The sequence below is a fragment of the Mytilus trossulus genome, chromosome 4 (assembly GCF_036588685.1).
Source record: "Mytilus trossulus isolate FHL-02 chromosome 4, PNRI_Mtr1.1.1.hap1, whole genome shotgun sequence".
Taxonomy (NCBI): Eukaryota; Metazoa; Mollusca; class Bivalvia; order Mytilida; family Mytilidae; genus Mytilus; species Mytilus trossulus.
In genome coordinates, this window is record NC_086376.1 from 25,216,238 (window position 1) to 25,281,276 (window position 65,039).

Genomic DNA, 65,039 nt, shown 5'->3' on the forward strand with positions numbered 1-65,039 from the left:
TTAATTATTCTACGTGTACTATAATTTTAATACTGAGCTTAGTATTACGATATCTGTAATCTACTACTTATACTTGATTTCATGCATTGATATTTTTACATTTGATATACGATTTTTCAATTTAGATAAAAAAAAAAAAAAAAAAAAAAAAAAAACTTAAGGGTTAACATCCGCTTCAAACAATATCTATAAAATACCGAATTTGTATACAGATAAACTAATTCATTATCTCCCAAAGGTTTTCCAATGTAGGTTCTCATCCTTATAATAAATAAATATGTAATACGACCGGCCAAAACAACAACAAGTGTTTAAATTTATTTGTCTCTTTAGAAAATGATTTCTGTAAATATTTACTAAGTGCATAAATTGTAAAACTCCAACAAAGATATTCTGGTTTATATTTGTGCTAAAGTACTAAACAAAGATGTCATTTAGTTACTTGTGTCGTTTACTAGTAGTTGCTGTATCCACCATTTTCTACATTTGAAAATGCCTGTACCAAGTCAGGAATGTGACAGTTCTTGTCTATTCGTTTTTGATGCGTTTTGTTATTTGATTTTGCCATGTGATTATGGACTTTCCGTATTGATTTTCCTCTGAGTTCAGTATTTTTGTGATTTTACTTTTTATCCTTAACGTTTACCCTACACTCCTATTATACATACAAAATAAGCAGTTTGGTTATTCGTTTGGTGTTTGACGGAAATGGACAAGTGGACTTTACAAATTGATTGGATGATTACACGAATACACATTTCTGAGCTTGAAATGTCTATGTTATAAAATTGAAAAATGGAAATAGGGAATGTGTCAAAGAGACAACAACCCGGCCATAGAACAGACAACAACAGAAGATCACCAATAGGTCTTCAATGTAGCGAGAAACTCGCGCACCTGGAGGCGTCCTTTATCTGGCCCCTAAACAAATATATATACTAGTACAGTGATAAAGGGCGCCACACTAAACTCAGAATTATACACAAGAAACTAAAATTGAAAATCATACAAGACTAACATAGCATTGTCTAAAGAAACATTTAAAAATTAAACATATCGAGACAACATTAAATTCATTTATATTTCATCATATATTTATTCTTCTAAAACTTTCAAAACGAGTATCTGTGAAAGTTAATCCAAAAGATCTTCGAACTGAAAAACATGGCATGACTGATTAAGAATTTTGTATATTCTTTTAACTGTAATAGTTTCTTAATTAAAAAGTTGTCTTTGGTTTAGGTATGTGACAAACTTAAAAAAAAAAATAAGGTAGTAATCTATCTTTCAACCTTCCACCCCGTATGTAAAAGATTTGGTGAAAGGGGTTACTTTTAAAAAAAGAATTTAACAAATTGAAATTGAAAACTTTTGTTAATTAATCTCAAGTGATCTTTCTGTACTCTAGTAAAGTACAAACTGCTAGTGTTCAAAGAAATTTTCCTGATATAGACCATTAAATGGGGAAATTGATTTATTATAATCCGAAGTTTAGTATTTTGTTATTCTGTTTTCTTCCAATAAATTTCGCATGTTCATATAACTTCTTGTGACAAACTAAAAAAATAAGGTAGATTTTTAAAGAATAAAATAGTAACACGCCGAGTTACATGCAATTTCTAATGTCAAGAGCAATTATCTTAAGTATTTTCTCTAACACAATAAATAAAATTGAGAATGGAAATGGGGAATGTGTCAAAGAGACAACAACCCGACCAAAATAAAAAAACACAACAGCAGAAGGTCACCAACAGGTCTTCAATGTAGCGAGAAATTCCCGCACCCGGAGGCGTCCTTCAGCTGGCCCCTAAAGAAATATATACTAGTTCAGTGATAATGAACGCCATACTATTTCCAAATTGTACACAAGAAACTAAAATTTAAAAAATACAAGACTAACAAAGGCCAGAGGCTCCTGACTTGGGACAGGCGCAAAAATGCGGCGAGGTTAAACATGTTTGTGAGATCTCAACCCTCCCCCTATACCTCTAACCAGTGTAGAAAAGTAAAAGCATAACAATATAAGCAAAAATGCATGGCAATTCCTAGAACATGGCAAACTCATCCAACAAATATTTCTTTACCGTAACGTAGACGTATATTAAGGTAGTAATGTTTTGCCTAGCATTGAGTATTCCTGATGAAGTTACATCCAGAAAAAAACACTACGTACGCATGAAACTAACATCGTGTTGGGTTTTTTTTTACAGCTTTGGGTCGAAACCTCTGCTGGTGGACTTTCATTCCCTTTATGTACCGTCAAGTAGTCAGTTTTTGGTACTTATAATGTAATTTATAACAAACCTTTCTAAAAACGTCCGTTTGTAAATTTTGAAATTATAGAGAAACTAAAGTTTATCATCATTCAGGCAAATTTTACGTTAAATTTATATGGCTATTTTTTAGGGTCAACTTGGTCATGTAGCTGTTCAACTGTTTCTATTTTTACACATACTTGGCTATAGAATTGTTAGCTTGTGACGCTGAATCCAGAAAAGCACTTAGATGCATGGAATTTATAAAGCGTTGCTTTCATTTTAAACAGTACTGGGTCGATATACCTGCTGGTGGACTATCAGTTCCTTACGATATCATCAGCTCAATAGTCAGTACTTCAAAACAGTAGTTACCAAAGGTACCAGGCTACAATTGAATACGCCAGACGCGCTTTTCGTCTTCAAAAGACTCATCAGTGACGCTTAGATCAAAATAGTTAGAAAGCCAAACAAGTACAAAGTTAAACAGTGACGCTCAGATCAAACACGATTCATAACAATTGGTTTATAAAATGTATCCGTTTATTAATTTCGAAAACTACGGTTAAAAAGCAAAAACAGTTTCTTTTCAGACTTTTTAATATCTTAACTTTCATTTTATGAGTCTGTTACAAGTAATAAATTTACCGTTTACAAATGTATCTCGAAAATAAAATTTATACTTTTGAAAAAATATTATTGTGGTCTTCTTGTTCTAAATAATTCATACCATGATTATACTCATTAAGGCAATATTGTGTACCAATCAGGGATATTTATAAACAGTAATATCATTTCAATACGAACGTAATTTATAGAATTATTTCACGTTTCATATTCTTAAGTTAACCATACAATAATATAAGTAATCATATAGAAATAGAAATATATCTAACATGTTCTATCATTTATCACCTATAAATACAAAAATATATAGAAAAATATATATGTTAAGTTAAATCATGATAGTACATCATTAGCCTATTTGGCTGGCTGAATCATTATGTCAATACACAATGTATATTATATTGTATATATTCATGTTGCACTTTATAAACTATTCATTCGTTCATTTATATACTAGTATTATAATAAACTAATTAAACCAGGAAACCTATTATTTTTTCTTTATACACACTCATATTCTTAAATAACACATAATGCACACTCTGAAAATTGACGTGCACATATTAAAGTGACCATGACAATAAACTCATCATATATACCAGGACTAAACTTTATATATACGCCAGACGCGCGTTTTGTCTACAAGAGACTCATCAGTGACGATCGAATCCAAAAAAGTTTAAAAAAGCAAAATAAAGTACAAAGTTGAAGAGCATTGAAATCAATAATTCCTAAAAGTGTTACCAAATACAGCTGAGATAATATATGCCTGAGGTAGAAAAGCCTTAGTATTTCAATAAATTCAAAACTTTGTAAACAGTTAATTTATAAATATAACAATATCAATGATAATTCATGTCAGCACAAAAAAGTGCTGACTACTGGGCTTGTGATACCCTCGGGGAAATAAAGTTCCACCAACAGTGGCATCGACCCAGTGTTTGTATATAAACTCATCATAGATACCAGGACAAATTGTCTCTTACTTTAGCAAACTTACCCTAATGTTCAACTGTATTTTTTTTTTACTGAAAACACTGAAAAAAAAAGAAAACTAACAACAAAACTGAACTGCGGGGAAAATTCTAGACGGAAAGGCTATAGTAAAAGGACAAAATAAAAAGCTCAAACACATAAAACGAATGGATAGCAACTATCATATTCCTTACTTGGTAGATGCATATAGAAAATGGTTATATAGCTAGCTAAACCTCTCACTTGTATGACAGTGCATAAAATTCCATTATATTTAAAACGATGTGTGAACAAAACAAGCAGACGTAATAGATATAAAAAACAATAGGTGTACAGTAATGAACATTGTGATATAATCTTAATCACTATTAAAAAAATACAAATATGTGAAAACATTTTATTTTCGATTTCCTTTATTTTAACGTACAAGGAGTCACGTTTCTCCAACATTAGATAATTTGACTTAAACGACATTAGGAATAAGAGGGCCTAATAAGGACTGGCATCTTGAAATTTACCTGTTATTCACCTATATCAGTTCTTAAATAAAATATTGTAAACAGGAATATGGTTTAAAGATATATATAAAACAATCAGCAACCTTTGTGTTCATATATATATATATATATATATAACGATTGGTTTTAAATATAACTGTTATATAACAAATAAATGGAAATTCATTTTAACTTTTATTTTATTACCCTACCAATATGACGTGCTTTTTGTAGTCATTAACATTTATAAGAGTGTATAACTCTTGCTTTTATGTTATGTTTTCTCCTTTTTTAATTTCAATCTGATGTATTTTAGAGTTAATATAACTTTATCAGACTTTTCGTATGCGTCTTTAGTAAAATCTATTGGACAGATTTAAAAGAATTAAAAAAAAATAATGTAAAAAATAATCATTATTTTTAGATTAGACTATAATAAACAATATGTGAAGCATATTCTCAAGATAAGAATCACATTAAACTATAGTTGAGGTCTAGCCAGAATGAAATACTACAATAACTGTTAAGCTAAAGCTAAATAAAAGGAATTGAATTTTTTGGCGAACCATTGAGTTTTACAGAAATAAAAAACATTAAAAAATCTGGTTATCTGTAGCTTTTTTCTTCTTTTTATGTTGGGTTTTACTTCTTTTTTTCCTTTGTTAATTATAATCTGATTTATTTTAGTTTTTATATAAGTTTATCAGACGAGTTAGAAAACCAAAATGCAAAAGTGATGTTATCTATTGTATCCCATAATTTGTTAATGACTAAATTATAAACGATGAGTAGAACACATATTATTAGTTACATAGTGTGCTATTGACCAAACCAGGTTCAACCTACCATTTTTTTCTAAAATGTCCTGAACCAAGTCAGGAAAATGGCCATTGTTATATTATAGTTCGTTTTTGTGTGTACATGTGTTACATTTTAATGTGTTTCTGCTGTGTCGTAGTTCTCCTCTTACATTTGATGTGTTTCCCTCAGTTTTTGTTTGTAACACCGATTTATTTTTTTCTCAATCATTTTATAAATTTCAAACAGCGGTATACTACTGTTGCCTGTATTTGTAGCCCCAAACAATTAAGAGGGCCTGTTTATTTTTTTTCAAGAGAGAGGAGCCCTCAAATGCCTGATTTACTTGGCTTAATTAAAATTAAATCATTGACAATCATACAACTTATTTCTAGATGCCGTTTCAAATGATGTTTTGTGATTTAATGAACGCAATATATTTATTACAGTCACCGACGTGTGCCTCTATGGAAAAGGATCATCTGTTTATCTTTAAGAGGCACCTAAGGATCACATCCGTTTGGATGGTCATGTTGCTCAATGTTTAGTTTGCTATGTGTATTTCAGTTCTGTTGTGTTTTTATTTGCAATTGTCATTACGGGGCGCCGAATGGGTCTCTTGTGATTTTGTACTCGAAATTGAATTTCGTACGGACAAAAGTGAATTTTGTTCAACAAAAATGAGTTCAGTTTAACAAAAGTTGTAGCATACTACAAATTTAAAATATTGTCATACAAAATAATCTATCAGTGGACAAAAGTTACTTTTGTCATTAGAAAATTCATTTTTGTAACACAGACTTTACTTTTGTTACCAAATTTGAAAATTGGGCGACAAAAGTCAATTTTGTATGCAAATTAGTTTAGTTTGGATTCTGTGAACTAATTTGCATACAAAATCGACTTTTGTGACACAAAATTGACTTTTGTGAGACAAAATTGACTTTAGTGAGACAAAATGACTTTTGTGAGACAAAATTGACTTTTGTGAGACAAAATTGACTTTTGTGAGACAAAAATTACAAAATTTAATTTTGTCTCACAAAATTGAATTTTGTCTAACAAAAATTGACTTTTGTGAGACAAAATTGACAAAATTGAATTTTGTCTCACAAAAGTCATTTTTGTCTCCCAAAAGTCAATTTTGTCTCACACAATTGACTTCTGTGTTTTAATTTCCATATTAGGTAACAAAAGTCAATTTTGTATGCAAATAAGTTTATATTTGCATACCTTTTAGACAAGACGAAACGCGCGTCTGGCGTTTAAAATTATAATCCTGGTACTTTTGATAACTATTTGACAAAATTGACTCTTGTCATGACTAAAATGAATTTTGTCTACAAAAATGAATTTTGTCATCACAAAATTGAAGTTGTCATAAAACAAGTCTGTATCACATAGTTTTGTAAGACAAAAATGATTTTGTTATGACAGAATTGAATTTTGTACAAAGCCACAAGAGTTCCATTCGGCGCCCCGTAGTCATGGCGTTGTCAGATTGCTATCCGCCTTTCTCAAAAGAGATCTACAAATCATGAATTGGTTAAAACTTACACAACGTTTCATCAAAATTGCAAAGATTAATTTTGGAAGTAGTATTACATTTTCAAAATAAAATTGAAAATGGGGAATGTGTCTTTGTTTATCATAATCTATGTAAACTATTAGAAAGGGGTATTTTGAATCAGGTTTCTTTAAGGAAATATTATCTATATAACAAGTTAATATATTGTTCCTCATATTTTTCTCTTTAGCTTACCAGTCTTGTACATTTTTATTAAAATAGTTATATGTTGTTTAACTACTGATTTATATTTGTTTAAATAATACTAGTATGTCTGGTAGTATGAGGGATTATTATTAATTTGATTTCAACTTATTTAAAGCATAACCTAAATTGTTAGTTTTTTATTACTTACAATTTCACTGATATATTTTTGAATTGCAATTTTAAGTGATTGCTATTACTGAGTTTATATATCTTCTGTATGCTATTCAAATTCTTAGAAACAGGGGTGAGATCTAAAAAATTCTAGTTAAACTTAAATTTTGTGACGGGTCCATGTCAGCTAGGAGCCTCACCAATAATTATTTCATATTTTGTCTAATTAGATATAGGAAGATGTGGTGTGAGTGCCAATGAGACAATTCTCCATCAAATAAAAATTTTAAAAAGTAACTTCCATTATAGGTCAATGTTCGGCCTTCAACACGGAGCCTTGGCTCACACCGAACAACATGCTATAAAGGGTACCAAAATTACTAGTGTAAAACCATTCATACGGGAAAACCAACGGTCTAATTGTTTGGATTGATGTTTTAAGTTTATGTGAATAGTTAATCTTTTTATAGGTTTTTAACCAATTTAATTACATATAGTATAGACAAAATGAAGGATGTACGATGCCCTATGAAATTGTGAAATGTTTGTCTTTTGGGTGATGTTTTCTTTTTGGCGTATACCCAACGTCTCCCTTATATATAAAAAGTGTACAAAACAACATTAATATTTAAATTTATAAAAAAAAGGAAACATTAAATGTAGTTATCAATCCAGCGCTGTCGTAGGAAAGATCGTTCACTAATTTATAGAGTTGATATATAATTCCTTATACAATTAGACTTTACATACATATATTCATTATTTATATTGTGTAAGACTTTGCGGATTTGAAATTGATTTTTTTTTCTCTCGATTAAATTACTGTATCATATAAAAGTTATTATCAAAACTGTGTGTACTATTGTAACGTTTTGAAATTATAACCATGTGTTTATGATTTGAGTTCAAGCACCGAGTAGTTTAATCGAATGGAATATATTTATACCACGTCAATGGGAAAGATAATTTGATCATTTAATTGCTACAAATATGTTTCTATTATCCTTCTGTAGCTGAGGTCGAGATGATATTCTCAAATATCAGAATAGTTTAATACCCATTGGCTGCCTAATATACTTCTTAGCTTGTGTCAATATCAAATTCCAATTGTCTCATGTCGGCCGTTCAGTACACACGTTAACTGATTTTTTGTCACTTGTCAGATTTCCTATTATAGAAAATTTCGAAAGAACTGCTCTCTTAAATTTCTTATTTTGCATATAATTAATTGTATTTTGTAAGACGATATGTTTTATATTTACTTGATACTTATTTTCAATTAGTATCGAAATTAAATCATTTTGTATAACCATGTTATTTCTGCCTTTGCGTGCGTTTTATTTTTCTTTTTTTCTTTCTGATCCGTATTTATTTTAATTCCAAGATAATTGCTCTGATCAAATAAATTTGTTTACCAATTCGCATGTGAATTGCGTGTCCAACCATTTTCTGCAGAGATATTCTCTTGTTGTAAAGTCGGATCTGATTTGTGTTTTAATCAACACGCTTTAAGCAAATTAATGCCAGGTTTTATTAATGACATGGCTAAAGATGGTCCAACGTGATGCCCATTAAAGTGACAGAAAGTGCCAGACAGGCTAGTTACAGTCCACCGATGAAACATCAAAGATTTTCGGAGTTTCATCGGGTCGGGAGAATAATGATCTAGAATAATGGAAAAGAAAATAATGATCCAGAAATATAATGTTATCATATACTGAAAACATCGAAGAGAAAAAAATAATTGGAAAAAATAATATTGATTAAGGATATAACTCTAACAAAGAATACAGTCATTTTTTGTCTGCATTAAAATGATTAAAAAAGTGAATAATGTAAAAGATTTTGACGAAGTCTGTCATGCTTTTCATTATACAAGCAGTAGAATGTTCAATTCTGTATCAGGCTGCATTATACGCAGACTCGGTCGAATTATGTCGTCAGTGACGTAAACTTTATGCGACTTCTACGAAATCGGTATATATAGAAAACACAATTACAACCATTGCCGATAACTTATGCAGATAAAATATTTGATTGCTTATTTATAATGGTTACTTAATAAAAAATAATATGCTTTGGTGAGTTTTTGACAAATATTTTTAGCTCGTCATCATTCTTTTCTCTGTCGTTTTAGAGGACAAATGTGTAGCACGATCATTAATCATCAAAGAACAAAGAACAAATATGACAGTAAAAAGCACTGCGTGTATCACATTAAACGGTTCTTCCCAGCTTTTATAAGTAGTCTTGCTCTTCACAATGATGTTTAGCATGTTGAATGGATAGTAAAAAAAATACATAAATCTGCTTTAATACTCGGCGTAGGTTTGATGAGTTTCTTAGACCCTTTGGTCACCCAAATGCTCGTTTTAATATTCAGCTACTTGTGTCAAATGTGTTTACTCTTTTTCATATAGCAGGAGTTTGAATCACTTATTTTAACAACTGGATCGATACCCCCGAGTATATCATTAGCAAAGTAAACATGCATGTGCCTTAAAACGCAGTTAATTGTTATTCCAATTCTTTCATAAAATTTCGAAATTATTTTATATTACGGAACGTATCTCTCATGCATTGCTCTAATTCCTTGTTCTGGTTTGGATTTTAATTTTAAATTAGTATGGGTCCTGGCAACACCGGAGAGACATAAAATGTCGAAATGCGCATCTGCTGCCATAAAATTGTACTGTTAAAGTTAACAAGTTCATCTTGAACAAGCTTTCACTCGTTTCCGTGGTACAAATAGATATACTGAATATGTGCTGAAGCAAAAAAGTGAAATACTTAGAGCATATTATTCCGAATGAAGTATACAGCATGGCCTTAAAAATACATAAGCTGACAGTTGTTCTTGACCCTTGAAGACGATAACAAATTCGCTGTTGTTTTTTTTTGGAAAATGGCAATCGTTATCGACGATTTTATGATTCTTATTCCAATGATTATAAAGCAAAATGATAAGTCTGGAATATGGTTGTTGTTATCTAATAGTTCGATTCTATGTATGTTGCATAGTCGTTTATTTTTTGTAGCATTTAATTGTTCTGTTGTTTCGTTGTTTTTCTCTTATAGTTGATGTGTTTACCTCAATTTTAGTTTGTAACCCGAATCTTTTTCTTACTCGATTTTTCACTTTTAAACAGCGGTATACTACTTTGTCTTTATTCAATACTTAGCTTGCCTTTGGTTGTGTCACTATTTTTAGACGTATTATGGACTTGCAAAAAATAAAGTTTTAGACAAAATACTGAAACAGGTTGCAACAACCAAATAGCTGATACTCTTAGTACACACTCATTTTTTTAGCAGTTTGAAAATGAAATTGCAGCTGTTAAAGTATCTTAAATCAAAACTGAGGAAGGGACTGTTTGGCAAGAATATGTCTTCTGCGAGTATTCGTCACTTCGAACGCACTAATGGATAAAGTCTTATTTTCAATTACACAATGATTGCTTCACTACATCCTCTTATTACCAAACAAGAAGTATCCTATCTTTTTTAAAAGCTGTTAATAGATATAGAAGATGTGATATGAGTGCCACTGAGACAACTCTCCGTCCAAGTCACAATTTGTAAAAGAAATCCATTATCGGTCAAAGTGTGGCCTTCAACACGGAGCCCATTCACACCGAACAGCCAGCTACAAAGGATCCAAAAATAACCAGTGTAAAACTATTCAAACAGGGAAATAAGTGGTCTAATCAATATAAAAAAAGAGAAAGGAGAAACACTTGTGAACCACATCAACAAACGACAGAATATTAAGAGAGATGACAAGGGTAAGAAACCACCACTGAACCCTTTGCAAGTTGATCTTTATATTTTGAAAGATGGCATATGTTTCTTTAAGAAAATGTTAAAACATTTCCTATCCTAATATTACCAAATAATTAACTTTTTAAAAAAATGGTAGGATAAAGTAGAAATGACATAAATGACAAAATTCTTGAACTTAAGCTCAAAGATAAATGGGTTTTTTTTAAACATAAAATAAGATTCGTTCGTTCACGAATATAAACTAGTACATATTAGCTTAAGCTTAATCCTCTTCGTGCGCATTTGCACATGAGGCCACCACCAAAGCCCTCCACTGTTGCCTGTCTTGTGCCTTTCTTTCTGCTTCTCCTCATGTCATTCCTACGATTCTCAGTTCACTCTCTATTGTGCGTCGCCATGTCTCTTTAGGTCTCCCTCTCTTTCTTTTCCCCTCTGCTGGTGTCCAACGAAGAGCTATCCTTGTGATGTCATGTTTGTCTTTTCTTAGAACATGGCCAATCCATTTCCATCGCCTTTCTTTAATTTCTGCTCTGATGTCTCTTTGAAAAGTTAGGTTGTAGAGGTCTTTATTACTGATGGTTTTTGGCCAAAAGATCTTGCAAATTTTACGAAGACATGTATTATGGAATGATGATAGTTTGTTGAAGTCAGATTTGATAACCCTCCATAACTCTGCACCATATAGCAAAACTGATTTCACATTGCTATTATAGATTTTGATTTTTGTGGACCTGGATATTGATGTTGCTTTCCATACTGTTCGTAGTCTGCAGAAAGAAGTTCTGGCTTTGTTGATCCTTGCCATAATATCTTTGCTAGTTCCATTGTCCTGACTATTGGTGCCAAGATAGGTAAAATTTTCAACTTCATCTATTTAATTTCCTTTTAGTGTTATTGGTTGTTCTATATTTTTTTCATTTAGGCTTATTATCTTTGTCTTTTGTGTGTTGATCTTTAAACCTACAGATAGAACAGTCGCATGTAGTCTTGATGTTTTGTTCTGCATGTTTGTTCTATTTGTTGATTAAAGGCATATGTCGTCTGCAAAATCTAGGTCTTCTAAGATTGTGTTCATCGACCATCTTATTCCAGTTGTTCTATTTCCAAGTGTTCTTCTCATGCACCAGTCGATGACAATGAGGAAAAGAAGGGGAGAGATGATGCATCCTTGTCTTACTCCAGATTGTACATTGAACCAGGTGGATTGGGCTCCATTGTGAAGGACACAGCATATGTAGTTGTTGTAAAATAATTTAATCATGTTAGTTATTTTATCGGGTATTCCGTATGTTCTCAATATTTCCCACATGCTATCTCTGTCCAAGCTATCGAAAGCCTTTTCAAAGTCCACAAAATTTATAATGATGTTGTGTTGCCATTCCATGATGTTTCTGAGTGTGAATATGTGGTCACTGCACCCTTTATTGGCTCTAAAACCTGCTTGTTCTTTCCGCAGTATGTCATCTAAAGCATCTATTATTCGCTTGGCAATAACTCGAAGGAACACTTTTGCAGGTACAGATAATAAAGATATACCTCTCCAGTTGTTGCAATTCTTCATATCACCCTTTTTTGCAAGCTTAACCAGTAATCCTTCTTCCCAGTCTTCAGGTATAACTTCTTCCTCCCATATTCTACTAAATATTGTATGTAGTATTGATGCTGTTGTGTCTACATCTGCCTTAAGGAGTTCTGCACTGATATTGTCTACTCCAGCTGATTTACCATTTTTGAGCTTGCATAGTGCTTTATTTCACCAAGTTCATTTTTTTCTTCTGATATGTCTATTTCCATTTTCGCTTCGGTGTTATCAAATTGAGCTGGTATGTCTGGTGGTTCTCTGTTCAAAACTTCCCGAAAGTGCTCTGCCCATCTCTTAAGTTTTTGTGCCTCAGATGTTAAAACCTCTCCATTTTTGCTTAAAACTGGTGTGTCATTGTTGTTACTTTTCCCACATAGCTGTTTGGTGATCTTATAAACAGTGCGTAGTTCTCCGTGTTTGCACGCCTCTTCTGCTTCATTGGCCAATCCTTCAATATATTGCAGTTTGTCTTCTTTTGCTTTTTTCTTAACTTCTTTATTAAGCTCAGAGTATTCTATTTGTAGCTTTTCTTTCAACCTTTCTGATCTTGCCTGATTGCACTTACTGTTTGTAGATCTTCTCTTTTCTATAACATTCCAGGTTGAATCTGAAATCCACCTTTTCCTTGTCCTGTCTCTAAGTCCTAGTACATTAGCAGCTGTATCACTAAACATAGTTTTTACTTTGTTCCAATGTTCATTTAGATCAGGACTAATGTTGGTGTTATTTTCACTGATATTTTGTAGTGTTTGGTATTGGTTTCTTATGCTGATGTTAAATTTTTGTCTTATCTGATTGTCTTTAAGGCGGTGGATGTTATATGCTTTTCTGTTATTTTGTGGTCTGACTACCTTTCTCAGTTTAAGTTTTATCTTTCCAAGTAGAATGTGATGGTCACTTCCACAATCTGCTCCCCTTTTGACACAGACATCCATCAGAGACTTTCTCCATCTTCCATTTACAATTATGTGGTCTATCTGGTTTTGGTCTCTGCCATTTGGTGAGTTCCAGGTAAGTTTTTGTATGTCCTTGTGTGGAAATAAGGATCCTCCAATAACTAAAGCATTTAAGCCACATAAATCTACTAAGAGTCCACCATTTTTATTGCAGTCTCCACAACCATGTCTGCCCATTATTCTTTCTTAACATGAGTTGTCTGCTCCAATCTTAGCGTTGAGATCACCAATTACAAGACATAAATCATGTGCTGGAACTTTACTGACAAGCGATTGTAATTTGTCATAAAACTTATTCTTGTCCTCAATACTAGCTTCGTTGGTAGGTGCATAGCATTGAATCACTGTTAGTTTTGAAAATTTTGAGTAGAATCTTGCCATAATTAGCCTTTCATCAACTGGTTGCCATTCTAAAAGAGCTCTTTTTGCTTCTTTACTCAAAACTAAAGCAACTCCTTCATAGTGTTTGTTGTCTGTTCGGCCTGAGTACAGTATGGTCTCACCTGTGTCAGTTGTAATCGATCCGTTGTTTAACCATCTACATTCACTAACACCAAGTATACTGATGTTATACCTTCTCATCTCGTTGACAACTTGTGCTGTTCTTCCGGTCTCATACATGGTCCGCACATTCCATGCCCCTATGCTGAGAACAATTTTTGGCGTTAGGAGTCCACACTTCTTGCCCCTAGCTGCATTTCTGCTTCCACTAGACACATTCATTGGGTCATCTGTATGAATATAGTTATCAAAGGTACCAGGATTATAATTTAGTACGCCAGACGCGCGTTTCGTCTATATAAGACTCATCAGTGACGCTCATATCAAAATATTTATAAAGCCAAACAAGTAAAAAGTTGAAGAGCATTGAGGATCCAAAATTCCAAAAAATTGTGCCAAATACGGCTAAGGTAATCTATGCCTGGAATAAGAAAATCCTTAGTTTTTCGAAAAATTCAAAGTTTAGTAAACAGCAAATTTATAAAAATGACCACATTATTTGATATTCATGTCAACACCGAAGTGTTGACTACTGGGCTGGTGATACCCTCGAGGACGAAACGTCCACCAGCAGTGGCATCGACCCAGTGGTGTAAAAAGTTATCAAAGGTACTAGGATTATAATTTAGTACGCCAGACGCGCGTTTCGTCTATATAAGACTCATCAGTGACGCTCATATCAAAATATTTATAAAGCCAAACAAGTAAAAAGTTGAAGAGCATTGAGGATCCAAAATTCCAAAAAAGTATGAAGTATGTCCTCGTTCACGCAATTCAGTGTTTCTTTTGGTGTGGTTTCCGTAATCAGCTTTTTTTTTACTCTGCCTGGTGATTAGCCATGCGAGAAACCTACTGCCTGCAGGATGGAGTTTTGCTGTCTGGGTTTTCTTTCCCATAGACGATTGCCTACCATGGCTGACGGGTTCCATCTTCCCGGCTTTTTTTTCTTGGTCTGCTCCCATAGCCTTTGATCTTCCCAGATCTAACCACAAGGCAGTGGTACTATTTACCCATAGTTGGGACAAGGTTGATGAGTGCAAGGGCGTTTCCACACGCCGATGGGCCTACACACTGCATCTTTAGGGCCCTTGTTGTTCCGAGATCCTCTACAATAATGCCTATGATGCACGATCCTAGTTACCATGTGCTGTCGCGAGGAGGAATTGTAGAAGTCTTGAATAGTGTAGAGGCTATGTACTGGCAGGAAAGACTTACGCACTCGGCTTTCTTTTCACCTACAGAGCAGGCTAGCCAACGGTGATAAGGAGCCTATGGCTCTAACCACACTAGACGCTTACACAATCCTGTGGTACAAACCACCAGCACACATATAATGGCCCTTTAAATATGACTGAATGGGTTATATTTCATGAATAAATTAGGATGCTGCAGTGACCAGAAGAGTCTTGAAGCTATGGCCAATGCAAGCAATCTAAGACACTTTGTGTGTACCACGGAAAGATGTGATCATACAACGACCTCCAAAAGAAAATTCAAAATAAAGCACCCGACAATAAAGATAATGATCACACAAATCAAAGGAGTAGGTCCGGTAAGGACCGATTTTGGCCTCAAATTTCAAGTTAATCTGACGAAAGATTTTGACCACTTTTAAAACACTTAAGTGTCTATTTCATTTGATTCAATTAGTTTATGTGAAAGATTTTAACTGATCAGGCAATAAAAAAAGATGCGATTCAAGTTCAAATATGAAAAATTTACCAAATATGCCGAAAAATGTCACTTTTCGGATGGTTTTATCAAAAATGAAGGTGGCCGCATCCATGTTCATCCTCAACCTTTATATAGGTTATGTATTATCATCAAATACAACTTACTTTTCAATATTATGGATGAACACGAATGCGGCCACTTTCGTTTTACACGGAAACCGTCTAAAATTTAACTAAAATGCTAGAATTGTGAAGATTTTAGTAATTTAGCATGACTTAAGGTCAAGTGACAGTAAATGGGCTATATCACAGATTTCAGTAAAATTTGACATATAACTCTGGCTCGATGAACTTCAACTGAAAATCGGAAACTTAATGCATTTCTCTCATTTATTATTTAGAATATTACTGATTGAATTCTTACAAAATGGGGAACATTTGTATAGAAAGCACATAAAATCGGCGGAAACCCTTTTAAAATTTGTCTTAAAATCGCCAAATCTCTAATTCTGCTCCATAAATTTTTCTTAAAAAACTATATGATGTTGATACATAAATTTCCGTTATAATGATGCAAAATAAAGACAGGGTTACCGACTACGTTTTTACGGTATACATCATTCAAAGTTGCGTTCTTTGTGAAAAAAATCAACAAAACGTCGAAATAATCGTAATGTCATCGCGTTGCAGGCCGTAAAACGTTAATTTTTGACGTTTTTCACTACCAACAAGATAACAAATTAATTATTAGACAAAAAACGAAGTCGGTGACCCTATGATTATTTTATATCATTAAAACAGAAATTTATGTGTTAACAATATATAGTTTTTTAAGAAAAATCAATGGAGTAGAATTAGAGATTTGGCGATTCTAAGACAAATTTTAGAAGGTTTTTCGACGATTTTATGTGCTTTCTGTACAAATATTCACCCATATTAAAAGAAATCAATTTGCATTTTTTCAGATAATAAAAGAGATAAATGTATTATTTTTTCGATTTTCAGTTGTAGTTCAACGAGCCTAGGTTGTATGCAAATTTTTAGCGAAATCTGCGACATAGCCCATTTACTGTTCCTTGACCTTAATGGTGCTATTACCCAATATATGTGCATTGTATTGTCAAATAGTTATCGAAGGTACCAGGATTATAATTTAGTACGCCAGACGAGCGTTTCGTCTACATAAGACTCATCAGTGACGCTCATATCGAAAACAGCCCATATTGTAATGCTGGCCTCCCCCTTTTTACCCACATATTTTGTGTGTATTGTTCTTAAACCTAATAAGGTGGAATAATTGCTAGTGAGATTTAATAACATGTATTTTAGTTCATATGACTTGAGGATTGTACAATAATTGATTGTTTTGGGTGGTAAAAATATTGTGTCTAGTTCGTACAACGTTGTTTTGGTAGCCGGGGCAGAACGGAAGTTTATCTGTACTTCCCACAAGAGCTTGAAATCGGTCTTTTATATAATTCTGGGGGGATAAACAGTTTGTTGGACAATTATAGCATTGATAAGTATAATAATATTAAGTCCTTTATTTTGTAAGGATAAGGATTTACTTGCGGTGACAACTTGCCAATTGGTCACCGTAGTGTTGATATCGATATTTTGGTTGTTAATTTAGAATAATAACCTTTGTGGTTCAAGTATTATGTTATCCAATAGGTGGAGATATCACCAAGAGTATAAAACATGTTGGTTCTAGTTATTATTCCGCTGGAAAACATCTTTATTCTGTGAAAACATCGTGTGTTTACATTCTCAATTGTTCTGAAGGGAATTTCCCTAATCAGAAACATGGCTGCTGATTGGTCGTTCGTTAGTAAGAACGTTAGTGATTGGCTGATATTGGTATAAAACTAAAATCAATAACAAAGGGAGGCAGTCACTAGATAGATTGTTAAGTAGAGTGGTAAATTCAAAAGTATAAAAAGAATGTCCGAAAACACAGTAGATTTAGGAAAAGTTAGTAAATACTAAATTGCACCCATTATAGACTTATTGTCATTTATTATATATATATAAATATTTAGTACCCTTATTGGTGCAAATATTTATTGGTGCAAACTTTAGGTGCCAAATCGGGAGCAAATCCTTGGTGCAAATATTTATTGGTGCAAACTTTAGGTGCCAAATCGGGAGCAAATCCTTGGTGCAAATATTTATTGGTGCAAACTTTAGGTGCCAAATCGGGAGCAAATCCTTGGTGCAAATATTTATTGGTGCAAACTTTAGGTGCCAAATCGGGAGCAAATCCTTGGTGCAAATATTTAGTGGTGCAAACTTTAGGTGCCTAATGGGAGCAAATCCTTGGTGCAAATATTTATTGGTGCAATTGATGGTTTAGGTGTAATTCCTGGGTGTAAATATATTGCTTGGAGCAAATAATGTTTTAGGTGAAAATCCTTGGTGTAAATATTGCTTGGTGCAAATAAATATATAGTTTTGTGCAACTTGTTTTGTTAGGTGAAATTCCTAGGTGACAAACTTTAAGAAAGTCAAGTATTTAATATTTATTACGGAAGCTTTATGGTAGGAACGATTTTGTGATTACCTATAAAGAATTGTTGATTGTTGATTGTATTTATTATGTCTTAAGGAATTGAGACTTATCATAAACTGTGGATTAGTGAATCTGGTTGATTTACTTTAATGTGATCGAGTTTAGCGCTACACATTGGTAGTTTAATAATATTTAGATAGTGACAGAGTAAAGTCTCTGTTTAGGTTAGTTATAGATAAGACCAACCATACTAGGAACCGGACTAGGCCAGGAACAGAGCTGTACCACTACCAGTCCAGCATTTTTATAAATAATAATAAAGCATCTAAACTGTTCTATTTCATGTATTTTATTTCACGAATATTTAGTAAATATACAGTAATAACAAAACAAATATAAAATCAATATCGGTAGAGTGTTTTGGTCGACGGTAAACCAACTAGACGTCGACCCTAATATTTTATCCTAATATACATACACACAATAAAAAGATCCCTTTACTTTATGTTCATTGTGTTCTCTGGTGTCCGACTCTAGCACCCGAGAGGAAGTGTTACAATTGGTGGCAGCGGTGGGATAAATTTATAGAGTCAGATTAAGTTGAATATATAAGATCATAGATAGAAAATAATGGACGATTCAAACGTAGTTACGTTTGGCCCACACTTGAATGAGACACATGGTGATGCTGAAGCAACTATTCATGAAAATGAAATAGACGCTCAAGGTACTGAAATTTTTAGAAGGACAGAGAGAATGATGGCCGAAGCTAGGGCAGAAATTAGGCTTCGGATGGACAGATGTTTTTCCGACTTTTCAAGTGATATGAGTAAGATGTTTGAAAAGTTTGAAAAGCACACTGTTGACACTAGGTCTACCCCAATTTTAGGACGGGGCAATGAAAGTTCCATAGATAATAATATGGGACCCGATGTTAGACATGATAAGGATGATCAGAATAATAGTCATTTTTCTGAGGTCCGACGGTCAAAATCTGAAATTTCTTGTAAGATTAAGCCACAAATCTATGACGGCTCTGATGATTTGGAAGAGTATTTGACTCAATTTGATTTGTTGGCCGAACTTAATGTTTGGGACTCAAAAACAAAAGCACTGCTTTTGGCAAGCAGTTTATCAGGGAACGCCAGGGCAATACTTAATGAAATTACAAATGGGGAAAGACATGATTTTGATTGTTTAGTCACCGCACTGAAAAGTAGATTTGGCTCAATTAATAGATCAGAGGTATTTAGGGCAGAGTTACAAACAAGAGTAAGATTCAGACAGGAATCACTACCAGAGCTTGCCCAAGCCATTAAGAAACTTACCCGTAAGGCTTATCCGGGTACTTCATCTTTGGTCAGGGACACGTTGGCCCTTGACTATTTTATAGATGCCATTCCTGAGGCTGATATACGCCTCCGACTGAGAGAAGTAGGGCCAAAGACAATAGGTGAGGCAGAAAATATTTCTGTCCGTCTAGAAGCTCTAAGACTGGCAGATAAACAAAAGGGGAGATCCATAAGAACGGCTGTGGTCGAATCTAGTGATGACACTTTAAAATCGGATCTCAGAGAGTTAAAAGATGGCATGAAAACTTTGCAAAATGAAGTTAACTCTATTAACAGAAATAACAATAGTCAGCAGAATAGGGGTGGAAATTTTCAAAGAAATCAAAATAATAATGGTTTCGGTAGAAATCAAAACAATAGAAATTTTCAAAGGTCTGGAAATCAGAATGGAAATTTTGATCACAATAGAAGGGGTAATCAGAGATCGGAAAACGAGCAAGTGTCGGGAGCGCAGGCCAACCCCCGACAGCGGTAAGAAGGCCTAATACCATAATTTCAAATGTAACTTGGGGGCAACAAAATGGTTGTTTTGTTTTGGGTACAATTAATTCATTATCTATACCTTTTCTCATAGATTCTGGAGCAAGTGTATCTATTTTAAGAAAAGATATTTTTGATAGTATTCCTTTAGAATTAAGACCCCAAGTTATACCTGTTCGCATGAATCTTCTTACAGCGACAGGTGCTGCTTCTGAATTCAGTGGGAAAGTAGATTTAGAAATAAAATTAGGAAACCATGTGTGTAAACATGAGTTTCTATTAGCAGAAATTAAAGACGCTGCTATTATAGGCACAGATTTCATGAGTAGATTTCACATTGATATACTATTTACTAAAGGCAGTTTACGAATAGGAAATGATTTCATTCCTTATTTTACAAATCAAGGCGAAGTTTCATGTTGTAAAGTTTCTATAGCCGAGACAGTTGAGGTTCCACCTCACAGCGAAATGATAATAAAAGGACATGCCTTCGGGCGGATAAAATACAATTCAATTGGAATTGTGGAGACAAATAAAGAGTTTATTGAGAAAACAGGGCTTTTGTTAGCTAGGTCTGTAATCCAACAAAACTCGAACACAATCCCGTTAAGAGTTATAAATTTTAGTGAAGACCCTATAAAAGTTCACAAGAACACTGTTGCTGGTTTGTTTGAACCAGTTGATGTACAACAAGTAGTTTCTGTTGATAAACCTAAAGAGTCAGTGAACTGCATTAAAGTTGCAACTGAAAAAGAAATGCCAGAGCATTTGATTGAAGTGTTTGAAAAGGGATCAGATGGACTCTGCAAGGAGAATAAAAATCAGATGAAGGATTTTTTATGTTCTTATGCTGATGTATTTTCTACATCATCCTCTGATATAGGGCATACAGAACTGATTAAGCATAAGATAAATACTGGGAACGCACCCCCTATAAAGCAAAGGCCTTATAGGTTACCCTTAGCAAAGCGGGAAGCGGCCGAAAAAGAGATAGAAACTATGGCTTCCCGGGGTATAATTGAACCATCAAGCAGTGCTTGGTGTTCCCCAGTAGTAATGGTAAAGAAAACTGATGAGAGTATACGATTTTGTTGTGATTTTAGAAAACTTAACTCTATTACCCTAAATGATTGTCAGCCCTTACCGAGAATAGATGATACTCTTGATGCTTTGAGTGGAAATAAATGGTTTTCGACTCTTGATATGAGGTCAGGTTGTTGGCAATGTGACCTGGAGGAAAGCGATCGCGAAAAGACTGCTTTTGCTATTCCAGGGAGTGGTCTGTGGCAGTTCAAGGTGTTATGCTTTGGATTAAGTGGAGCACCTGCCACCTTTGAACGATTAGTAGAAAGAATATTTTCAGGCCTGACATGGAAAATTTGTTTAGTCTATCTTGACGACATAATTGTCTATTCTAAAGATTTTGAGGAACATCTTAGAAATCTAAGAGAAGTTTGTGATCGCTTGAGGCAATCAAATTTAAAATTACATCCAGGCAAATGTGTACTTACACGCAGCGAAGTTACGTTTTTAGGTCATAGGGTAACTCAAGATGGTATACGTACGGACGAGGCAAAAATCAGCGCTGTGCGTGATTGGCCTGTCCCGAAAAACGTTAAAGACACCAGAAGTTTTATCGGATTTTGTTCCTATTATAGACGTTTTGTCAAAGATTTTGCCATAGTTGCAAAACCTCTTCATAAATTAACTGAGAAAGGTAGCAAATTTAATTGGTCCGTTGATTGCCAAGAGGCCTTCACTAAGTTGAAAGAATTATTGATAACTGCCCTAGTGCTTGGTTATCCATTAGATAAGGGAGAATTCAACCTTGACTGTGACGCAAGTTTCTATGGGATGGGAGCTGTGTTGTCTCAAATGCAAGATGGTATTGAAAAACCGATTGCATATTATAGCAAAACATTTTCAAAATGTGAGAAAAATTATTGTGTAACCCGGAAAGAACTTCTTGCTATTGTCCTAGCCGTAAAGAATTTCCACCATTATCTTTATGGGCGCAAGTTTATTGTAAGAAGTGACCATGGGTCCCTCAGGTGGCTTATGAATTTTAAAAACCCAGAGGGTCAACTTGCCCGTTGGTTAGAAGTTCTTGGTGGTTATCAGTTCACAATAATACATCGTCCAGGGCGCATTCATTGTAATGCCGATGCTCTGAGTCGACGACCTTGCCCGGAAAATTGTTCGCATTGCTCAAAGAAAGAAACTCAAGCGAGTGCATCTGTTGTCGGAGTTTTAGCTCATGACGCAGAAGCAGGAGTTGCTACCGAGCAATTGAAGAATGATCAAGTCAAGGCACAGGTAAACCCGGGTTTGGAAGACGTTAATACTATACACAACGAGGCATTTACAAATGAGAAATGCGTGTATGGTAAAACCTTAGTTTGTCCAAACCCAGGTACACCTATGGAAGCAATTTCAAATAAGGAATGCATGGGTGAAAAACTGGACAGTAATCAAATAAACCCCTCATGTCAAGGTCCAATGACGTACCAGATGCTTATGCCAACCGGAGAAACATTAACCGATGTTTGTTGGTCTGACTCGAGTACTAAAGGTCAAATGGACTTTGATGTGAGAGCGGTTCAAACAAGAAGTATGAAAAAAACAACACCAGAAATTCTCCCCAATGGGCTTATTTCTTCCAAGGAGTCTGACGATTTTGACAAAAGTCTTGACCTTCAAAAAGAGCAAGAGCAAGATAACATATTAGGAATAGTTCGGCAGTGGTTGGTTAATTCCACTAAGCCAGAGTGGTCCGAAATCTCCAAATATGGTCCAGGGGTAAAGTTCTATTGGACTCGACTTGAATCTTTTGATATAAAAGATGGGGTGTTATATAGAAAATGGGAGAGTGACGATGGCAGCACTATTTCTTGGCTAATAGTATTACCAGAGATTTTTAAAGATCTTGTTCTCAAACATTTGCATGACAGTGCAATGGGTGGTGGACATCTAGGGGTAAAGAAAACCCTGAGCAAAGTAAGACAGAGGTATTTCTGGTTTGGGGTAAGAAAATTTGTTGAACGCTGGTGTCACAAATGTGATGTATGTGCCAGTAGGAAATCGCCGGTTTGTAAGGCGAAAGCTCCGATGCGCCAGTACAATGTCGGTGCCCCCCTCGAAAGAGTGGCCATGGACATAATGGGTCCACTTCCAACTTCCGAATATGGAAACAAACATGTACTGGTGATCGGTGATTATTTCACTAAGTTTGTCCATGCGATTCCGATCGTGAATCAAGAGGCACAAACAGTTGCCAGAGCTTTCATTGAAAACTTTGTCACCATCTTTGGTGTCCCTATGCAATTACATACTGACCAGGGAGCAAATTTTGAAGCTCGAGTGTTTCAAGAATTATGTAAAGTGCTTGACATCGATAAGACTCGAACAACAGTCATGAGACCTCAGTCCGATGGTATGGCAGAGCGCTATATGAGAACAGTGGTTAATATGTTGGCGTCTTTTGTCTCCAAACATCAGAGAGACTGGGACCAGTATATTCCACTCGTTATGATGGCTTATCGTTCGTCCGAGCATGAGACGACAGGAGTTACTCCTTGTCAAATGATGTTCGGAAGGGAAATTAATCTCCCTGTAGATCTTGTCATGGGTAGACCTTTCAAAGAGTCAGATGGCTCTAACCCTCAACCAGATGACTATCTGGACAAGCTAGAACAAGCTATAGGCAGGGTTCATGAATTGGCCCGTAGAAAGATGAATCTATCTTCGAATTCAATGAAAAAAACATATGACCATAAGATTCACCATACTAAGTATAACGTTGGTGATCACGTCTGGTACTACCAATACCAGAGGAAAGTCGGAAGAAATCCTAAATTTCAGCGACCCTGGCATGGGCCCTATGTGGTCATCAGTCGTCTAAACGACGTACTATACCGAATAAAGATGACCCCAAAAAGTAAACCTAAGGTTGTTCACCATGACAAGCTCAAACGATATGTTGGAGAGAACAGTCCCACATGGTTTCAACAGTCTTCTGATTAAAGATGACTGCTTAGTCGATATTTGTATATATATATGTACATATTGTGTAGTTAAAAATAGTTATAGTTTGTAATAAAGTAAATATATAAAAATGTATTAGTTATGATGTGACAAGACATTTTAGTTTTCTTGTCAAGTATGACTGATAATCAGAGTTGATTATTAGCCAGTGTTATCCAATTTGTTTTAAAATTATTGTACGTTATATTGATAGGTAATATAACATAACAAACACTAAAAATATTAAGAGAATAACGAATTATATATTTCTCTTGTAGAATAAATGGATGTGCATCATCTGTGATGACCTGACATTTGATAAAAGATGGAGTGCAGAGCGCCATATACTGGAAAGGCACAGTGACTTCGGGTGGAAGTGCCCGGAGTGTAAAAAGCTGTTTCCCAGGAGGACTATCACTCATGGTTGCCAGGTGTCGGAGAGAGAAATGATATGTTTCGACAACAAAACAGGTCAACGGGGGAGAGAAGCAGAAGTAGCGTTGGAAAAGTTTAAGAGAGAAGAGTTAGCCACTAAAATGAAATTAGTTAATGAGGAGGGAAAAGAGCTGCAGATTCCAATAAGAAGGAACTACGCTGCTTCTGAAAGAAGCTTTGCCCCTTCAGAGAGGAGCTATGCTCCATCAGAAAAATGTTCAGTGAGGACAAACGTGTCAAAGAAAGAGGATGCCCGAGATGTGTTAGACAAAAAGAGGAAAGGTGAAGACAAAGAGAACATGCAACCTAAAACAAAGAAAGTAAAGAAAATTGAGACCAGGGAGGAAAAGTTGGAAAAGATAAAATCTGTCCTTAAGGATCTCTCCAGTGAGATCGGAGAAGACCTTAGTGTTAGTGTGGAGACTGGAGATGCAAACACTCCAGAGATTGAGTTGACCGTCACAGAGAAGGAGGTGAAGACATTAGAAAAATCAGAAGGGAAGGCATCAGTGAAGAACTCTAGTTCTAGTTCATCATCATCCTCATCTAGTTCCTCATCCTCATCCTCAGCGTCACTAGTAAAATCAAAAACAGAAAGGGAACCAGCAGTTGAAACGACAGAAGATAGTTCAGTGAGGAGCGTCGTTTTGACTCCAAACACTGAGGCAATCGACGCCTACCTCCAAGAATTACAAGAATGCCAAGAGAACATGCTCATTTTAAATGTAGGAGGCACTAAATTTGAAACCAGCAAGCCAACTATGAGAGCTGATCCATCATCAGTATTCGCTCTTATGCTTAATCCCAATAGTGCTTTTCGCCCTTGCAAAAATGTCTATAGTTTTGACAGGGATCCAGCCCATTTCAAGATCATCCTCAACTATCTAAGGAACAATTGTACCGTGGAGAAAAGATACCTCCCAAGAGAACACCACTATCTCAATGAGCTTGCACAAGAAGCTAAGTTTTATAAACTGTTTGGACTAAAAGCTATTGTAGAGGAAAGGTTAAATGACCTTTGTGCTTGTCGGTTTACTACCTGTTAAGAATGTTATGAGTACAGATTGCAGAAGCTAAATGTGTTGGTGACTACAATAGTGATTATATAGAAGGAGAGAGTTCCTTAGTATGGAAATTGTTAAATTTAACTAATTTGGATTGTTTAAAGTAAAATGTTAGTAGAGAAAAATATTTGTTCTTTGCTAATTAAAAAATCAAAGTAATGGAGTACTGTTAACACAGGTTTTGGTCCAAAAGAAAAACAAAATGATAAGGATGGAATAACAGTTGTTAAATTATTCCTAAATAATAGAATGATCAGTATCAATGTGAATCTCATCAGTCAGTCCTATTTGGGGACCAAATCCTGAAAGATGGGGGCAATGTAATGCTGGCCTCCCCCTTTTTACCCACATATTTTGTGTGTATTGTTCTTAAACCTAATAAGGTGGAATAATTGCTAGTGAGATTTAATAACATGTATTTTAGTTCATATGACTTGAGGATTGTACAATAATTGATTGTTTTGGGTGGTAAAAATATTGTGTCTAGTTCGTACAACGTTGTTTTGGTAGCCGGGGCAGAACGGAAGTTTATCTGTACTTCCCACAAGAGCTTGAAATCGGTCTTTTATATAATTCTGGGGGGATAAACAGTTTGTTGGACAATTATAGCATTGATAAGTATAATAATATTAAGTCCTTTATTTTGTAAGGATAAGGATTTACTTGCGGTGACAACTTAAATTGCCAATTGGTCACCGTAGTGTTGATATCGATATTTTGGTTGTTAATTTAGAATAATAACCTTTGTGGTTCAAGTATTATGTTATCCAATAGGTGTAGATATCACCAAGAGTATAAAACATGTTGGTTCTAGTTATTATTCCGCTGGAAAACATCTTTATTCTGTGAAAACATCGTGTGTTTACATTCTCAGTTGTTCTGAAGGGAATTTCCCTAATCAGAAACATGGCTGCTGATTGGTCGTTCGTTAGTAAGAACGTTAGTGATTGGCTGATATTGGTATAAAACTAAAATCAATAACAAAGGGAGGCAGTCACTAGATAGATTGTTAAGTAGAGTGGTAAATTCAAAAGTATAAAAAGAATGTCCGAAAACACAGTAGATTTAGGAAAAGTTAGTAAATACTAAATTGCACCCATTATAGACTTATTGTCATTTATTATATATATATAAATATTTAGTACCCTTATTGGTGCAAATATTTATTGGTGCAAACTTTAGGTGCCAAATCGGGAGCAAATCCTTGGTGCAAATATTTATTGGTGCAAACTTTAGGTGCCAAATCGGGAGCAAATCCTTGGTGCAAATATTTATTGGTGCAAACTTTAGGTGCCAAATCGGGAGCAAATCCTTGGTGCAAATATTTAGTGGTGCAAACTTTAGGTGCCAAATGGGAGCAAATCCTTGGTGCAAATATTTATTGGTGCAATTGATGGTTTAGGTGTAATTCCTGGGTGTAAATATATTGCTTGGAGCAAATAATGTTTTAGGTGAAAATCCTTGGTGTAAATATTGCTTGGTGCAAATAAATATATAGTTTTGTGCAACTTGTTTTGTTAGGTGAAATTCCTAGGTGACAAACTTTAAGAAAGTCAAGTATTTAATATTTATTACGGAAGCTTTATGGTAGGAACGATTTTGTGATTACCTATAAAGAATTGTTGATTGTTGATTGTATTTATTATGTCTTAAGGAATTGAGACTTATTATAAACTGTGGATTAGTGAATCTGGTTGATTTACTTTAATGTGATCGAGTTTAGCGCTACACATTGGTAGTTTAATAATATTTAGATAGTGACAGAGTAAAGTCTCTGTTTAGGTTAGTTATAGATAAGACCAACCATACTAGGAACCGGACTAGGCCAGGAACAGAGCTGTACCACTACCAGTCCAGCATTTTTATAAATAATAATAAAGCATCTAAACTGTTCTATTTCATGTATTTTATTTCACGAATATTTAGTAAATATACAGTAATAACAAAACAAATATAAAATCAATATCGGTAGAGTGTTTTGGTCGACGGTAAACCAACTAGACGTCTACCCTAATATTTTATCCTAATATACATACACACAATAAAAAGATCCCTTTACTTTATGTTCATTGTGTTCTCTGGTGTCCGACTCTAGCACCCGAGAGGCAGTGTTACAATATTTATGTAGCAGAAGCATTCTACTGTTCAATAAATAACAAAAAGTTTACATTTTAACAATTTTGTAAAACTGCTATATTTTGGGGCCAAAAATGGGTCTTACTGGACCTGATCCTTTCTCTAGAAAAAGAAAATGAATTATAAAATTCAGAAACTACATAGAATGAGGTATAGACAAATTATCAAATAATATGATTTCTCAATGAATACAATACTTCCCTATGGAATGGTTAGATTGTTCAAAATTTACAAACAGAATATACCATGTATACCATTGAAGAAGATTTAATACGGGAGTATTTCAGACAATACAGACCATGGTCATTCAAAAACAATTCAAACTTTGGTGATTGTGTACATTTCGAACGCATATTTCCTATCGAATACTACATATAGACTTAACATTGCCTCATATCTTGATTGGTGACTATGTTGAACGAATCTATCCCATCGAACTAGAGATAAAGGATACAACAGATACAGTTAAGTCTGCCTCAGATATTAACTTATATCTAGAAACTGACAATGAGGGTCGGTTGAAAACAAAACTCTACGACAAAATATATGATTGCAGCTGCCTTCCAATTGTGAACTTTCCATTTCTGTGTAGCAACATTCCAGCAGCGCCTGGATACGAAGTATATTTCTCCCAAATGATACGATATTTCCGGGCTTGTGTTTCCTATCATGATTTCCGTGATAGCGGATTGATGCTCCAAAGGAAGCTATTAAACCAAGAGTTTCAAATGGTGAAGTTGAAATCATCCCGTCGTAAATTTTACGGACGCCATCACGAGTTAGTTGACCGTTATGGAATAACTGCTCCACAGATGATATCGGATATTTTCCTTATATTGACTATATTTTAACTACAATCCACTTCCCTTTTCACAACTTATGTGACCTTCCGAGCAACAATGGAATCACAATGTCATGCTTAACTATATTTTACAAATACTTTTAACTGGTATGAAACGATTACACGGATAGACTAAAAAAAAAGTAAAATCACAAAAATACTGAACTCAGAGGAAAATCAATTTGGAAAGTCCATAATCACATGGCAAAATCAAAAAACAAAACGCATCAAAAACGAATGGACAAGAACTGTCATATTCCTGACTTGGTACAGGCATTTTCAAATGTAGAAAATGGTGGATTAAACCTGGTTCTATAGCGCTAACCCTCTCACTTTAATAACAGTCTCATCAAATTCCGCTACATTTACATGATGCGTTAAATAAACAGTCACAATTAAAAAAAATAGTCAAAATATGGGTACATCAGTCATCATCGTATAACAATTTTAAAAGGAACAATTTAACAGGACACAAAAACATCTACTATCTACGAACACATGGATTGATTTGAGTGTCTGACGTCAGAAAAATTATATACGTCACATAAATTTGTCGTTCAATGTGCATACAAACAATTTTAAAATTTACATAGGCAATGTACGCATACAGGGTTAAAAAATCAAAAGTATGTAAGAATAAATTACAGAAATAGACCGAGATTCAAACTAGTCCAAAAGTTATACATAGAATTTATGAGAATCCAAAACTTTTAAAAGGAACAATTTAACAGGACACAAAAACATCTACTATCTACGAACACATGGATTGATTTGAGTGTCTGACGTCAGAAAAAAATATATACGTCACATAAATTTTTCGTTCAATGTGCATACAAACAATTTTAAAATTTACATAGGCAATGTACGCATACAGGGTTAAAAAATCAAAATTATGTAAGAATAAATTACAGAAATAGACCGAGATTCAAACTAGTCCAAAAGTTATACATAGAATTTATGAGAATCCAAAAATAGATAATTCCATTGCGCGTTTGAATGATTTTGACGTTTGTGGTTCAACGTATATAGTAATTCATAATAGAAATATATCATAATGACATATATAAATAGACCAATATAATACTGGCGGGATCTCTTAAAGTACAGAGTCACGTAATAAGAACAAAAGAAATACAGAGAGTCGCATATACAAAACAAACCACCAAAAATGAAAGCCAATACAAACACATTGACGAGATGTATAAGTACTGAGCCACGTCAAACGGATATCACATAAAACCATTCAACAGTAAAAGTAATATTAATAATAGAACAAAGACAAATGAAAGAACAATAAAACATGTTGTTAAGATGACATACAACATCAGTACGCAGAATCTATACATCAAGACCATCGTGTATTATTTGAGAAGTTGATACGGAATATTTATAAACAAGGTCTTGGTACCTTCCGATGAACTTTTTTTTAGAAAAAGGACGAGACGTTCTTTGACATACCCCTGGTTCATCAACTTTCTACTCAGACACTGATGACGTTTAACAAAGTCTGAGTAGGAGCTGCAAGCTCTTGAATATCGAATAAGTTTGGAAATATATATCCCATATGCAGGTGAAGTTGGTATATTGCTACTAAGGTTTGGGGGAATTTATAATTTCAAAATTAAAATCGTCTCGTTTGTCATAGATTCTGGTACTGAGATGACTGTGTAAGTCAAGCAGACAGATGCACAGAGCGTAAAACATTATACCCTTTACTGTCGTTTGCCCTGTATATAGATGTAAAAAAACATATTTTTTTTAAAGTTAGAAAAGATAAGTCAAAAATAAACTATTATTTTTCTAGTATCTAGCTTCTGGTAACGGTTCTTAACAATCAAACCTGAACTAATTTGCCACTGTTACGTAGTGTTGTCAATTTGCGATAATTTTTAACATTGTCATATAAGCGGTGTGTTTAGTTAATCATAAGACAAGGTTCAACTCTCTTTTTGTCTTTAAATACTTTAGATATCATGTACAAAGTCAGGAATATGGCAACTGTTATTCAACAGTCCGTACATTTTTTTATATATGTTTCTGTTGTTTCTTTGAATTCCTCTTATAGTTGATGTGTATCCCTTAGATTCAGTATGAATCCCGGATTTGTTTTCTCTAAATCAATTTTACGAACGCCGTCGCTGGTTGACTGGCCGTTATGGAATAACCGTTTCACAGATGATATCGGATATGTTCCTTGTGTCTTAATAACTGCAATACCCTTCCCTTTTCACGAATTTGACTACTGAATTAGACTATTTACCGGATTTGAGATAACATAAGCAACACGACGGGTGCCACATATGTAGCAGGATCAGCTTATCCTTCCGGGGCACCTGAGATCATCCCCAGTTTTGGTGGGGTTCGTGTTGCTTATTCTTTACTCTTCTATGTTTTGTCTTCTGTACTATTATTTGTCTGTTTGTCTTTTTATTTTAAGCCATTGCGCTGTCAGTTTATGTTTTAATCTATGAGTTTGACTGTACCTCTGGTATCTTTCGTCTCTCTTTTTGAAGTACATCTAGAATGGACTATAAGGGTTGGTTTTTAAAAACAAAACTTTACGATAAAACGGATAATTTGAACTTCCTTTGTAAACTTTTAATTCATGTATAGCAACATTCGTCCAGCGCCTGCTATATCTCCCAGTTGGTATGCAATATTCCAGAGCTTATGTTGCTTATCGTGATTTTTTCGATAGATTATTGCTGTTTATAAGGAATTTGCTAAACTTATGGTTATTAGAGGTAGATTTGAAGTCATCATTTCTAAAGATTTGCAGGAACCACAACGATTTTGTTGACGCGTTATGGATTATCTGCACCACAGATGACAGCGGATATGCCAAGTTCCAAAAATGCATCCGAAGCCATTTTCTGGGTTTACCTCCATCGGGAACTCCTAACGCCATTTTTTTATACCTCACTTCTTCCTCTTTTGATGGCATCGATTATGATAGTAGGACCTGCGTACCATTCCGGCAGCATCTGAGATCATCTCCATTTTTTTTAGTTTTCTGTGTAGTTGATTAGTGTGTGTGTTTGCCTTTCCATCGTCTTTCGGTTTTTTTGCCATGGCGTTGACGAGTTATCTTCGTCTTAGGAGTTTGGCGTGTTCCTTTTAAAATAATTCCGCCTCTTTTCATATAAAGTATTAAAAAAAAAAGAAGATGTGGTATGATTGCCAATGAGACAACTGTCCACAAGAGACCAAACTGACAAAGACATTAACAACTATAGGTAACCGTACGGCCTTCAACAATGAGCAAAGCCCATACCGCATAGTCAGTTATAAAAGGCCCCGATAAGACAATGTAAAACAATTCAAACGAGAAAACTAACGGCCTTATTTATACAAAGAAAATATGAACGAAATCAAATATGTAACACATAAACAAACGACAACCACTGAATTACAGGCTCCTGACCATTAGCTGTCAAATTCATGTTCAACATATTAAATCGTATATCCAAGTCACAAAAAAAAAAATGATTAAACAAAACCATATGTTAGTCGGCATTTTATATACCTATATTAGAACGATTTTTGTCGATCTAATCGATCAAAGAAAATTTTTCACCAATGCTTCACTCTCAATGTTTACATTCTATTCCTTGTAATAGCTTAATTTGCATGTATTGCATTCGTAACCCACATAAGAAGTAAAATTGAAGTTCATATGAATACGGATTCACACGTAGTCGATTTATTCACTTGTAAGTAAATAATCAGTCAGCAATGTTTTTGAGTTTATTTTGACAAAAATGGACATAACAGACTGTTCATTACGAAATCTTATTTATAAGTTTAGCTTTTATAAATACTTGATACAAATAAAAAAAGAAACGTTTTTAAAATGTTTGTATTCGGATTTTTTGTCACTCGATTTATGTTATGTTTCTGCGAGTTTGAAGTGACTTAAATATAAGATGGTCAATCTTGAAAGTAAAAACAGGTGTTACGTTGTCAATTCATTAAATATGGCATATTTTGGTAATTAAAGTGAATCCGACTCATATGGTCTTTGTATAGGAATAAACACATTTTTTCGAAAACAGGTTGTTGGCATGATACAGCTTATGCTCGTGTCATAAGTACAGTTTTAGTTAGTAAGTAAACCAATTGGTTGCCTTCTGCTGTTTTCTGCTTTTTGGTCGGGTTTTATTAACTTGTACCGAGTACGGGTTGGCGTTCATTTTTTAACCATAAAACGGATCCGGAAAAGACAAACCGGAAGCCCTGCGCATTGGAAATAATCAGCAACATGACAGAAAACGTGGAAAAGAAAATGGAAAATATGGATATCTCATCAGAGAAAAAGGCATGAAGAATTTTTTGTCTCGGCAATAACTTTCTGAATTCCAATGCTTTCAAAATCAATTGCACTTCGTCTGTCGAAGAAGATAGGCTCATCATATAGCCGATACATGTCAGCCTGGTCATCGGCACTGGTGTGTGAAAAATCCTTCTTGTTTGTGAACGTTCGACACTCTAGGGGTTATTATTTACACAAATCCCCAATTTCATACTCTTCTTCATTCATACTGTCAATGTTATTATTTATATACAATGTAAAAAGGCGTACGACATGTCATTGCATCGGCATGTACTAAAAGGTGGAGTGGAATATTTGAGTGGAGTGGAGTATTTGAGTGGAGTGCTGGAGTTGAGTCATGGAGTGAAAACATGGGAGTTAGAAAATGAATTTGAGTGGAGTAAAGGATTATGGTTAAATTGTTGACAGGTTTTATTTAAATGTCATCCAAACCCACAATGCATTGAGTAACAACTTAACGTAAACAAAAGTTCATGTTGGATAAAATTCACCGCAACATCTGACATGGTGTGCTTTTTCACAGTTACTGTGAAAACTATGTACAAAGTTTTTTACCCAAGTTTTGTGGGATTTTTCGACCCTAGAAAAACCTCTTTATCCCATAAACTTGGGATTACCCCATGTTTCATGACTTGAGTCCAACCTATTGAACAGTTACTCCACTGTTCCAGGTTAGGGGGATTGTTGGGATCCCTCTAACATGTTTAACCCAGCCTCATTCTGCAAGTATGTGCCTATCCCAAGTCAGGAGAATTATAGAACTTGTTCAATAAATTGCTGATTTTTAAACTATAGTTTAAGTTTGGCAAGAACTGTACCCCTGAGGAAACCGGATGGACGCCAAATATGTCCATGTCCCTAGCAATATGTTATGCGGGGACAAAAATAACTTAAAGGAGTCTCATAGATACATAGATCTTTTCCAAACAATCAAATTCATACATATTTCTGATAGCACATACAGAATATTAGTGTCGTGTAACTTTTTCTGTTGATTGTGTTGTTTATATACGCCCGTTTAAAGTACAGTACAGGTAGGGACTTATTTTTATGGAAGCCTTAATCCATCTAGATGTCAGACTGGTCGGACAGTTGTCCCAGAGTAATAAACACCTGCTGTGCAATATCCAAGTGGAAGGTCGTAAATCAATCTGAACCAGCTTGCAATTGATTAGAATTAAATTTTACCTGTACAGATATATTTGTATTTATGGAGAATAGATAAATGATCATAAATGTAAAATATTGCTGTTAAATATATAACATACAAGTTTCCTTTTTTACATGGATTGTGCGTAAATTAATTCACAATTAATTTAAGTTCAGGATTTCGGGATTAACACTATAGTGATCTGGGAATTCTTTTTTTCGCAATGTCGGGATTTTGATTTATTTAAATTCGGGACCTTGGGACTTCGTGTTTTTAAGCCCAGGATTTCGAGATCCGGACCCTATTTACTCCCTACCCCCAAATGCAGATCAATTATATAAATTTAGCATAATGAACAAACACGGAAATCTTAAAATAAACTTATGTCCGGGAAGAATCAATATCTTCTTCTAGTGTTATTATTTGCGTTCTATTTTATTGATACATCTCCAACTTTGAAGTTTCTGACAATAAATTGTTTACAGTAAAAAGTAAAAACTACATAGAATCCGCAAGCTACTAAATAATATACAAGTATTGCTCACTGTAATTATATTTTTTTATCTCGGAACTGACCCAACACAGACTGAATATTAAATACATATTATAGAAATATTTTGCATGTGGCCGCTTCAAACTAACCCTGGAGACAGCATTCTGCTAATGGATTTATGAGTAAAACAAAAATAACCGTGAGCTTCCAGAAATAGAATACATTTAAAAATATTTATGTTTGAAATTTTATGCAAATAAATAAGAAACAGATACACAAAAAAAACAAAAAATAAACAACAAAGAACATAGAACAAAAATAATTTTGAGGAACAAATTAGAAAGTAAATAGCAGTTGAAATATAAAAACCATAATTAAAAAAACAGGCTATTTTTATTAAAACAAAGTTGTCTCCAGTACTTCACCTGTAAAAATATTTTATGTCAAAAACGATGTAATCAATAAATTGACTGAGAGGTTAAAATTACAGGTAACCTGATTCTGAAATCAGTGAACAGTAATTCTACCAGCACGGATTAAGATGAAAGGACAAATATATTGCCAATCACACCTGGATTTGTTAATTAATGACCATACTACCTACCATAAAAATGTCCGATTATTCATATCCGACTAGACGGATTAAGACATCCATAAAAATAAGTCCCTACCCGTACTGTACCTGTAATGGTATACCTCTGTCCGTCTGTCTTCAACATGTTGGAAATTAACTCAAAAAGTTCTATCCAATTTGCATAAAACTTTGGGGAAATTTTTATATCTATTGACGTGAGCTCCCTTTCATTTTTTAAAGATGTTTGTATTTTATGTTTCTGAGTTGGTGTTTTTGGTGGGTGGGTCTTTTCACCACCGAACACCGCCGAACACCCCAAAAACCACAAACCACTGAGAAAAACTGTGATATTATACAATAAAACGATAAAAACAAATAAGATTACTATCATTTAATCAATTTTCAGATTTTTATGGGCATCATTTTTATGTTAAAATCGATAATTAATATAAGGAAAAACGTCTCCGGATTCATCACTCCCGATTTCATTGTGGGTGTAATTAAAATAATAAATTTCAAATATATTTATAAATAGTAATCAGTTCAAGTATCCTCGATCTCTGTTCTCGGTTAGATTTTGATATTTGTCTCTTTTCTTATTATTGGTACAACTATTTCATAGAAGAGATAGGAGAAGAAAAAAATATATTTGAGTTGTCCATGGGGGGTCTGCGGAGTTCAAAAAGTGGGGTGTTATAGACTCTCCCTTTCTGTGTTGTGTAGATATTTGGACTCTTCATCTTCTGGTTTGTTGAATTAATAACTTAAATATTATATTTAAGTAACATTTAAAACGATAAAAAACAAAATAATACACTTTTGGGGTGTTCGGTGGTGAAAAGACCTACCGGTTTTTGGTTCATAAGAAAGGGGCTTTTCCACAGTTTTCGGGCAATAACTCAAAGATGCTTTTATCAATTTACAAGAAACTTTGGTGAATTGTTTATATCTTTTGACATGAGCTCCCTTTCGATTTTAGTAAATTTTCGATTTAAAGTTTCTAAGTTATGGGTTTTTTTCATTAAAAAAGGTGACTTTTCAGTTTCTGACAAAAACTCAAAAATTTGTTAAGTAGTTCTCATAAAACTTTGGTGAATTGTTTATATCTATTGACGTAAGCTCCCTTTCGATTTGAATATATTTTACATTTCCTCATTATGGGATTTTATTCTTAAAAGGGGGTGGTTTTCTAGTTTTCAGACAATACTTGAACAGTGCTTTGGGCAGTTTTCACAAAACTTTGGTGTCTGGTCTATATCTATAAGGATAAATTCCTTTTAACTATTCATAAATTTATGATATGACATTAAGAAGTTATTCAAATTTAGTCTTAGAAAATGTGACTGGCTAACATACATTGTACGTTCATGGCGCAGCTCTTTACTGTATAAAGTTGTAGTTTATGAATTTAACTTCGCTTTGCATGTTAAATTATTAGCTTATTTACACCAGTAAGTTATAAAGCAAGGTAAATTTGCTGAATGACCCTTACCTGAATTATAGAAATCTATCTTATTTTTGTGGTGTAAGTTAGATACAGTCACCTACTCGGGCTAACACCCTCATGGTGCATCTCACCCTTTTTAGGACATACTTATATCCATATGACTGCATGTTTTGAGTTAAAACCTTAAATCATACCCATGACACATTAAGGGTGATCGATATTGGTATAAGTACATGCATGCAGTTAAGACCAAACATTCGTTCTATGATTTTTAAAGCTACAATACTATATAGTTTTTAAAAATATCTTATGAATGGGTTTAATTGAAAAAACATTCACCCCACAACTCAACTACACTCCATTTCCTAACTCCATTTTTATACTCCATGACTTCACTCCGATTAAACTCCACTCCACCTTTCAGTACATGCCCATTGCATCATCATTACAATTTACAGGAAGACAAATCTTGTACTCCAAAAATATTAACTTTAAACCATACTTTAATTTGTGTAAAAGAATGTTTAATTGAGGTGCTATCTTTCATTAATTTAAATCAAAGAAAAATCATGATATTTTACATCATGTACATGGGAGACATTTATTAACCATCCAGTGTCATCAAGGTCATGGGGTTTCTCTAGTTAGCAACAAGAAAGTTTATTATTAATACATGTATATATCAGTTCAGTGTTCTCCCAGGCTGTTTTAGCGTGATCCAAAGTGAAAAATAAGCAAGGAAATTTGATAAAAATATGGAAAAAAAATATAGCAATGCACTTGCTTTGGATAGCACTGCAGTCATACAAATTTTTTGCTTATTTTTCACTTTAAATCACATGATCGACTGGTTTGCTATTTCTGAATGAATTATTTCTATTGTATAAAGTAATTTGATGGTTTACCTTTTCAAATTATGACTTTGATGGAGGTTTGTCTCTTTGAATCAATACCAGATCTTCTTATATCTATTCATCCTCATGTTTAACTTTATTGAGGGTACTTAAAAGTGTCTTCCATACCTAGAGTAGAAGTGACTCTTTTCAAAAGCTACACATGAAACCATTCCAAAGCATATGCAATAATTGTTAAATAATAATTTTATTTCAGGGTAATCAAGCCAAGAAAGAAAAAAAGAAGAAAGGAGGTGGGGGAACTGGTGATAATGCAAATCCTGCATTGAAAGAGGTACATTGTCATTCTTTAATTGCAAATTCATTAGAAATCACTTTTTATTTAAGTCTCTGTAAAATTAGTTGGAGACCATTGCTAAAGAAAATATGTTTATATAGTTAATGAAAAAAAAGTGAAGAAAATAAATCAATAAAGCAGCTTCATCTTATTAATTGCTTTTCTTATAACTTGGCATCTGTTATTATTTACTTTTACAAAACTTATTAACCAAATTTAATCATACAATGTACTTGGCCACATTCATCATTATGGTACCTACAAGAAGTTTAAAAAAAAAATCCCATGACCATGAGGGTTATCCAACATCTATAAAATCAAATGCAAAATTAATTTTAGTCTTAAAATTAATAAAAAGATGGGTGATTGCAATTGCCAAAGAGACAACTCTGCACAAGAGAACAAATGACTCTGAAATTAACAGCTATAGGCCTAGGTAACTGTACAGCCTTCAACAATAAGGAAAGCCCATACTGTATAGTCAGCTATAAAAGACCTCAAACTCACAAATATAAATTAATTCAAAGCAAGAAAATGAGCTGCCTAATTAATGTATAAAAACAAATATGTAACACAGCCACAAAAGTCTACCACTGAATAACAGGCTCCTGACTGACAGGCACTAACATCAAGAATGTGGCAGGGTTAAACATGTTATCGGGATCCCAATCCTCACCCTCACAGTGGTGTTACAGTACAACATAAGAATGAAGTTGAAAAATGTCTTTGTTTGAAAATTGTAGATAAGTCCTCCTCCAGAATTTTTGGCGTACAGACTAAAGCTGTGGGATAAATTAAAGAAAGAATCAGATGAATTTATTGCTTCACAGCCAAATACTCCAATCAAGATCACATTACCTGATGGTAAACAGGTCGATGGAGAATGTTGGAAAACTACACCATATGAAGTGGCAAAAGGCATCAGGTATTTATATTTGTCATAATACAGAGTATATCAATTAACATGTTTAATGAAAAGGAAAAGTCACCAGGTATTGAGCATGATGAGTGGCAAAATAGCATCAGGCAATTGTCATAATAGTGAATGATGTATCCTAAATGTTAGGTCGACACTGGGGTATACCTTGATAGATGCAGGGTTTCAGCTAGGATTTTGAGGGCTTTAGTCACTTTTGCTCGTGATAAAAATCAGCCTTATTTTTTAAAATAGCAAGGGGTTTAGAATGTTTATAAAACTAGCTATACATATATGTCCAAGTCCTTCAAGGACTAGTCTAGGATCTCTGAAGACTTTAGGATTGCTAATGTAGGCAGTTATTTGCAATATTGAATGAATTGACTCATGTGATGCTAAGATATGAAGATAAGAACAGGGATCTGGTAATATGGTTCTCAACTTCACTTCAGTTATTTTCAGGGCACACCCCTGATCAACAAAAGTTGGGTGCCTCTATTTTTTAAACCACTGCACAAACGACCTTTTCCCTTCACAATCATTTATATCCTTGAAAATACGTTTAAATATCTATTTGGAATCAATTTCTTTAATATTGGATAGAAGGATCTGCATCTATACTTAATGTGACGACTCTAATGACTGTTGACTGTAGATCACGTTTACTTTAGATTTTTAAACGAAATGAAATGAAAACGGGAAGTGACATTTGAATAATAATTTCAGAATAAAACCGGATTCATCTACGAACTTTAACGCATGCGCAATACATAGAACAGGAAGCACCTGTTTGCAAGTGAAAATATTTACGTTTTTAATAAAGTTCATTCTTTTTAATCGAAGTTGTCGAAAGTTTTTGATGAATATTTATATAAACTATGACGAAAATATGTTAAAATGACGAAACTACGACAAGCAAACTGCAAATTATGATCGTAAGGGAAATATTGAAATAAAATAACGTTGAAATGTCCGGGTAGATTATCAATTTTGTTCAAATGAAGAAAAATACGACAGAATTGTGAGAAATGATTAAAATGAAATGCTGACTGACTGATTTAACTTAAATAGATTGCTATGATGGTCATTTTTGAGGTTTTATAATAATTAAGGGATTAGTGACCCATCTGATTGGCGATAGGCGGATTACTTGTCATCACAACTTTTAACACCTTTGGTAAAAATTAATTACCTGAGGGTCATAAACTTGTCAGAAACATAAAGACAGGTAGAATTCAAGTAATTTGATGTGTAAATATTTTTACACTTTCCAAATTTAAGTGACGAAATTGATATCAAATATTTTCATCATTTCGAAAACCTTTTCGTAAAATACGAAAGTGACGAGCGCTAGCAAAATCACTGGATAGATGTAATTCAAATCAAATAAATGTAAATCAAAATGTCATGAACATGTAATGATTTCTCTTGAATGGCATTCATATACTGGAAAACAACTTATTTTAGCGGATACTTTATTTCACGTTTAACTCTTTCCAGTCCATTTTGCGGCGATTTAATTTTGTGATTCTCAAATTAACTTAATATAGCTAAGTAAGAAATAATGAAAGTTCTACATATTGGCGACGATTTATATTTGCGATATTTATCTACTCACGAAAGTTGCGAAAAAAAATTGCTCTCTAAAAATAAGTTGGTTTACAGTATGCATGCATATATTTGTTATATATATGTTACAGTAAATAGATGAAATTAGGAATTACATGTAATTACTGAAATTTAGGAATTACAGGTAATTCCTGATGCACTTAGTTAATACAAGTAATTCCTAAATCTGCCCAGTTATTACCAGTAATTACTAATTTTAAAACGAATTTTTACACCTATTTACTGACTGCTTAAACAATGTAGTATTATGATCAGATAATCAAAAGATATTGTCATAATAACTAGAAGATCAGTGAGTACTCTTAAAATATGGTATGGTTGATTTGTATTAAAAATATCTTGAATAAATATTGACTTTCAAATATTTGGTTAAATCAAAGTAACTTTAGTTTTAATCCGAAATGGTTAAAGTTGAGCATTATACAGATAATTTTTGACCAATTCCAGCAGACAATGGAAATCAGAAATGGAAAATTTAACTTAAAAAAAAACACTTTGAGTTTGAAGAATATTTAGACTTATTACCTTGTAAAGATAAGATAACGTTATATAGGCTAAGAACTGGAATGAACTGTTATGTGCATTAGCTTCGAGATATAAAAAAAAATAATATACATTTTTTGTTGTTGTTAAATCATTAATAAAAATGATATAGTGAAATTATTATTCACTGTTAGCAGCCAATCTGGTTCTATTTTGTTAAATTATCTAAGAAATAAGGTTGATGAGTTGTACACTTGCGAGTGAATATTAGGTCTCATTGCATACGTATTCATGTGACCTTCAATTCAACCCCGAGCTTGAGATGGGTTATTGATGTATTCAGCTATTAAAATTGTAAGAGTTTTGCAGAACAAATAGTCTCGCCTTCTTTTGCTGTTAATCGCAGGCTCAACAAAAATAAGGAAAAAATATAAAAAAAAATCTATGGATACTATCTTTTGACTAGTTCTGTCAAAATTGGGTAAAAATCCAGGATGATTTATAAAATCTAATGTTTTAAAAACTTTAACTCCAGAGTGTATGTAATGTTAAATGGGAAAAGTAGCCCATCTATCATGTTTATATGTACTATAGGAAAAAAGGATTGTTTTACAAACTTTACTTTCAGATATTATCTTATGATCATAAACATTTTGCTTCTGTACAAGTTTGGTAGAAATTCAGGATATTTGGAGAAAGTTATTTTAAATTTTTTAAACCACAGTGAATGATTGATATTTTAGTTTAACAAAATTATGAAAATCAATTTTGGATTGATATCATTGTCTTGCATGCATATATTTACGGAGTTTCAAGACCTATAAAACAACCATTTTCCAGTTTCAATTCACAAACACTAAAGAGTATGCACTTTTGGTGTGCCTTATATCCTACATCCTTAAGTAAGCTCCCTTAAAATCCCTACCCCTTTACTTTCTTATTTGGTATCTTGAATTATGTTTTTAATTTTAAAACAAAAACATCAAGTTAGTAAATAGCTGTAAAAATGACCAAAAAAATCAGTAATTACCAGTAATCACTGAAACAACTAGTAAATACATGTAATTACTAAATTGGCTAGTGATTACAGGTATTTACTGAAATGTTTAGTAATTACGTGTAATTCCTAATTTCACCTATTTACTGTAACATATATATGAGTATTGGTAATAGGACATGGCACATTTGCTACTGTTGTAATGCATGTATGAAACAATGAGATTTGGGTTGCATATTGATGAGACAACAACCAAGCGTTACAGGTTTACCAAAAATAGTAAGAAAGGTGTACTAATGTGGTGTTTAACCAAATTGACAAAATCAATATCATCTTGGTATGGATTTATATACTTTATCTGTTATAAAAAAAAACTAGTATTTTTAATGAAAACTTGATTTACACTAGAAATAGCCAGTTTTTATTTGAAATATTTAATTTTATAGCCAGGGTTTAGCAGATAATTGTGTGGTTGCCAAGGTAAATGGAGATCTTTGGGATTTAGACAGACCATTTGAAAAAGATGCTGATTTACAACTTATAAAATTTGAAGATAAAGATGGTAAGTTATTACACAAATTTGTGATTAAATTATGAAGAAAAAAATATTCTGTTTTGTAAAGTGGAAGTATAAATATGCTAGGAAGAAGTGTAATAAATAATTGCTTTAAACGATATCAACACAGTCAGGGATTATTTGTGGTGCAGTCTAATACACTGAATTACAAACCCAATTTTAATATATTTACCATTTTGAAAATACAAACCATGTTCAAATACATGTAGCATAACCAAATGAAGTGAAGATTGTTTTTTAACATGATGAGCATCTCATGCATAATCCAGACTCATTTATATTGTTACAATAAAAAATGTGACATGTTTTTTGCGTTTCTTTTTTTCTTTTGGTGAAAATCTGTACAGACTCAACATAGACTTTGGAGTTATTTCATATAGCATCTTGTTAAAAAAAAATACAATCATGATTCTAAGATTCATAGCATCACATTCAGAAATATAGCATCATCATGTTTATTTTTTAGGTCAGTATGTATTTTGGCATTCAAGTGCTCACATGTTGGGAGAAGCAATGGAGAAGTTATATGGTGGACACTTGTGTTATGGTCCTCCTATTGATGGAGGATTTTATTATGACATGTGGTCAGAAGAGAGGTGAGTGGAAACAGTTATCCATGTTATGGTCCCACTTTTGATGGGAGATTTTATTGTCTCACTTTATGTCAAAAGTATATTTTTTTTATATTTAAGAGTGTAGAATGCCTTGATACTCCATTATTTGTATACAAATGCCTTATGTTTTTATGTTTCAGTCTGTCATTTTCCATTGTCCATTACCTCATTTTCATGGTTCTGCGACTGCTTAAAGAGCTGTATTTTTTTGTAGCTAAATAATCCTTTCAATCAGTGGTACAAATTTGGTCACGTTTTTCTCTGAAACTTCTAACCAAAATTACTGCATATTTTGTCAGCAGATAAAAAGTGATGAGTTGTTTGTGCACTTTTTCATAAACTTCTTGTTTCCGTTACTATAAATATGATTAGCACAACAAGTGATGAATTCTTGTTATGACATATCAGTTGATTTTGGTTGTCTATATTGTGGTTCTCCTGTTGATGGAGGTTTTTATTATGACACATACATCCAAGTTATCATTTAAAACGCTTATCTTAGAGGATTTTGTTTATCTACCGCCTACAATCTTAATATCAAAATAAGTTTTTTGATTTTTAAGTGTGCCTGACATACAATTGCTGATTCCTGAGAACATGACTAGGGGGAACTAGAATTAAACCTGTTAAAAAATGGAAATATTTTATTATTGTAGACAAGTATCCGGTCATGATTACCCAGCAATAGAAACTGCTGTCAAAGGTATTGTCAAAGAAAAACAACCATTTGAAAGATTAGAAATGAAGAAAGAAGATCTACTTAAAATGTTTGAAGTAAGATTGTCTAGATATGGTTTATGTAATACATGTATGTTTTCATAAGGATATATCTTATACATGTATATGCCAGGCTCCTTCCAATAGATTGGTAAACCATATCACAAATAGAAACAAAGATTATGCTTCAAATACAGGAATATTCTTGTTTATATCCAAAAAGATTGCTGTTACTTAAAAAATATGAATTGCTATAGGAGAAAGAATCATGATGATAAGGACACTTTCATTGTCACTCTAATTAAAAAAATAAAGGCCAATAAATGCCATACTCTTATGCATACAATGAGCAGAATTTTTAGTTTCAGTTCTCTTTACCAACCAAATGATATGAAACTCTTACACAATGCTTACTACCAGAAAAAACAGATCAAGTTTGCATTTTGGTGGTGTCACTCTAACTGTTTAAGAGTTATGCCGCTTTATAAATGAAACAGTGATGAATGTGTAGTTTCTGTTCTCTAATTTAAGTTTGTCTCAACCAAATGTTTTGAACTTTAAACTTTATACACAATTCTTATAACCACAAAACTCAGGTCAATTACAAATTTGCATAGTGTAAATTTTTACAGTTATGTCCCTTTATAACTTTATATGATATGCAAGCAGGGGGCATCATCTGTGCCCTTTGGATACTCCCCCTTTTATTTAAATCTTGAGGCCAATTTAGCCTAATAATCCTCCTATAATCCACAAAATGAATGATGAGATTGAGAGGTGATTGTATTTGAAGTTGATTATAGTTTATAGAAACCTGCTTTATATCACAATTTCTTTTTATTTACAGTATAATAAATTTAAACAAAGGATTATAAATGAGAAAGTAACCACTCCAACCACTACTGTGTACAGGTATGTTTGTAGGTTGGATACTGTTATACACATTATTAATTATAGTGGGGAAAAAAGAGGACATGGTGCATCAATTCATGACACAAAATCACTACACACATAATATATTAACACACAAAAAAACAGATGTACAAATAACACAAAGTATAATTCAGTTGAGTGTAATGCAAAACAGACGGTTTCGTGTATTTAAGTGCTTGCGCTAAAAGTAGATATTGTGATTATACTGGTTGACGATAATAGGTCTTCATATTAGAATTTTAAATTGGGTATACCTGCTTCCATCAGATGTTAAAAAAAGATTAATGTGTGGTCTGCTAATATTTACCCATAAAAAATTATGGGAAAAGGGAAATAATGCAAATTTAAATTCTGGCAAATATTTGAAGATATGATAATCCCAAATAAAACTTAAAAGAAAAAGTGTTTTGATTATTAGGTAAAGATTGCATGAATCTAAACCTTATGGGACTGACTTGGTAGCTAAATCTTTCAAGACTGATCACTACCTTTTTGATACACAAAATATAGTGCATTGATCATAACTTTCTATACATCCTATCCATGAACATTTTTCAATGTTATATTTGCTCAGATATTCAAGGCACAAAATGATGTTCCATTTGTCAAGAAAATTACAAAATACTTTTACAAGGTGCAGGAATCTAATATCTGTTCTAAAAATAGAAATGCTGTCATTTTTAAAATATCTTTAAAAATTGGGTCTATCTTTCTTTTGTCTAGAATTGCTGTTAAATCAACCACAACCAATGCAATATTTAATTTTACTTCCCACTGATAGATTGAGGCAATCTTTACCTTTCAGTGCTTACAAGCACTTTGATTAATTAAACGTTTTTACCCAATATGAAATTGTATTTAATTTGAAAAAAAAACATAACACGGTTTTTCTTTGTAATGAAAAAGAACTTTTAAACATTTTTATACAGAATTATGTATATGTTTATATAGTTTACATAAATAACACTACTTAATTTTCTATAGATGTGGACCGTTGATAGATTTATGTAGAGGCCCACATGTTCGACATACTGGTAAAGTCAAAGCTTTTACTGTCACTAAGGTAAGTGCATAAATCATAGCATATTTCACAAGGTATTGACAGATTAAAGTTACTATATCATAAAGAGGCAATTTACTCACATACTTCTCTTGTTACAGGTGTCAATGTAAAATGTCAGGAGGTACTCTTAATAAGAACATTTAGGAGACAACTGTATTGTTTTTTTAAGCTCTGACGTCATCAATTGGTGATTTTAAGTTTAACAGTTGCAAATTATGTTTACTGGCAACATGTTAGTGATTGTGAATTGAAGCCTTGAACATTGGCTACATAATCCAATCAAAATGAATGTAACAAACGCTGTTGGAATACATATTTTTTAATTTATAGGCCCTGAATTAAACTGACAGCCTTTCACTGAATTTGCTGGTTTTGAAAGGCTTCATTGTACTATTTAGATATTAAAGAAGGATTAAATATAACCCTTTTGAACAGTTGTAAGTTTCAAATTTTGAACTCTAAACCGTTAAACTATAAAAGCAAAAAACATCTTCTTCCTCAAATACATCTCTGCATTCTACACTAACAATTCTTAGGAATAGATTTTTTTGTTGAATCTGATCAGTTTGTATATGATTCTGACTCTTTCTAGCTATAGTAAAGGGAAGGCTGATATTTAATATTTATCTATATTACAGAATTCTGCCACATTCTGAGAAGGGAAGGCTGATATTTAATATTTATCTATATTACAGAATTCTGCCACGTTCTGAGAAGGGAAGGCTGATATTTAATATTAATCTATATTACAGAATTCTGCCACATTCTGGGAAGGGAAGGCTGATGCTGAATCTCTACAGAGAATTTATGGTATATCTTTCCCCGATACCAAACAGATGAAAGAATGGAAACATATACAGGAAGAGGCTGCCAAAAGAGATCACAGAAAATTGGGAAAGGTACAACTTTATAGTAACAAGATATTTCATGTTTATTTCTTTGTGCAATAGGTATGCACTGAATGCTGATATATATTTACTGGTCTTCCTTGATGGATATGCGTAAAGAGTTGAGCATTTCTGATGAGTAAAACATATTGTATTCTTTACATTTCCTTTATCAAAGTTTGGATAGACTAGTGAGATTTCAATTTACACAATATAAGCAAACTTGCAAACGAGCGAATAAAAAGATTGAAAAAATTGACATTTTATCCTTACTGTAGGCATTAAATGTGCAGGAATTGGAAGAAGTCTCATTTATATTTCTGAAGTATAAGTGCAATAGTATATATTGTAGTATTTTGTAAGTGTTGACGACACTTGAATAGCAAAATCATCAGTAATTTATGCAAAACCAAACATGGACCATCTTTTACATTGAAAGAATATGTGGAGAAGCAATTTTTTTTCGGAAAATGATTGATGAGTTTTACAATGTGTCTAGGACAGCATGTCACTCTACCTGGACACATTATTTTAACCTTGAGGTGACCTGTCTTTGCTGCTGTTGCTGAATACCAGATTCTTTCAAAGGAACACAATGACTTTCTTAACTGGAGCTTTATACATATGTACCAGACCACAGAGGCAGTATTGCTTTAAGGCATGAACTTTTCAAAATTTAAATATATGGGATTTTATTCATAGAAATTTTCATATATGATTAAAATGTAATTATATCTCTGTTTTAGGAACAAGAATTGTTTTTCTTCCATGAATGGAGTCCTGGGAGTTGTTTCTTCTTACCTAAAGGAGCTCATATCTGTAATACATTGATTGACTATATAAAAGTAAGATCTAGTAGGATAAGTTTAACTCTTTCGACGCTATACACAGCATATGCCACGATGAAAAAAGATTTTTCATCAGGACTCTTAAATCATTCGGTTTTCATTCAGGTTCTCTCTAATTTTTCCTCGTTTGATTCTAGGATATACAAAATCTCATTTGCGCTTGAAATCCTGGCAATTTTTATAGTAAAATCATGCAGTAGAAGGAAAATATTCTGACAAATGCAAATGGCGGAAATCGAAAACAAAAATTTCAGCATTTCTATGGCGAAACTAACAACGAGGATTAGTTAAAAGGTTTCTAGTTATCTCAATGTGTTTATTACATTTAATTCGTGTGGGAAATATGATTTGATCGATCATTATGAGATGTAGAAAAAGGGGGGAAAACAGAAGTTGACTGATAATTCTAAGACGGAGTTATTTATTTGTGCCACGATTACATAATACATTGTGTATGGTGCAATACGCTACGGAATCAGGCAACTGGTGTCTTCTTTATTATATGGCAGATAAAACAACAAAATAAATGAAGACTAAAAGTAGTTTTTATTCAAAATTCAACACAAATGTAATAAATTACACCTTTTACCTGTTAATTACCTGAAAATGCAGGTAACCTGATAAAAACTTCACTAAAATAATTGCCCAACATTACAGTTCATGCTCTCCTGAGCATTTTTCATGCAATACCTTTCTGTATATCTCATATAATAAAAAAGATACTGCAGTCTGAAAAGGAAAATACTGGTCTAATGAATGAACAAACTAAAAATGAAGCAGCAGCAGCCATTTTTCTATTTTTTTGTGTAGCGTTGAAAGTTAAGATGGTGAATACTCTTTTTGTAATTGCAGATTTTCTAAGAGATTTATTGTATTTCATTATCTCAGTTTATATATTTCCTAAAATCTATAGATTTAGCGAAGGAAGGTTTTTCATAAGTTCTCATGTGAACATTTAAAAGCATTAAATGAAAATATCAAGCATGTGAGTTTTCAAAGATGCAGTTAAACTTTTGTACAAAAAGATTTCTTAATGACACCAGACAAAATCAACAGTGACATGGGTTATGTTCTTCTCATATATGATGGTATGATACTAAACCCCTAACGGGAAGGATTGTGCCTGATGTTCATATGATGAATTCATAATCTTTCAGTCAGTTTAATTGAAGTCTGGAGCTGGCATGTCAGTTAACTGCTAGTAGTCTGTTGTTATTTATGTATTATTGTCATTTTGTTTATTTTCTTTGGTTACATCTTCTGACATCAGACTCGGACTTCTCTTGAACTGAATTTTAATGTGCGTATTGTTATGCGTTTACTTTTCTACATTGGTTAGAGGTATAGGGGGAGGGTTGAGATCTCACAAACATGTTTAACCCCGCCGCATTTTTGCGCCTGTCCCAAGTCAGGAGCCTCTGGCCTTTGTTAGTCTTGTATTATTTTAATTTTAGTTTCTTGTGTACAATTTGGAAATAAGTATGGCGTTCATTATCACTGAACTAGTTTATATTTGTTTAGGGGCCAGCTGAAGGACGCCTCCAGGTGCGGGAATTTCTCGCTCAATGAAGACCTGTTGGTGACCTTCTGCTGTTGTTTTTTTATTTGGTCGGGTTGTTGTCTCTTTGACACATTCCCCATTTCCATTCTCAATTTTAGTAATATTTGATTCATAGCTCTTATGTCATACAAAGGCATATTGTATTAGACAATTTGTAAAAATAGTCCTTGATAACATTTTGAAAATGTTCATGTATTCAGCCTCATCATTTTTATAATTTTTTTACCCAAATAATTTATATTCCTATAATTTTTCAGAGTGAATACAGAAAGAGAGGATTTACTGAGGTTGTGTCTCCTAATATATACAACAGTAAACTATGGCAACAGTCAGGCCACTGGCAACATTATGATGTAAGTCTCAATTTGAGTCTTAAAGGTTTTACATGTGGCATAATAACAATGCCACACAGTACATAAAGGGGTGAGGGCATTTTTATATTTTCTATTCTATGCATCTGTTCATTTATCCTTCAATTTCAACTTCAATTAGGTAACTTAGTAACATTAGCAAGCAGACATCTCGCTAAGGGCTATTCACACACATGCATAACAGAGCCTCAAAATATTTTAAAGAATTAACATATTAAGTTAAAAAATTGTTTAGTCCTTTAAGAATAGCATTAGCTTTATCATTTAAAAAGATATCAAGACTCAACCAAAACCTGTATTTAAAGACAGATAGCAAAGAAGTATTTTTGAAAGACTTGATAAAACTACCTTTACCTAGCTACTGACTGGGAGGGCTTTTCAGCCAGTTAAGGTCGTTAAACATTTTGATCATCATTTCTAAATGGTTTTAAAATAACATACATGTTTGAAAGAGAATTGGAAAAAAATCACACCATTTGTCTTCTTAAATTATTGTAAAAGATACTAAATGCTTTAAAGTTGTATTTGAAATTAGTTAATTCTGCTTTACTCTATTTCAGGACAATATATTTAAATTTGAAGTAGATAAAGAAACATTTGCATTGAAACCAATGAATTGTCCGGGACATTGGTAGGTTTTAATAGTAATAAGCAGGAATCAATATATTATTGTTATTGAAACTGAATACCTGTAAACTGAAAATTATGATTATATAGGCAATACATGAATGTTAATGAAACTCAATACATGTAAACTTAAAATTATGGTTACATAAAAATGGTTTTAATAATAAAGTAAGAAATCAGCATGAAAAGTCATATTTTGTACTGACATTCATAAAATATACTATAAATCAAATCTCAAAATTTAATAACTCTGATACCTAATGACCTTACTTGAATCCCTTGGCTTGTATGAATATACATCTTTATTATTTTTTCTGTGCTCCATACCAAGATGTTCACAAGGGACACTTGCTGACATGTCAGTTTTCTTGTTTTATGCTGGTATATTTGTCAGTTGCTTGATATTGGTTTACCCCTGACACCTAAGTTTACTCCATTAGTGACCTGTATAAGCAGTACAATTTATAGGAAGTGGAGTTAACCACAACCAACAAATTAAAAATAATCAGATTTATTTCATAGTTATCTTTCCTTGACTTATTCATTGAAAAACTGAAATAATTTACATTTGTAGTTTTTTGCTATATATATTTATTTTCAACTAATCATTTATATTACAGCCTTATGTTTGATCACAGACCTAGATCATGGCGAGAGTTACCTATAAGGATGGCAGATTTTGGTGTGTTACACAGAAACGAGTTATCTGGAGCATTGAGTGGTCTCACTCGAGTCAGACGTTTTCAACAAGATGATGCTCATATATTTTGTAGAGAAGATCAGGTTAGTAGTTATTTAATTTTTTAGGGGGTAAAACAAAAGTCAAATAAAATATGTGAAATAAGAGTTAAAATTGGAGCAAGAGAAAGAAAAGCCTGTTTGTATAAATGAAGGATGAAATGTTATTATATACCAGGGGCTCTTGTTATCTTTCTTTGTCTATCTTTGTTATGCCCAAGGGGCTCTTGTTATCTTTCTTTGTCTATCTTTATTATGCCCAAGGGGCTCTTGTTATCTTTCTTTGTCTATCTTTGTTATGCCCAAGGGGCTCTTGTTATCTTTCTTTGTCTATCTTTATTATGCCCAAGGGGCTCTTGTTATCTTTCTTTGTCTATCTTTGTTATGCCCAAGGGGCTCTTGTTATCTTTCTTTGTCTATCTTTGTTTGTTATGCCCAAGGGGCTCTTGTTATCTTTCTTTGTCTATCTTTATTATGCCCAAGGGGCTCTTGTTATCTTTCTTTGTCTATCTTTGTTATGCCCAAGGGGCTTTTGTTATCTTTCTTTGTCTATCTTTGTTATGCCCAAGGGGCTCTTGTTATCTTTCTTTGTCTATCTTTATTATGCCCTAGGGACATTATGTATTTCTGTCTGTGCATCTGTTTGTTTATCCGTCTTCCTTCAGGTTAAAATTTTTTGTCAATGTAGTTTTTGATAAAGTTGAAATTTACTACACTAGTTCCTTATGATATGATCTTTCTATGCCAAATTAGAATTTTGACCCCAATTACAGTAAACTGAACTTAGTAAATGATAGCACAGGTGGGGCATCCATGCACTATGTACACATTCTTGTTCTTTGTATAATAAACAGTATGTTGAATAGAAAACTGCAAAAAAAATGTAAATTTCTATTGAATGCTGAAGTGACACAATTTTTTTCTGCTATATTTGTAGATAAAAGAAGAAATGGCTGGCTGTTTAGACTTCATGAAGACTGTTTATGACACTTTTGGCTTTTCTTTTGAGTTACAATTATCTACCAGACCAGAGAAATACTTAGGGGAAATAGAAGTCTGGAACGATGCTGAAAAGGTAGGCAAAAACCATTCATGATGAATAGAAATGGGGGGTTAAAGAAAAACAATTACAAAGATACTCTTAAGATGTATATAATAATGTGTGTATTTGTTACAACAATAGTTACTTACACATTAAAACTGGTGCATATCTTATACAGACATCAAGTAATGAACAATGACTGTTGGTTTAGAAGAAAACTTTATGACATAAGAGATAATTTTAATTTTTAAGCAGCACATTAATATGTTAGCTATGGAACCAATGATAAATTTGGTCATCCCTTCAAAAGATTTATTTACTGAAATACAATTATACATTCTCCAAATGTAAAGTCACTGAAATACAATTACAATTAGGTGACTGATACCTTACAACAAGGATTTTTTTTATATATTTTTATGTTCAACTACAAATTAATCACTCTATGCAAATGGCAAAGCATGTGTAATCATGATCAAAACTTTGTTTTAATTGTTGAACAGGCATTGACAGAATGTTTAGATGCATCTGGTTTGAAATGGACCCTGAATCCTGGAGATGGGGCTTTCTATGGCCCTAAGGTAAGTGTATACTTGTAATTAAGATGCTTTGACCTGAAGGTGTTGATTTCTTTTTCATAGGAATGTTTCATTACATAAATGTTTTGAAGGACAGTGTGACCATTAATCTGTTATTAGTTGTATGTTTTAATCATTTATTCTTTCCTGGAAGTGCCTGAAAATGTTATATAATATAAGCTTCTTATAAGCAAGTGTCTGAAGGTTGTAGATATCCACATAAGTTAAAAGGAGATGTGTAGTTATCAAATTGAGACAGCATCCAAATGACAAATAATGAAGAGATGTCTAGAGGTCAACAACTAGTCTTCAACAATAGACAGTTGTATAGTATGTCAAACTTCTCATATTCCTGAGTCTTTAAAATGTGTGAATAAATTTAATAACAAAGATCTTCCATCGATGCCAAATTCTCCAATCATATTAACAACCTAATGGTAAAAGACTCTTGGAACAAATTGTTAATTTTAAATTACAGATAGATGTACACATTATGGATGCCTTGAAAAGATCTCACCAGTGTGCTACAATACAGTTAGATTTCCAGTTACCCATCAGATTTAATCTTAACTACAACAGGTAATTTTACATCAATATGCCATAACTGGTTATATTTTACTTCACTTATACAGGCGGTACAATTTTTAGAAAGCAATTCAACAAGAAATGGCAAAAAAACAAGTGAAGTTTTCATGCACTCACTAATTTATTTCACAATTTGACTTTGCAAAACTAATTGACAGTAGCTTACAGATGTACAGTACAAGAGTTGATTTATATGATAAAAAAAAAGGCTTAAAATAAATTCTGACTATTTTCTTTAATTATTTATTTACATTGTATAATTTCTAGTGGTGAAGCTGATGAGAAAAAGAGACCTGTAATGATCCATAGAGCTATTTTGGGCTCTGTAGAGAGAATGGTGGCTGTTCTAACAGAAAATTATGGTGGTAAATGGCCGTTCTGGTTATCTCCACGACAGTGTGTCATTATTCCCGTAGCACCTGTCTATGATGCTTATGCAGAAGAGGTAAGTCATGTCAAAGTACTATGCTTGTCACTTAAACAATATGTCATTGTATAGCACCTGATTGTTGCTTTAATGCAGAAAAGGTTAATACTAGTTGTAGAGTGTGAGCAGTCCTATTACTAAATTGTGGTTTTGTGTTATATTATAAGAAGAACTGAATGCTAATATGTAATATAAAACTTACAAATTTGGGGCCAGCTGAAGGACGCCTCCGGGTGCGAGAATTTCTTGCTTCATTGAAGACCTGTTGGTGACCTTCTGCTGTTGTTTTTTTATGGTCGGGTTGTTGTCTCTTTGACACATTCCCCATTTCCATTCTCAATTTTATTCAGGAGAAAGTATGGCTTAAGATTTTACAGATATAGGGATGGTTTTTCTAGCTCTTCCAAGGCCAAACTTTCTTCTTGTTTGTTAAATGCCTTTTGTATTCTTTAAACTATCTAAAACTGTTCAAGTTTCAAGGCAGGGTGTAATGATAATATTTAAGTATAATTGTTTACCTTAATGGAAAAGAAAAAAGATATAGAAATTAGAAGGTGTGAGGTGATTACAAATTAGACAACTATATACTAAAGAAAAACATGTGAAAAAGTTATAGTTAATATTTGTCAGAGAAACTATATTATATATATATGTATTGTATTTTTAGGTAAAGAAGCAGATCCATGATGCTGGATTTCTCTGTGATACTGATGTGGACCATAGCACTACACTTAATAAGAAAATAAGGAATTCACAATTAGCACAGTATAACTTTATATTGGGTATGTCTGTCATTTTATTGTAATGTTGTTCTTTAAAGACAATGTATGGTACATGGAAGATAAATACCTGTCTTACATACTTCATAAGGAGGTCATTTAAGAGTATATGGTGAAATATTTTATAATCAAGAAGAAGAATATTTGAACCATTTTTAAAGGAATGACTGTAATATTTTTTCTGTCTATGAAGAAATAACATAAAAAATGTGGTGCATACTGAATAACGCGGGTAGCGGTTTATTTAACAGTGTGCACCACATTTTTTATGTTATTTCGAATAGACAGAAAAAATATTACAGTCATTTCTTATAATTTAATTCTAAATTCCATTTTAAACCATAGAAAACCATGAAAAAAAGTTGATGACGTCATGGTCACATGACTAAATTATGTTTATGGGCTCATAACAAAATAATGTCAGCCAATCAGAAGACGTGTTACATCCAACATTAAATTATATAAGAAAAATAAGAACCTTGTTGTCAATAACTATTATTTACATGGAAATCTGAGAACAATTTCAACTATGTCTAAATATTTACCTACTTATTCACTGGTACTGGTATTTCAAACATAATTTGATATTGCTTTTGATCTTAGAACCTTGCAGGATAGATATGCCCCAAATATTCTACAGTTGGAGTTTTTCATTCAAATATGCAAACATATAAAAAAAAAAATGTGGAATAAGTTTAACCTGTTAGAGGAATGGTATTGTGTATTTTGTAACTGTTAGAAATGGTTTCTCCTAGAATAACATTTTAATGTCAGGAATTCATGAGTTATTAAAATAGAATCATCTATTTAAGTTATTGACACCAACACATAGTAAATTATTTAAAAGTAAATTGAATATTAATTGTGTTTCAGTTGTTGGAGAGAAGGAAGTTGGTAACAAGACTGCTAATGTCCGTACCAGAGACAACAAAGTACATGACGAACACAGCATAGAAAAAATTATTGAACGATTTACAGAATTCAAAAACTCCAAATGTTTAGACTCTGAAAACTTCTAAACAATTGACATTTTAAATTATTTATTGCTGGCTTTTAGTTGTCTGTATGACTGGCAATAGTGCTATATTTAGTCCCTATCATCCAACATAGATCTTCTAGCATAAATGACTTAAGATATTTCATAGAAATGTCACTTCTGGATACCATGGTAAAATCATGTGTTGGTTCTGTTAAATTGTCATATTACACAGGGGCCGATCCAGCCATTTTAAAAAGGGGGGGGGGGGGGGGTCCAACCATATGCTCCCATTCAAATGCATTGATCTGGCATAAAACGGGGGGGTTCCAACCCCCGGAACCCCACCCCCTGAATCTGTCAATGTTAAAAAATTTCTAAAGCATTGCACAGAAATGAAATAAAACATTAAAACAGAAGAATTATTATTTCTGAAGAATCTACGGTGTATATATTGCAACAACAAACAGATGATAACAATGAAATATTTTTGTGTTTATTCATCAAACACTGTTTGAAGTTCTAAAATTATCACATCAGTTATTCATTAGAAGTCAATTTTATGATTAAATCGCTTTTCTAACTTGAATTTCTGTTCTTTACAACACATTCATTTTATTTAAAATTCTACAAAGAGGTTGTCATTTCATTAAATGGCAAATTGCAGAAAAAGAAAATAATTTGTAAAGATTAAAGACTGCCAACTTTCATTTGTAAATAAGGAGAAAATAAATGAAACAAACAATATGTAATGTTACTTAAAGTACATTTGTTAATTGTCATGTTAATGCTCTGTTTATCTGTACTTTTAAAGTGCAGCTTATAATAAGTTTATTGTAATCTGATTTTATGAATGGGATATGATTTGTATACAAGAATGGTTATGGAGGAAAATAAATCATGGCTACATGAAATCTGGATTTACCCTAAATCATGGGAAATCACCGAAACCTTGTTATGTATCATTTTATAATGGAGACTAATTTTCCTTGTTTAATGGTCCGTGTGTTCAGTCTACAGTTAATAATTTCATCTCATATCAAAACTACTTAACAGAATGACTTCAATTGTGATCATCAGGGTTGTGATGCAAGCACTGTTTAGATGAACATTAAATTCTTCATCATATCTTCTCAATATTACTTAACAAAATATGACTTTCAATATGATAGACAGCATGACTAGCTCAACAGTTATAATTTTATGCTTTTGGAATCTGTAAGACACACTTACCTTGAATTACTAGTGAGGGTATACTTAGCACACTGGGGTATAGTACCGTATACTTAGCACAGTAGGGGTATACATAGTACAACAACACTTGAATTATATTTGTGTTTATTAAAAAGAAAAAATCACCTGTTTATTAAAATAAAATTGATAAAAAATAATAGTTATTGCTTGGAGTATATATGTAATGTGGTTATTTAGAAAATGAATTTAATAGCAGTAGAAAATTGTCAATAGAAGGGAAAATATGGCATATGGGTATAGCAATATAATTAATTCATGTTACCACTGAATTGCACCTTCAAGTAAAAGTACAAATTCTGTCACTTGGGGAAAACAAGATAATATCTAAATTAAGTGATGATTGATATGTTTGTATTTTATGTCTGTTGTATGCTAAATTATGACATGAAATAAAATTCTTGAATTTCTTTTAATAATTGAGTTTTGCTTTGCCTGATGATTTCACTGATGGTTTATCTGAGTTTTTAATAGTAATAAGTCCACTCTGTTGCCTTCATGGGATTTTTGTAAGCTACATACATCTCTTTTGGTGTACATTTGACCTTGAGATTATTATGTCACCTAACTTGCTTAAACACTTGCATTACATGAAGTTTTGAACCTGTTAATTTTATATTTTATCTTGGGTGATTTTAGAGGTTTCCACCTATAAATCGTGTTTGCCTTCATTATTTTGAGATGACGGGTGATAATTTATTCTTGTTTACTGTAACATGTGTTTTCTTTCATTTGAATGCAAAATTCAAGTTTTTCTTGGGTCATATCTAAAACGAGAAGTCGCTATAGGTATTGTGTCTATTATAGCACAAAAGATCAGAGCAGCAATCACTATTAGAGTATTTTATAAGACAGAAATTGTCATATTATCCTTTGATTATTTATTGACCTAGACCTTGTTCTCAAGTGTCTTCTATAGTCCTGTGTAAACAATTTAGGCTCCTGGTAACCTGTATGAATCAACTCCCCAACATTTAAAAAAAATCATGACCGGTGTTATTACAGAAGGTACACAAACACACAATTAGAAACAGTGCAGGACAAGCACTCTAGTCTAGAATAAAGGTATGATAATAAAGAAAAACAAATATAATCAACAATATTATACTGTATCATGAAAAATTAATTTGTCCTACAATCTAATATCAGAGACATATAAATACATTAGGTTATATATGTCTCTGCTAATGTCGACATTATTTGCCTGAAACACAACTTTATAGTTATTTTATAATGTGTAAATAAAGATTTAACTTGCATACTTCTAACCTGCCTATAGAATCTAAGTAAGCAAGTATTACAAGTTTGAATTCTCAGAGTGAAAAAAAGCAGGCTCCTCTTAAGCTCACTTGTCCTAAAAAGATAAATCAAGGTTTTTTCTCCATCACTGTATCTATAATTATTTTCAAAGATCTAACAGTTGAACAAATCAGCCAAACTTAGCCTGGTTGATACTTGGAGTATATTGTTTACATTTTATCTTGACACTATTTGTGTTTCTGTGTCAGTGTTTTATCTGACACTACTTATGTCTGGCTAAACGCAAAAAGATAAAAGAATAAAGGACCATAGTCAAAATTTATAATGAGGTGAATGTTATTAACTTACTCTCTTACCCTCCTTCTAACTTTCTTTCATTCGTTCTTTCCATCTGACTGACTGACTGATTATCTCTTTACTTATTTAATATTTACATTAAAATCTATCGATACTAAAAAAATAATAGAAAATAAACTTTATTCAGAGTCGGTAAGGTATACAAACAGAGACTACATGTATACTATCTAATGAACTTTTAACCGACATCGATGTACAAAAAGTCAATGTATTATAATCATTCTTGTAGGCGGAATCAAAATATATTAACAAGAAACTCTTTGTGGATACCTTTTTTGTTAGAATTAGTAAAGATCTTTAGACAATCATTGATATGGATAGTTAAATACACGAGTTACATACACTATACTCATGTTAATTAAAATTTACATGAAATGTTCTTGTTCAGACTAAAAACATTATTTAGTTATTGTTTTGCCATCATGGTAAAATGTTAATAAACTTTTCTTCACCTCGTGACATTGATTTCAGGATTGAATGACAAAAGCGGAAATTAAGGAAAAAACACACCTTATAACCCCTTAGTTGTGAAAATTGATAAGGTACACGCAGTTAAGTGTTGAAACGAATTCAGTAGTGCGATCAAGGACTCTTGTACTCTAGTTTGCGTTTGCATAAGCTGTTATAATCACCGGAGTTACCCGAAGCTTTAATTATCGTCTTAATCATTGAAATAATCTTCATCTATTATTTATGTTACATTTCTTTTAAAACTAGCAATTTATTACCTCTTAATTGATTGACATCTTTAGGAGCCAATAATCAATTTTCATAAGACTTGAAAGCTCTTTTAATACCTTGACAATTTCACGGTAACATTAAACGTGCTGACAAGTGCGAAATAAATCCGGTGCTTTATTTTTAATGAGGATCCTCATTTTCACTAATCCGTGATGAAATATAGGGTCTAACCCTCTTATTAATACTTTAAAGTAATATTTTCCTTCCATACTAGCTTTAAGTTCTTAACAAATTAAATTTACATTTTATAAGTGCACATGTCCGAAGCGCTTTTCTGGAATTTACCTTTGATTCCAAATATTTGAAAGCCAAGGATATATAAGAACTGAAACATGGAAATCCAGTAAGAACACTTTTACTCAGGAAGTTTAAAACTTTAAGATATTTCTTAATAATTGTTGGCACTGCATTATGCCCGCGTCACACTGTCCCGATTTTTATATACGATGGACACCCGAATTCGAAAATTGTAAGTTCGCACGAAGTTGGTCCCGATCTCTTTAAAATACCAAAGAGTGACCGAAGCAAGTACGATGAATAACGCAGTCTATACGATGGTGCCGAAATTATATACGATAGCAAAAGATGGACATACGGAGGTTAACCAAAGGCTGGTATTTAAGCTTCCTATCTCAGCCGAAGCCTACACGATGGATCACGCAGGCTACCCGATGGATTACGAAGGCTACACGATGGATTACGATGATGGCGCGATGGCCATACGATGTCTAAAAGACGTCATGTACAGCTTACGATGCATCTAAATTATATGCAATATAATACAAGTATACAAACGATCTAAAATGCGTTCTATCTGTTTTGAACTTTTGTATGATACGAACAGAATTTCGAGAACATATCGTTTCTGTACAAGTCTGACATGCACGGTGGGAAATCGATCTTTTCGTCTAATTCTTATAAAACTTAGTTTAGTATCCCCTCGCCTACTACATGCAAGTTGCGTGTAGATAAAATTGTTATGAACACTCTAGAACCAAAATGCTAAAAACTTGGTATTGTGTTACTTGTTAAGAATATCTTAAGCGCTATTGACTTTAAAGTTCAAAGGTCAAGATCACAGTGGCAGTTGTAATACAAGGCAATATCACCCTTGTGGACACTCTAAAACCAATATGCTTCAAAAGATTTTAACCACATTTGGTATATTGTTCTTCCTTGTAATTATCTGACATTTTTTACGTTCAAGGCCAAAGGTCAAGGTCATGCAGATGGACATGTTTTTTTCTCATTGAAATAGCATAATACACAGGAAACTGGTTGCTCATTTTTTTACCTGCTGGTTCTAAAGACAATATTAAAGGTATTTCACGCTACTGAATGTTTTGGTTGATTTCTAAAAAAAATAGTTTATGTATCGAATATGCATATTCAATTTATCATTTTCTGCATGTGTCCTATACAAATATAGTGTCCATAGTTGTCCCCAATATGTTACATAAGAGGGGATGCCACGCTCGGCATTGCCTTGTTTGAACTGTAAAATGTGTGCACTAGTCTGAATAATCACCCTTAATTATGCCCATGTTTACTGATCTATCTTAAAGGTAAGGTAATGGGTTCGTTGATCCCTTTTATTCAAAAAGAACTCTTTCAAGGAGAATATCATAATAATATAGACAAAAGGAAGGATGTGGGGAAAGCAACAAAGGCGGCAAAATATGACATATAGAAAACAAAATGGTTATGGAGTAAACATTTGTGAGACAACAACTCAGACGATACATGAAAAATCAGAATAATGAAGAAACAGTTGGTTTCCCTATATGCGTGTACCTGCTGTGTTGGTGTACGAGGCGCGTTTATGATTTTCTGAAAAAAATTGACAAAAATAATATTTTACTTGTAAAAGAAAATCCTGAGCTTGTAAAAGCTGCTCTTCTTGTTCCATTTGAATCAATAGAAACAACGTTGTCGCCTTTCTTGTTCTCATAGAATCATATGATATGAGCTCCATGTTTTGTGAACGTCTTTCTTAACTGTCGTATTAGACTGACCAGTGCATATCGCGCATTGCACTTGAAATACATTTTAGATCGAAAACTTCCATTTAGCTGAATGTATTGCCGTCGTAGTTCCATCTAGTCGCCTTCGTACTTTTATTCGATGGCAACACGACGGGATTACGAGGTCTTCACGAGGTCGTGTTGCCATCTTAAAAGACCTTGGGGTAGCTTCGAGATTCATTCGTGTATACATCGTAATGTCAAAACTACCCGATGGAAACACGAATGCAATACGATGTTCAAAGATGCATTCCCGTTGACATTACGATGGTGATGCGAACTCAATACGAACCCTCAACATCGGACGCACCTTCGGGGATTTTTTAACATGTTAAAAAATTTAGAACCGTTCCCGAAGTTGTCTGCGAAGGCTAGAAAAAGTGGCCGATGGTTCTACGATGGTTAACGATGGCACTACGAATAGCCCGATCTGGATACGACCAGTCCCAATTTAGAAAATTTCCATAATCGTGTTGCAATCGGCGTAAAATCGGGACAGTGTGACGCGGGCAGAGGAGCTGAATCAGTTGTAATGACCGAGACGTGACTGTCATACATATTCAAAGACTTTGTGAAATTTTTATTGCCATAGTATAAAAATACAATATGTGTAACTGTTGATACTTACAAGAAAGCTATTAAATTAAGGGTTCCTAATGTTGTTATCGAAAATAATACGGACTACATTATTATTTGGATGAGATATTCATTAGACTGTGTCACAAAATTGAAATGACGTTCAAAATGATGTATAATAAGAAGTCATAACCACGCCCTCGTGTCCTCTGTTGTAAAATTTACAAATGTGTATTTATCAGCGATAATTTACATGTAATGAGAAACAAGAGAACAGTATTGGCCTTCTGTTGCGAGCGCATTAGTTCAACACCGTTTTTTTTAAGGTTGAGTGTTACCCAATCAACTTTCTGTGTATCATTATTATTATCAACTGTTGTTTGTCTTTTTGGAGAGCCCGTTTTCATATTTAAATTCTAACGGCTCAGATTCGTAAAACTTAATTAAGGTGGTACCCAACACCTTGATTTAAATTAATTTGGCTCGTTTTTACTTTGACCCTTTGACAAAAATATTAAAATTTCAAAAAAATTGAACCAACCGTTTTATTAGAAAAATTACACTGGTTATATAGCAGTTTGACAAACACTAATTTTGATCATTGAGAAGCTTAATATTCCCTAATGCGGGGTTCACACATTGCCGATTATTGCTCCCGTTTGAGATCAGACAGCAATGCGATATGAAAAGTGAAAAAGTCGGATTGGTATCCTCAATTATCTGGAATGTCCTATCATCGTCTGAACGCATTCGTTTTAGTTCGTAACAGATTCCTACGGATCGGGAAGGGTCGGAATAGTTCGGCAAAGCATCCCGACAGTTAGGTGCGTCCCGTAACATTCGGGGCAACTCAGCCGATTTTGTCTAATCGGATTACAATCGTGGCTATGTCGTGACAGATTCTGCTGTACCGGATCGAATTTCGAACAGTGTCTTGTGTATTCTGGACGGTGTCCTGTGGAATGGGAATGATCCGGAGTAATTTTTCATAGCTGTTTTTCTGCCGATTGAGTCCAGATTGCATCCAGATCTTGTCGATTGCGAACCGTTTTTTGCCGAAACCGTTCCGAAACAGTCCCGTTATTAATACGAAATTCGTCAATGATACCCACGTCAGAGTCCCGACAACTACAGAATTTTGAGGGTTCGTATAGAGTTCGTATCACCATCCTCACCATTGTAATGTCACCGGGAATGCATCTTTGAACATCGTATTGCATTCGTGTTTCCATCGTTTCCATCGGGCAGTTTTGACATTACGATATCTTCACGAATGAATCACGAAGCTACCTGAAGGTTTTACGATGGCAACACGACCTCGTGAAGACCTCATAATCCCGTCGTGTTGCCATCGAATAAAAGTACAAAGGCGACAAGATGGAACTAGGACGGCAATAAATCCAGCTAAATGTAATTAATTTTGGCGCTAAAATACATTTAAAGTGCCATGCGCGATATGCACTGGTCAGTCTAATACGACGGTTAAGAAAGACGTTCACAAGTCATGGAGCTCATATCATATGATTCTATGAGAAAAAGAAAGGCTATAGCGTTGTTTCTATTAATTCAAATGGAACAAGAAGAGCAGCTATTACAGGCACAAGGATTTACTTTTACAAGTATGATATTATTTTTTGTCAATTTTTCATATCGACGGCGTGCACAAAGTTGACGGCAACTGTAAAATGCGCTTTTAAAAGATGTTTTATTCAACCTTGTTTAAAAATCATTTAAACAGGAAGGGTTTTTGAATGATAAAATAATAAATGCTAGCCATTAAAATCCACATTATTAATAAAGTTATCTAAATTCAATATATAAAGTTTTAAACGAACTCAAAGAAAACGGCGAATATATCTATAACTTGTAACATTAAATAAGCATAAAATAGATTTTTTTATCTAAAATTTATACAAATTCAACATATTTACCCGAATTTTCGTATAATAGAATTTTTCGGATTCGGACAATGACGTTATTCGAAATTTAACCCCAAAAAAATGAAAAACGGCCATAGTGAATGATTTTGGAACGTAGTTTGCTATGTGTAAGAAGTAGTAATTTGGAAGGATTAATATTCGAAAATTGAAGAATCGGCAAGAAAAAATATGTAATAATTGCTTTTTTTATTACAAATAACTTGACATTCCAAATGTGCATATCAAGAGGTTTAAAAAAATCTACAAAATATGAATGATTCGATAGCCAATGCTGAACACCTGCACCTTTTTAATGTGCAATTATAATGTTACAGTAAAAAGAAATGACGTTTTAACGGTATTTTCCGAATAGTGTCCCCGACATGATTTCAGTTATTTGAAGACTTAGATTTATGCATGCCGTCATCAAGTAACATAATGAAAATCATAAACGCGCCTCGTACATCAACACTGTAGGTACATGTATATAGGGAAATTTTATATTAATTATTCTGATTTTGTATGTATCGTCTTAGTTGTTGTCACACGAATGTTTACTCCATAACTATTTTGTTTTCTATATGTCATATTTTGCCGCTTTCCCCACATCTTTCCTTTTGTCTATATTATTATGATATTCTCCTGGAAAGAGCTCTTTTTGAATAAAGGGGAATTCATCGTAAACTGTACACAACCTCTTTTAGACATCGTTTGGACATCGCGCCATCATCGTAATCCATCGTGTAGCCTTAGTAATCCATCATGTAGCCTTCGTGATCCATCGCTTAGGCTTCGGCTGAGATATGAAGCTTCCCGTCTTCGGTTAACCTTCGTATGTCCATATTTTGCTATCGTATATAATTTCGGCACCATCGAATAGACTTCGTTGTTCATCGTTCTTGCTTCGGTCACTTTTTGGTATTTTAACGAGATCGGGACCAACTTCGTACGAACTTACAATTTTCGCATTCGGGTGTCCATCGTAATATAAAAATCGGGACAGTGTGACGCGGGCATTAACAACACAACGTAATTAATACATTTAGCTGATTTTACAGAGTTATCTCCCTGAAGTGTTAGGTACCACCTTAACTACATGCAATATAATTTCAAAGAATATTAAAATAATGTTAAGTTAATGTTTTACTTTTACAAATTTAAAAAAAATCATTAACAAAGTCACTTCTGAAAATATACAATTAGTTGAATTTTACAAACTGAAATAAACACGACTTTTCCATCATCCATTTATTCTTATTCATATTTTCATCAATATTTGGTTTATTACTTTCATTAATCAAACATTACAATGTGCAAAAAAGTCTATCGACCATTTAATACCAAACCCTTTAGTTTTTTAGTATTAGAAACACATTTTTAAAGTCAATTTATACAAAATGGGCTACGGTATTGAGATCATTGTCATTTCGTCAGCATATCTAATAAAAAAAATCCCAAATGCCGATATTTCCAATTTGTTCGTTTCGCTGCGCCAAATTCACAAACATAATTAGTTTTTTAATGTACAACTTTTACGTATGTTATTGGCTTTCATTTTCGTCAAGATATGATGCAGATATTTGTATTTAGTACTATTTAAAATTACCTTGCATATTTGTCTAATGTCTTACATTAAATAGAAACTTGCAAAAACTTGCATCGTGCGATTCTGTCTTTTATGATATGTAGCAAGGACTCGTCAAAAAAGATGTGCCATACAAACAGTTTTAGAAAAAATAACGATTTTTGGGCTTTGCCTCACGTTTACTTTTACAAAAAAAATGTTTTGTGTTTAATCTGTCGTTTAACTTACCGACTACATAAAAGTTTCGACAAATTTTTTTTTAAAGTTTGTGAGTCAGAGGTCCAGTTTGCACATTAGGAAATTGAATTCAGTTTGTGGATTAACCAGCCTAGCTTTCACACCAATAACATCTTTAAAATACGTATATTCTCATCTGAAATATGGGTTAGTTCCAGACGATAAACGCATCATCATG

At 33.2% G+C, this 65,039-nt stretch overlaps 4 protein-coding genes across 5 annotated transcripts; 2 read left to right on the plus strand and 2 right to left on the minus strand.

Moving 5' to 3' along the window:
- Positions 1–12,527: 12,527 nt before the first annotated feature.
- On the minus strand, positions 12,528–13,535 carry LOC134716522 (uncharacterized). Its single transcript, XM_063579531.1, has one exon. The coding sequence runs from the start codon at positions 13,533–13,535 to the stop codon at positions 12,528–12,530; it is 1,008 nt and encodes a 335-aa protein (XP_063435601.1).
- Positions 13,536–13,544: 9 nt separating this feature from the next.
- LOC134716523 (craniofacial development protein 2-like) lies at positions 13,545–14,821 on the minus strand. The gene is made up of 2 exons (XM_063579533.1): positions 14,713–14,821; positions 13,545–14,089 (listed from the first exon to the last, which is right to left on the minus strand). Exons 1-2 carry the CDS (start codon positions 14,819–14,821, stop codon positions 13,545–13,547), a joined length of 654 nt encoding a protein of 217 aa, XP_063435603.1.
- Positions 14,822–24,186: 9,365 nt separating this feature from the next.
- LOC134716524 (uncharacterized) lies at positions 24,187–25,380 on the plus strand. The gene has a single exon (XM_063579534.1). It carries the CDS (start codon positions 24,187–24,189, stop codon positions 25,378–25,380), a length of 1,194 nt encoding a protein of 397 aa, XP_063435604.1.
- Positions 25,381–32,565: 7,185 nt separating this feature from the next.
- LOC134714939 (threonine--tRNA ligase 1, cytoplasmic-like) lies at positions 32,566–56,572 on the plus strand. 2 transcript variants are annotated; one of them, XM_063576662.1, is made up of 19 exons: positions 32,566–32,693; positions 37,483–37,560; positions 38,307–38,488; positions 42,035–42,150; positions 42,632–42,761; positions 43,436–43,553; positions 44,344–44,408; positions 45,414–45,492; positions 46,245–46,391; positions 47,126–47,224; positions 49,046–49,141; positions 49,720–49,790; positions 50,407–50,569; positions 51,462–51,599; positions 52,070–52,147; positions 52,623–52,723; positions 52,997–53,174; positions 53,824–53,938; positions 54,809–56,572. In XM_063576662.1, exons 1-19 carry the CDS (start codon positions 32,637–32,639, stop codon positions 54,952–54,954), a joined length of 2,157 nt encoding a protein of 718 aa, XP_063432732.1. In that variant the 5' UTR covers positions 32,566–32,636; the 3' UTR covers positions 54,955–56,572. The 2 variants fall into 2 exon arrangements, with proteins under 2 accessions (XP_063432732.1, XP_063432731.1); XM_063576661.1 differs by having other exon boundaries at positions 32,586–32,823.
- The last annotated feature ends 8,467 nt before the right edge of the window (positions 56,573–65,039 follow it).

What these genes read in the sequence shown, in the direction of transcription:
- LOC134714939 (XM_063576661.1), top strand. Translation starts at nt 32,737, where the DNA reads ATGCTTTCAAAATCAATTGCACTTCGTCTGTCGAAGAAGATAGGCTCA. An exon ending in TATTTTGTAGAGAAGATCAG is followed by an intron (nt 50,570 to 51,461) that starts GTTAGTAGTTAT and finishes CTATATTTGTAG; the next exon opens with ATAAAAGAAGAAATGGCTGG. An exon ending in ATGATGCTTATGCAGAAGAG is followed by an intron (nt 53,175 to 53,823) that starts GTAAGTCATGTC and finishes TTGTATTTTTAG; the next exon opens with GTAAAGAAGCAGATCCATGA.
- LOC134716522 (XM_063579531.1), bottom strand. Translation starts at nt 13,535, where the DNA reads ATGGGCAGACATGGTTGTGGAGACTGCAATAAAAATGGTGGACTCTTA.
- LOC134716523 (XM_063579533.1), bottom strand. Translation starts at nt 14,821, where the DNA reads ATGGGAGCAGACCAAGAAAAAAAAGCCGGGAAGATGGAACCCGTCAGC. An exon ending in AAAACTCCATCCTGCAGGCA is followed by an intron (nt 14,090 to 14,712) that starts GTAGGTTTCTCG and finishes ATATTCATACAG; the next exon opens with ATGACCCAATGAATGTGTCT.
- LOC134716524 (XM_063579534.1), top strand. Translation starts at nt 24,187, where the DNA reads ATGTGCATCATCTGTGATGACCTGACATTTGATAAAAGATGGAGTGCA.